The 72,089-nt window shown below is 45.7% G+C and overlaps 3 pseudogenes; 1 reads left to right on the top strand and 2 right to left on the bottom strand.

The window, feature by feature from the left end:
• Nucleotides 1-16,846: 16,846 nt before the first annotated feature.
• Nucleotides 16,847-26,230, top strand: LOC150055980 (UPF0696 protein C11orf68 homolog pseudogene; annotated as a pseudogene).
• Nucleotides 26,231-27,022: 792 nt separating this feature from the next.
• On the bottom strand, nt 27,023-28,341 carry LOC150055979 (protein FAM50A-like; annotated as a pseudogene).
• A 9,095-nt stretch (nt 28,342-37,436) lies between these two features.
• LOC150055978 (mediator of RNA polymerase II transcription subunit 17 pseudogene) lies at nt 37,437-39,561 on the bottom strand (annotated as a pseudogene).
• Between the last annotated feature and the right edge of the window lie 32,528 nt (nt 39,562-72,089).

Raw genomic sequence — 72,089 nt, 5'->3', positions numbered from 1 at the left:
CTGTTCTTTGCAACCCGGAGAGTTGGATGTGCTGACTCCACATGACAGTATGTCTGGGTGTTCCTGCTCCCTGCTAGGTATTGTACTGAGTCTGGTGTGTGCTACCTGAAGGGGGTCCTCCAGCATGGGCTGCAGGGGAGGAGAAGATGGTGTGTGTGAGTGACTGGGCCATTCCTGTGTAGTTGGGATCTCACGACGACACAAATCTGCTGGTGACCTCCATCTTCCTGAAAAAGGTTGAGAGTGGCACAGTGACTAGACGTCACGGAAGAGGCTTGCTGAGCCTGCTTCTTGAGCAAAGCTGCAGGCTTCTTCTCCCGGGTCTTCTCCATAGCATCAGAGAAATGTCTTCCCCAGCACCGGTGTTAGATGTCTCCATGTGTGGAATTTCCAGATTTTTTTCAAAGTTCTGAAGAAAATGAGACTCTTGAGGTTGACACAGTGCAGTCAGTTACTATGAGCAGGAATAGCTTGCTTCAGCAGAGTTAGAACAGTTAAGTGTTCAGACATTCCTGTGACAGCTCTGCGGTATAACGTTTAGGTTTTTTTATTAAAAAATTTATTAATGTTGATTTTTACATCATATTTTAAATGACAAGTTTAACAAACAAGTGTTCAAAGAGGGAATTGTTATTTACAATCAGTGGGACTTAGCCTAATTTTGATTAAGTTCTAAATACTAAGTGTTTGTATGTCATAGAAACATATTAGGTTATGAAATAACAGTCTGTCTATAGTCATAGGTTTTTATGTCTGTATAGTTTATATTTCTACTGCTATGTCCATAGCTTTCGGTATGCTGTTATTGAGTCCTCGCTCTTGTACTCTTTGGATTTCATAGCCACATATCAAGGATAACATGCGCCTTTTAAACTTTAGTTTCAAATCTATGCCTTCTGTGCATAATCACTAGTGATCTGGGGTGGACCAGGCAGTGGACGGGTAACCGAGGGCCTTGACCCGAAATACTTGGCATCTGTGAACAGCCCGGGCTGAGAGCATGTGTGGTGGGTATTTCTCCATTGGGAGGTGCTTCATCAGCCTTTACCCATCTGTGTCTCTCATTCCTATAAGTTCCTACATAGTGAACCATGACCCCACACATCTTGTCCATCTCACGCCCAGTAGACTGGATCTACTGTAGACACACCTTTGGAACATGTTTCTGTGCTGTGATGTGAGTACTTGGCACTGACAACCAAGTCCTCATGGAAATGAAGGGCTCTGTCTGTGGACAGAGATGGAACCAAGTCCTTGCTTTTGTTACAAGGAGTGTCCCCCTCATGTGGAAGATCTGCTTACAAGAGCCTCAGAGAAACACGGCTTCCTTTCCCATCAGACACCAGCCAACAACAACTTGGACTTGTTATCTGGGGACCCATGTGTCCTTAGTGTAGGTCTGGTGACCTCCTTAAGCCAAAGGGCACTGCTGCAAGGCTAAAGATAATCTGTTTCAAGTCATTACAAAAAATGTCAGTGCAGCACTCAGAGGATTGCATCCATTGGAAGTACTCATACAACAGGTGGCAACACTACTGAAGAGAAAATTTATGGAGCCAAGAACAATGTTTCTTAAAATATCGTGGGATGTTTCTGAATGGCCACATTCTAAGCTGCTTTTGGTGAACTTGTCTCCCTGTGATTTCAAGAATCCTCCTCTTCAGAACACTGCTTCTGCTTCCTATGTGAGAAGATTTGAGGTAACAGCGTGGCAGAAGGGTTCTTCGTCTTGAAACTCAAGGATACCAGGCTTCTGTAGGTTACTAGAAATCCCTTCCCTTAGAGGCTTGAAGCTTCCAGAAACAGCCTCTCTTACTAGGTGAAGATCAGATAGGTCCTCAAAAGTGTACTGATGCACTCACTCTCTTTGTGTTTACATGGACATGAGGATGGGCATCAAGGATGTCCTGCTGGGGTTGTGATTTGGTATGCTCCACACTCATCTCTCAGCACCTGCAGGTCACAGGGCCCCAGGTGCTATCTCAGACAGGCCTTCTGAGCAAAGGACAGCTCAGAACAATATGCAGTGTTGTTCCTTAGCTTTCCTCCAGTGGCTTTAGAGCTCCCTGTCTCATTTAAATGTGTACAATTGGTGTGAAGCCTTAAGAGGATTTCTCCCTTTAGTATCCAACGAGGCCTGCTTTCCTTCCCTATTGGAGATCCACTTAAGAATGCTGGAATTCAAGTGAGAAGAAAGGTTGTTGCATAGAATTCTGCTTACTGCTTCTGGCAGAATTTGCCCTTTGTGTTTCGATGACAACACTGAATTCTCAGTTCCAGAGTAGTGGTGCTAAGTTTTCTCTTCATGGGGAGAGGTTTTGTATCACTGACTCTATTGTGGGATGTGGAACTAAATGTAGCTTGTCTATATTGAAATGTGGTGGCACCCTTGGCTTTGCTCAGGGTGTGCTGGGTGTCCATGCCACTGCAGGAATTCCCACTGACCTGGCACTCTGGAGCCTGGAACAGTGTGTGCCAGGCATGAGGTAGATTTTGGGGGTGCTGTGCCTGTCTGTCGCTCAACAATTTCAGTAGGAGTGTGGGAAATCATGGTTTGAATTTTTTTGTGACATACTTGAACTTAAGGGCTAGTCATTTCCTCAGGTCTGGGGCTCTTTGTCCCTTTGTATTCAGCTAGTGTGGCACTCTGAGGTGATGGGTGCGGTCCCCATTTCCCGTGGAGCCAATGGGCACAGCCACAAGTCTGCCCTGCCTTTGCTGCAAGCCCTACTTGAGCTTTTCTGTGTAGTTGAATTGGAATGATAGCAATTTGACCTCACTAGTGATCATTCACTTCTTCTTGGAGATAAACCCAGAAGCACTCCTTGCAGGTTCAATGATGGCCCGAAGACTAACAGATCTCCAGCTGCCTGTGAAAATAGGAGGAGTGGTATCCAGAGATGCCTACAGCAAGTATCCTGGAGTGTGGCTTTCATTGGCTGACTGGGGGTGGGAATGCCTTCCTTTCTCCTGAAGCACCGCGGGAACTTGAAAGGTGACTGAATGATGACTCACAAGATAAATGTCTGATCCAGGAAGAAACGAAGAAACACAGGCAAGAGCAGAGCCTAGGTCACAGTGGTAGAGGCTAGCTCAGGGAAGGGATGCAGCCAAATCCCGAGTTACCTTAGTAAATAGGCTTGCTTATGTTTTTCTGACCCTCTCAGGTGTCAATATCTGCTACAGCAGATACAGACATTTCTGTTCTGTTACCTTGAAGGTGCTCTCAGTTGCAGGTGCAGAATACTTGACCCTGGGGGTTTAAGCCAGATCCAGACTCATCTGTAAAGCTATTTGTTAGGGTGATGAAGTCAGTGCTGCTCTATGCAGGTCATTCTTTGACTATAAAAATGAGCAAGGTTCCATTGGTGCTGCAGGTGCTGCTTCTGCCTTGACATTCTCTTGGTGAGATTCTCACCTAGGCAACTCATTCTCCAGGTATCCCCGGCAGCTGCAGAATGCCCTGGTGGAGGGGGTAACAATCCACTCCAGGGATGATGTAAGCTTCTGAGCCACCCTTTATATGGGACAGAAAGGATTTCTGGGAGGGATGAATGTTTGGTTCTAGAGGGGAATCAATTTTTGCAGGTTTGCCTGGATTGGCCTCACATTGATTCTCCTATCTCCATGGTAGCTGACAATGCAGAACCTTGAAATGTGTCTAAGACTGCTAGATGAGACTGAAGCAGCAGTGAGGAAATGTGTTCTTGCTCTGTTGATCTGGCTGATCCCCCGGATGTCTAGAATGTGAGTCCTCAGAGCCACACCTGACCAAAGGTCTCCTCTGAGATGGGTCTCCACCTCTTAGGAGAAGAGACTTGGCATGGATACCACTCACCCTACCAAGCTTGGGAATTTCCTTTGCTCTGCTAGTTGCTTGGAAAGGTTGATGGTAAATGGCAAAGAGCAGCATCTTAACAGAAGATGAGAAGAACAGACTGAAGACCTCAGCTTCTCCCTTGCTCGTCCATATTGTTCTCCTCAGATATTATCTTAAGTCTGGAGACTGTATCTAAACATGTCTGTATTTAAAAATGTCTGACCAAGATACTTTGAGAGAAGTGTTTGATCTAGTAATGTCGGACCTTGGTCCTGGGGAAGTGGTGTCCACTCTGGCACCTTGGCATCTTTGTTGTAGAGACAGTTGTTGGAGCCTTTCAGGCACTCAGCATGTGGTTCTGAGTCCTTCAAGTAGGCATTTCAGACTGAATGCAGATAGATTGCTGTCAGTTGCCCTATATTTGCCAGTTGAGTGATTCCTCTCGGGGTGGTGGTCGGGGAAGCCCGAGGCAACTGACTCAAGCTGACATCTCAGGGCCCATTATGGGCAGTAACAAATGTTGGCTCTGAGGCGACCAGGCTGCTTCTGGAGACTTTCAGAAAAATCTGAGTGCTCCATTGGCAAATGTCACCTGGCTGGCTCAACGGCTGCAGGTGAGAAGATTGGGAGCAGTATTACTCTTGTGGTTGCAAAGCTGTTTCGAGCCGTCAAGTTTTCTTTACATGGATTAAGTTGTGGACAGCATTTTTCATGGGTAATTGAACTAGAGCATGGGAAGAAAATGGTTGAGGCTATGTATCTATAAGTGTGTATTCTGTGGGTGTAGAGAGGGTCCCTTCTCCAGGGTCATCTTAATGGTCAGTGTTGCAGGCAGCTGTTAGTCAGCACTGAATGCATCACATCTCCTTCCTTGTTTAGTTCTTAGCTTAGCAGCCAGTCCCAGTTGATCCTCACTCTAGGTGGACCAGAGTGCTGTGTAGAGTATGTATGGAAATTCACGAGTCCCCTCCTGCCTGGGCATTTTCCTGTGGGAGGTTGCATGATTAGATCTGTGTAGATATGTTTCTCTACAGTGATGTGTCCGCTGTTTCCATTTTACTCAACTGTTCTGCCACAACTCCTCAGTGAGCTACGATGCGATCTGAAGGGGATACAGCTGCTGTCAGCCTCATCTGCTGGGTCAGTATAACATTTGGAGGGACTTCTTAGACCTTGAACTTTAAAAATGACCATCCAGTAATAGATGTGTATTCTGCATGAGTTTACCCCAGCTCACTCAACACTTTCTATGGCTTCTATTTTTGGCCATTGGTTCTACCTAGAGAATCTGATCAGAGAGTAGTCACACACACTCAGAAAATAGTGCACGTATCTATAATGTTTGACCTTGATGGAGTAGCTGTCACATTTCTGAGCATGATCCCTACAAAGTAGCAAAATTGCAACCAAGGGATAATTGCAACCAAGGGATGAGATGAAATGATAGTGGAATTTCTGTTTCTATCCTGGTGGACGTACCGATGTGATACGGAGGAACTGATGGGAGGCCATTGTGTCCTAAGTTGGATTCTTTCTCTGCAGTTGGATTTAGGCTTTCTTTCCTTCTGTGAAATGATCACTGGTGGCCTGCTTGGTATAGCAAGAATGCAGTCTTGCTGAGGCAGTATCACTCAGATACCAGAGAAGGGCTGGCTTGAGCCAGAAGATCTAGGAAGTATGAGTGTCTGTCCAGTGTTGAGTCTCAACTAATAATGACAACAAGAAGGCCTTCACATCAGTGTACATTTCACGTCAGTGCGAAGCTACATGTGCTTTCCATCTTCCTGGGTGCAATGGGGTTTATATCAGGAAAAGTTGGAGTTTACACAAGGGACTGCGGAGACAGCAGTCTTTATGGCTGGAGTGGTGCCTACACCACCTCTGTGTACATTGAGGGTTCAAGCTTGATGGTGAGCTTTGGCTCATTAGACAGCTTCTGAAACACATGGTGTCTCCTGGAAACCATGGGTTCTATGTAAAACCGAAGTCATGTTCCCTCCTCCTGCACTCTAAAGAGGGTCTGAGCCTCACAGATATTTTGAGGTGAGGGTGTGGAATTTGCTGGCTTGTTCCAGCTTTCTGTCTTTACTGATGAAAGCAATAAAGTGGCTGAGATTCCCAAGCACCCACCCACACCCTGCCTTTGCAGTCTAAGGGAAACACTGTCCATCTGGTGACAGGTGGTGCCCTGGAACATTCATTTGGAGCCAGATGAACATGAGACTTGAGACTGAGGAAAGTTCCTGACGTTCCTGCTCTCCCATGCAACATGACATTTCTGCTCTCCCATGCAATGAGGAAGCCTCTGGTCTATCATTGCAGGTAGGCTCTGCATGATGAACACATGGCCATATTAGTTGATTTTCATAGGTAGGATCTAGAGTTTCAGGTAGCCTATTGTATACCAATGGAGGCATGCTTTGTGTGATGAATGCACGGCCAATTCAACCGGAGCTTCATCACCTTTTGGGGGTCTATTTCATTAATCTCGGAGGGTAAATGATAGTGGATGGCAACCTAGGAGCCTTTGTATATTGCTCTTTCTGTTTCTTAGGTATTTCACTGATATCCCTGTCTGTGATGAAGCTCTCCAGGAAATCAAGTGCTTCGAGAGAGATGGCTCATCAGTGTTGTCACTCGAATTACATTTCCCAGTAGCTAATTTTCCTTTTAATAGAAGCAGATGCACTACTCGCTTCAGCAAGGAGCTTCCAGATGTGTTTCTCGGTTCTTCCCCTCTCATTGGGAAGTCTTTGGGGTTTTTTTGTTGTTGCTGTTGTACTTAGATGGATCTCTCTTCCTCATGATCACCATGGGAATTGAATACAGGGGTAAAAAATGTGAGGTTCATTCTCTGTACTAAGGGGTTCGGCATTCTTTTTCACTATCTTTTCAATCGCTATTTTTTTATTCAAAAATAATTTTATGTAACCGGTATTAAACAATGTACAGAAGGAAAAGGTGCTGGTATCAAGATCTGTTTGTGTTCCTTCCCATTTGTCATTTTCTCTAGCCCAGTTCTTTGGGTTTCTTGCCTATTTTGGGGCGCATATTTTTTGTGTGGGAATCTTCGACCTCATTGGCCTTGTAGACATGGGGAGCTACTTCCAAAAGCCAACTGCTCTGTCTCCTACACCTCTCTCATGAGCGCCTTGCTAGTCAAGACAACTTCATGGTAAAGCAACCAGCAGGGTGGCTGCTCTTTAAAGAGGGAGGAGTTGGGGGGAATGACCACTTCGTGCCTTTTCTTCACTGTTCGGTAGCCAGTAGGTGTCAGCCGTGCTATGTGGTAAAAGTAACCAGAAGTGATGGTCTTGTGGACCAGGATGTTGTCCCCCTGGCGGGAGCTCAGCCCAACTTCCACAATGCTCCAAGAGCCCTTCCAACTGTTCCCGCACATCCCGGCCTCAGCGCATGGATCTGAACTGTACAAAGTTCTCATAGCACCACTGGGAGGAGTAGCCACTCTCAGCCCACCGTGTACACACGTTTAGCACAGCCACCTGGTTCTCCACCAGGGAGGAAGAAGTTGACATGGGCATTGTCAGCATGGACAACCTTGTCCTTAGGCCAGTAGAAGATGGAGTTGTTGACAGAAAGCATGGCAGCCACTGTCAGGATCTCCTCTGAACAGCTGTACTTCTCCGAGGCCAAGATCATTTTAGATGGATTGGGCATTCTTGAACTCTTATGTATTCTATCCCAATAAGTGAGAGAATATTTATTACCTGAAATCCTAATGTCTGCTTCATTTTCTCACCTGTCAACTCTTCACTGCTCAATTGCAACTTAAGAACTTTGTATTTGGTCATTAAGAATGAAGCTATGTCATTTAGAGAAAAAAGGTATAGATGGAACTCGGGATACTTATGTTCCCTTTGTCCTGTGGGTTACTTCTCTAAACAGATTTTCTTTAATTTGTGGATGCTGGACCTAAACCCTGAGTGTAAACAGACATCTCTAATTACAAACATGGTATTTATCATAGATATATTTGTGGGGATGTGAAATGGGAGCAGGTACTAGAAGCTAAACAATAGTGGATATGTTTTATCTGAGTATAGTGTGTAACAGTGTATATGCATGTGCAACCTATCACAGGAGTATCTCTTTGAACAATTATCAGACTAAAATAGCAACAAGAATGTAAAATAGGTCCCGCTAAGGCTGAGATTACTAGTGGGCGGAGGTGATGCATACAGTCAAAATACCTAATGCATGTGAAATGGAGCGATGAACCTTGTTCACATTGTTGTGGGGACGTTTTGGGGTGATGAGGGAGAGAGTAGAGGGGTTGAGTATAATTAAGGTACAATTGCAGGTGTAGATTTTCATATCCACATGAAACTATCTTGTACCAATGGATGCTGACAGGGAAAAGGAAAACATCTGCAAACACAAGTTTAGATTTCCACACATGAAAATATTTTAATATGTCCACCATTGTATTTCCTCCTAATATGTATGCATATTAGAAGCAAATCGATATTTGCTTCTAGACCATTTCCTGCAAGGCTTAGCATATGATAATGCAGAAGTAGTGTGCAAAACCTTTTCTTCATTGGGTTCTCTAATAACAAATCAGTGGATTTGATTTCCTCATTTAAGGTATTCTATGGCAGACACTATTTTGCACTGCTGTATCTTAGCTATGTTGAGCCAGAAGATTTGATACATTTCAATTAGTCTTGCAAGGGCTTTTCATTCTTGAGATGGAGAGCAATTTTTAAAGTTTCCCTTGGATAACCCTTGGTGACACTATTTCATTTCTTGTGTCCCAGGCCAGTGGGAGGCTCACTGCTGGGTGAGGGCTTAGACTGGCGTGGTCTCTGAATGGGAGCCCCAGGCTTGGGTCATTGTCCTGAGTTCACCCTTGCCCAATCTTGGCCAGAGGTGAGGTTGAATCCTCTTTCCTGGTATGGGCTGAGCCTGAAGCCTTCTCCTGAGTTCTGTTCACCAAACTTCTTCCCCTGCAGGAGGTTCTGTACTCACCGTGCTGGTGCCAGGCTATCAGTGTGAGGTCTGAGCTCTGTATATTCTCCCATCTTCCTGAATCCCAAGCCTGCTTCTGAGATAGGGGTTGTGTCCCTCCCTAGCCCTTCTGGCTGGCCACCTGGGTGTGGCAAATACTTGACTCAAGGTGTGTGGTGTTCTTCTCACATGGTCTCTTTCCTGGGTTCTTCCTGTGCAGTTATTCCTCTGTTGGACTGTAGCTGCTGTCACCCTGGGCAGACAACTCCAAGCATAGATCTGAGTGGGGCAAAGATGAGTGCTGAGCAGAGGGCTGGTCTGTGTGTTGGGCTTTCCATCTGTCTATGCCAAGCTGCGATCTCCATGCATGTGCACCCTGTTGCCCTGAGGGCTGTGATAGAACCTGGTGACCCACACTTGTGTCCATTGATCTCCTCTTTCTGATTTTTCCTGCTGTTTCTTGAGACTGGGCTCTGCCCGCTAACCATTCTCAGGCATCCACTCTTGAGCTGCATTTCTAGGTTGGAATTTTGTCTTTTGATAGAGCAGACAAAACTCTGATAATGTCCCTGTGTCTGGCTGCCATCCTGGATGACCTCCTGCGGTTTAGCCTTACTGTTACTGTTGGAAATGGGAGGGAAGTAATAGTAAAGACCTCACACCTGTGTACTGCCCCAGCAAGGCTGTGTGAACCACTCTGGACTCCTTGGTGGGCAGCACCTCGGATTCCATTATAGTCCATTATTGGAATGAAGACATACATGAGGTAAAGTGCTCTTGATTCTTATATTTAAATTGGGGCATGTTTCACCTTTCTGTCTTGCCATCTTCATTGTCTTGAGATCCTGTGTGAAAGGTCACACAGACATTGTACAGCATCAAGGATGATAGTTCTCTCTTGCTATGGGGTGAGTGAATCTTGCAGAAAATGTTGGAAGGCCACACATATCTTCTGTGTAAAGGCTATAACTACCTCTAAGAGTTCATACTAATGTTAGCCCACATCCCTAGAAGGGGCTCCTGATCTGGTCAGACAGAGTTACTTAAAAACAATCACAGGACAGCTTTGGGTTCCTGTGAAGTCAGGGTTACTAGATGTCCAGTAGATTATGCCTGTGTTTAAGGCAGATTCAGTCTAGCTACCACTCTTCACCTTCAACTCTGCTTAGTTGGTGATTGTCAAAGTAATAAAGATAAGAAACACATTTTCCTGAGAATGGGTATGATGACCTGAGGCACTTCTGCAATTGACCCAGAGCTTTCTCCCCTCTCCATTCTTTCTTCTAGGCCAGGGCTCCATGATAAGTTTGGAATCTTTAGTCAATTTGTTTTAGTTATATAAACTGAATACTTTTGGTATTTCTTGTGAAGTTGAAGGGCTTTTTAAAACAAGGGAGGAATCAGACAATGCATAAAGAGCTTGGACAGGGAGCTTTCAGTTTACAGAGCCCATGTCATGAAAAACTTTTCCTACACACAGGCCAACTGAGTTTTAAGTTTTCAATGATACAACATGCAGCTTTGAGATTCTTGTGGACAATGTGTAAGGACGTGTAAAACACATGGAGGTTTTCCTATGTGTGATTTAATTTTGTTCTGTGTAACTTGGCATTTTTCTTTGGATAATTCATGGCAATGAAAGGGAAGTGGAAGAGAAGCCTTTTTAAAAATAAACCAATTGTCTTAATCAGGCAGTGCAGGGCCTCTGATTGGGTGTGGTGGCTGCTGTGGGCCACAGATTGTTGAATGAGCTTGAGTCACAGTTCTTTTGCATAGGCACCTTATTATGTGCTCACAACTGTACCCCAGGCAGTGATGTCCTCTCTGGGAACTCCTCCTGTCTGGTGCGTTCTGCTTTTATTTTTCTTCAAAAATCTTTGTGGCTAAAAATAATAGACCAATTGTGTCTAGTTGGGAATCTTTCCATTCTGATACAGTGATCTATGCAGGTGGAATGATGGCAGCAAACCCAGAGGAGGAAGAAGTGGTAAAACAGAAAGGGATGAGGACAGAGGTGGGGATGGCCTTCCATGGTAAACTGTAGGCTATCTGAGACTTGTGTCTCTGGGAACTCTGTAAGGAAGCCTATAGAGAGAAGAGGTCCAAATGTCCATGTCAGGAATCAAGACCCTGGATCAACACCAAGGTCAGCTCAGTGGTTGAATTCAATCTGCTTTTATTCACCTCATAAGTACCTTTGCTTGGAGCTGAGCTGCTTTGGGACACTTTCTAGAGAGATCTAAGATAGTAGTTTGGATGGCGGTGAAAGGGAATTGTCCTTCTGGACATGATGCCATCAACTGCTGGGCGGTTCAATCCAGTGGTTCAATCACAGTGCTCCTGAGATGAGCATCAATCAGGAAGAGGAAGACATGTGTTCTACCAGAGTAGGGCTAACTAGACCCCACAGCTGAACAAGGACATGCTGCGCCTGGCATGGCTTCACCCTTCTTCAGCCCTGACTGTGCTAATGCAACTTCCCACAGGACAGGGCATCTCTAGCATGGAGGACTGAAACAGAAAGAGGGCAATAGTGCTGTGCTCACTGTAGAATCTCACCGTGCTCCGCCTGGTTATAGATGCATGGGACAATACAAAAGGAAGGACTGCAAAGCTGTTGTGGTACATGTGCCATGAGGAGCCTCAGTCAGCTGCCCTTCAGAACCTCTGTGATGTCCCCTGCAAAAGCAAGGGAGTCTCTTCTGATTCTCTTTCCTCCTGCATGGTGAACGTGTTGGTACCAGCCACAACTGATTTTGTAAGAAAGGAGCTACTAGTTGTCCATGGGGATGGATTTAATCTATTCTCTCTATCTCAGAAAACTCATTGGTTATAGCATCTTGGAAGTAGGCAGATAAAGTGAAGAAGGCAGAATTCATAGAGCTGGAAGCTTCTTTCTGCTCAGAGGCCTTTGCTGTTCAAAGTAAGAAGGCAGGATGGGCCATTTTCTCATGGATACCTTCCCATTTTCGTAGGAAGACCCACAGGTCTCGAGTGCAAAGGGCAGATTGTGAGATGGTCCCCATCACCGTGATAGCCTGGGTCAGCCAGGCTCCTGAAGGCTGAAAGGTGAGGTAGAATGTAGTTCTCTGGGTAGAAGCAACTTTTGATCTCACTCTCCTGCTGGACAGCCCTGTAGATGGGCTCTTCTAGATGTTTTCTGCAGAGGAGAGGACTCAGAAGACTCTCTAAAAGATGGTGACAGATGCTTGGTGCTTTTCGTCTGAAGGGACTTTTTTGAGGCTGCAGAGATGCCTCCTCCTCCTTGGCAGCTGCAATGACGTCTAAGTCCAAAAGAGAGGGGCCTGGTTCCATGTGAAGGCTGTCTGAAAATGTAAGCATAGCCCAACTATTGTGGAGCAATTGAGACTGCCCTTAGGTGTTCTAAACAGTCTTTAGGATCATAAAAGGGTTGTAAATGGAGTTAAAATGTTCCCTTGTTCTATTGTCTGGTGTAACTTGATTGTGCCCAGTGTGTTGTATGTATCTCGTAAAAGAAACCAGTGAGGAAGTTTTGTGGAGGGACTGCAGAATACCCCATGGGAAAGTTTCTAATGTTCAAATTTGTATCTACAGTGAAGATCATCAGGAGGATTTTGCAACCACTGTACCCATTCCTTTAGAACGTAAAGAAAAAGTTAATGTTTCCACCTCTGAACTGGGGAATGCTTTGAAGACATGTAGGACATTTCCTTTGATTTTTAAATGATGTTGGTTCTAGTGACAGAGTAGGTATGGGGACTACTTTATAAAGTAGAAAAGACATGAGGTTCATTCAATCTTCCACAGACACACTAACTGAAAACTATTGAAAAATCATATGTTACCATGGGTAAGAGCAGAATTGAAAAATGGTTCTCACGTATCAGACTCTATCTTCCATAGACTGTTACTCAATTTCATAGATGGGAGCTCTCTAGACTTGAATGCCTCTCCAGTTCTGTCACTTTCTTAGTTTCTCTTACTATTGCCAGGGAGGTGGACAATTTTAAAGACCACTTCTTCCTTGGAAACAAGGCTGCTGGTACAAAGATTCCACTTTTCTCCCTACTTTGACATGTCACATACGGTTACTAGGTCTACGGGTTAGATTGTGGTATTTTCTAAAGTCTACCCACTTCAAATGCTTTCTTGGGGAGGTCCACAGAGTTCAACTGGTGACTGAAATGAGAAGGGACTGCAGGAGGTGTTTTTAAGCTGATACACAGGTGATTACGGGGGACACTGAGGAACCATGAACAATGTTTCTCAGAATGTCCCCGTGGGTCTAGAATTTGGCTGCTTGCCCCCTACTTGGTCACTGACATTGCTATCTTTCCCACTTAGTATTTCTAGGAGGTGCTGAGATGGAAGCCTGGCAGGAAACAAGTGAGGAATGAGGCTAGATGGAGGGTGACACACTTAATAGCTGACATAATAGCTGACATAAGGTCAAACGCACGTGACTTTGCTTTTCAGAGAGAGCCTGGCCTGGTATGGTCTAAAGCAAAGGAGCTCCTTGTTGTCTTTCCTCTCATGGAGAGCTGCCTTTGTGAAAGAAATAGTATATGCATACACACAGAAAATAGGGAGCAGATTTGTATCCTTTTTCCAAGTCAGATATCATGGAAGGATTAATCATTGTAGAAAAATCACTGTGGAAACTTACAAGTAGGAAACATGGATATTTCCTGATCATTGTGCCTATTTACTTAAAACTTAAAAGTACAAGTTACATTTTCAATCTCTGGCAGTCAGACTGCAGACAGGAGCCCAAGAGAAGTGCTCTCATTCTGCTCATTCAAGGATTAAGCATTCTCGAGTACATAGTTCAGTGTGCTTGGATTGCCCAGGCTCTGGGGCAGTTTCTGACTTGGGATATCCTGGGCAGGCTCCTTCAGGAACTTGAGTGCTTGATGTTAATCATCTTCCCCACCCCCATGGTTCCATGCTCTCATTAGCCTGTGGTGTGGGTCCCCATCTGGCAGTTGGGAGGAGCCACAGTGAATTTCTGTGACCCAAACTCTCGTGATGAGGCACCTTGCTCAGGTTTGTGGTTCCCTTGGGGAGTCTCATAGATACGGAGATGATTTGGGACAACTTCTGGGAACTGGAGATCGCAATCTATTGACCAGCCTAGGAAACCCCACGAAGAGAGTGGTGAATTATGTCTAGACAATTTGTGAGCATAGCCTTGTGGTGTTTGCCTTTAGGCCTCAGGTGCCTTGATGTCACCAGAAAGCCTCTAGGAAGCTCCATAGAATGCAGGTCAGGATCTTAAGAAACAAGACTCCTGGGATGGCACCTAAGGACACTGAAGTGGTTCATTCTTTTCTTTGTCCCAGACCAGCTCAGCTTTGGGTACAAAGGCTTTCCCTAGCTGGCATTTTCCACAAAGCTCTAAGTCTGAAGGAGTTATCCTGGGACAGGGCAGCTGGTACGATGCTGTCCTCACAGCTGCCCTGCTAACCAGGAAGTGTAGAAGTTGACACGGAGCTCAGCCTTCCTCAAACTCTCCAGAAGATTCCAGAGGACTTGGGATTTCCTTTTGCCATGAACAGGGAGGTGTCTCTCCCACTGTACTAGGCGGGTCAGACTGAGCTCCAGCCTCCTGCTCCTTGCTCCTGAGTTTTAATGAAACATTGTATGTGGAAGAAGTGACTGCACCATTGTCTTGCCCTGATATTGGTCAAGGCTTTTAAGTCACTACTGACAGAACATGAGGGGAGAGATTCAAAGGATACCTGCTAGTTGATGTTTATGAACCTTTGATAAAACAGCGAGGCTGACATCAGTGAAGAGCTTTTTGCAGATGTCCTGTCTCCTGTGGACTGTTGAGAACAGAACATGGACTCCACTGGGTCAGTATTATCCACTGGGTCAGTATTCCTTGTAAGATACCGGTACTTCATGGGAACAGATTTACATTTGTTCTCTATAGATCTCAGAAACTTCAAGAGTGCTTACAGTCTATTTTTTTCTCCCCTGAGGCCTTGGCTGTTCCCTGAAAACTGACAGGATTGTGTGAAGAAACAGAGCTGATCATGAGCTTAGCATGAACTGCCTCCTCACATCACTCGGTGGTGTGGAAATGAAGAGATTGGGTGTGGCTCAGGCAGCTGTCCTGATTGACCACTCCAGAAAAACTGTGGCATATTCCTGCAGAAGGCTTAGCCTGTCTTTGGTGAGAAGGTCTACTGCTATTCTCATTAAGACCAGAAAATTCTGTAGGAAGCTTTGTCCTGTGGGACATGGAGCATCTGTCCCCTGGAACTGGTGTCCTTGCTGGTGGTAGGCTCCTGTGAGGAAACAGATTGTTCATTGTATATGTCTAAAATGGGAAGGTAAACACTAAAGTCCAAAAGCTCATGGATATTTTATATTGATCTTGCCGATTCCTCTCGAATATTACATACGATTCAATCTTCCCATCCTGACATACACAACTTAATGGTTGTCTTCTCTTCGTCCCATGGACTTGTTTCAAGGCTGCCAATGCTGTTCTCCACTCTAGAGCAGGATGCGATTTGTTTGGAAACCCTGTGCTGCATGCCATGAGGAGAAGACGCCAAACACTTGCTGGTCCTGAATTGGTCATCTCAGACTGTAGTCAAATCAGTGGATTCACCAAATGGGAAGGTGTCTGCTGGTGCTGGGTGTGGGGGAGCACTCGTGCTAAACCCCATCTTTTCCTCTGTGTTCCTAGAGGACCTTTCTACCACCTCTGGACCTGGAGTTTGGCTTCTGGCTCTCCTCCTGTTCTGTGCCCCCATAGGTGATTTCTGGTTCTGCTGCTGCGTCTGTGGGCAGCTTGATGCTTTCTTCCTCTTTTGTGTCCCTCCAGTGGGTTTTTGTAATACCTGGGACAGGCTAGCTGCTCTCCACATCCTCTTGGTTCCCGATGCTGATGTGTTGCAAAGGATGCATGAGGAAGAATTAGCTCTGGGGCATTCCTGCTCCCTTCCTGCCCCTTCTGCTGGGTAGGTGCGCAGGTCAAATCACTAAGTTGGACCAAGTGGAGAGAGTTGCTGGTCCTCATCAAAGGGTAGGTATTTTTTTTTTGCCTCCAGTCTCCGTCTGTCCCCCTTATGCAGGAGTTGAAGAGGAGGCAGGAGAGACACATGTAGGGGCTTCATTTCCTGCCATGTTCCTGATGCAGCTGCACAGGGTACAGGCAGGTGGTAGGGTGATGAGAAATGACTGTTTAGGAGAAGATTGGAGTAGCGGAAGCCCAGGAAGCATGTTTGCCATGGCGGGTGTGGTTGTGCCCCCAATCCCTCTGCTTATAGAGTATCAGATAACTTCTCATGTGACATTGGAAGTCCTGCCTGACATGGCTGCCTGCACTTTCCCTGGATCAAGTCAGAGTTTGCCTGAGCTGGGGGTGCTGTATCACTTGCTCCAGTGATGGTCTCCCCTCTAGATCAATGCTCACTAAACCAGCCAGTAGTTTCTAGTTGCTCTGTGGAGAAACCTTCCTGCTTAGAAGCTGCCTTTTCCAAGTACCTGAACCCTCCCCCTCTAAATGGCACATGGCCCAACACATAGTCAAGTATCACTGGTTGAGGTTCCAAGATGTCTACCTTGGGGCTCTGGTATGTGTACTGCTCTGAGATATCTGGGGCCCACTAGGCTAGAATTCTGCATTCTCCACCCCTGTCCTCCTGAGATGTGAACTGTGAACTGAAGCACAATTTTGGGCTCAGCACAAAGTAAAAACGTTCCTCTGTTGCTATTTCAGAGGGTTTTACAGTGTTGGGGTGCTCCACAGATGTCAAAATGTGTGTTTTTGGCTTAGGAAGAGTTGGCCTTTCCTCAGGGGCTTCTATAGCCACCAGGTTTTCACTGACAAGGCACTTGTCTGTTACCAAGTCCTACTCAGCATGGTTCCCAGCACCTAGTAGGAGGTCATGGTCTGAACTGGCCTGCAGGTCATGTTGGCCTATCCTAAGTACTCTCCAGGCCATCCTAAAATGCATCCTGATGATGCCATCTCACCAGAGATTTGAGGATTTTCTGGTTCTCAAGTAGCCTGCATCATTGAGAACCTCTTTGTTGCACTCTTCCATGGTAGACATGAAAACCAAGTGCTATATGCAGCAGAAGCCCTCATCCTTGAATGTGCCTTCCAATCTTCTCAATGTGGTCTTACTTTTCACTGATGGCATGGTATGCGCTGGTAAGAGTCACAGTGGCCGCTTCTGTGAGGATTATGAGTGCAGATCCTCTTTGGGTCAAGTTCTGCCAGGGTGTGTTTGACGTTAGGATGTGGCCCAATAGCAAACTGCAGCTTCAGTGGCTCATGGCAATGCAGAGGTTGACTCCGCATCAGGCACAGGTAACATACCTGGCCCTCCCTCCATTCCCCCCTCTCCTGCCACTTGGCAGTATAATTTGGCCAAGTCCCGCCACCCAACAGCCAATGCCATACACTTGGCATCTCATTTTTTAAAAGCTGGTTTCATTAGGCTTCACAGAGAGAAAAATTACCATGAAATCAAGGGAAAATACCAATGACTTTTTACTCTAAATAAGGTGTCTGCAAACTTTAAAGCACCAGTGAGCCAAACATGCTTCATTTTAGAGTAGTGGAGACCAAACTGAAATGGTGTCACTGAACAGAGTCGAGTGCCACTTGGGCTTGGTAGTTTCTAAATGATAGTTAAGCTTCCAGAACTTGTCTACCTTCCATGAGTCTTCTGCCTGACCTTGTCTACCTTCCATGTGTCTTCTGCCCTAAGCATTCTTCAGCCCTAAGCAGCATATCACTCTAGGATGAAGAGATTCTAGATATTGATCCCCGAGGCAGGCACATTTTGTGTCATACTCCAGTACCCCAGGGCCTCAGATGTGCAGAAGTGCTGAGATGGAGCTATGCAAGTAAATAAGTGGAAAATGAGCACAGGAGAGTGGATGACACAGAATTGCTCCAGTAAGAGGATGGATCAAACCACCAGGCTCCCTTTCAATGGGGATGAGAAGGGCTTGGGTTTCCCCCACAGCAAGGAGGTCCCTATTAATGAACGATGCCAATGATGCTAGACTTCTTACTTGAAATATAAACAGAAACTAGAGACCAATGATAAGCAGCCCAAGGATTTGGTGAAGCTCAGAAAGAGGGAAGGCGTCATATGGGCCCAGACTTGTTCTACCTTTGGGCTATCCTTCAAGAAAATTGCACAAGCGTGTCCTACAACGTGGGTATATAATTTGTATGCTGAATTTGAGAGACATTTATGTGATTGTCTATAATCTTGTCCCATTTATCATTGTATTGATAGGATTTTTTGAAATATTCCATATAGATGATATGAACAGGGTTGTTTGTCCAGTGTCTAGCCTGGAACCACATGGCCCTAATTTTTGGACCCTAATCTGGAGAGGATTGCAATGAGATGGGAAGAGTGTCACAGAAGTGGAGCATCTTAGACATGGCTTGAAGCTTGGGATACTTGAAGGTAAAGAAGGGAACTGACACAAGATCTGAGAAAGAGTGGGGTTTTATTATGTGGAAGTTCTTTTCTCTTTGTCGTTGTCTATTGTCCAAGGAGGCTAGCTTGTTTCTGGCACAGGGTTGCCAGGATTGTTCATCTTTAACTTGTGACTTCTGTGGAAATAGGGACCTTTCTCTTGTTTGCAGAGGCTCTGCAGAACTACCCTGTGGATGAGTGCGTGCATTTCTGCTAGGGACACAGATATATAGGAGACTGAGTTTCACCAGCTCCAGTACTGGCCAAGTGTGCAAGTTCCAGGGTGGGTGCTGCTGGCTTGGTACATGATTGATGGAAGTATGTTGTCTTCTTGCCCCCTTCTGGCTTGGTGCTCAGTTTAGCCTGTGGTGGGGGACCCTGCCTGGTGTCTCTAATAGCGTCCTCAAATTTCTCTCACCTCTAGTCATGGGCAGGTTGATCAGACTAATAGATGTTTCTGTTACAGGCGACTTGTATATCCAATAATTTTGAAGCATGCCTCGAACTTGATTACATTCCTTTTAAAAAAAACAAAAACTTCTATTGAAATCAGACTTTTTCCTGATCAATGAAAGAGTATTTGAAAGAAAACATTAAATCTGAGTCAAGTTGCTTTGGATTCAGATCTAGTGGCCTATGCTTGGGTCCCTGTGTGTAACCTAGGAAGAAATCCAGGGAAGACCAAGCAGGAGAAAATGGTGGATGGCAATAGGGAGAGCATAGCCACTTGGGGCAGTGTCAGGAGATAGTCTCCCCCATAAACCATGAGCAAGTGGTTCCTTCTGAGGGTTAGATAAGGGCCATGCCTCAGGGGTTTCTCTGTGAAACACAAGGTTGCTGTGTCCACCACCACTCATTGTTGCTCTTTCAGGTAGCTGAGGTGTGTAGTTGTGTCAGAGCATCCTTGGAGTACTTGGGAGAAAGCTGTAAGATAGAAACCTTGATAGATGCCAAGGATGTGTGGTTCAGGAAGGCAGAGCTGACAGGATGTTGTCCTCCACAGGTGTCCAAAGAATCACACAACCTAGAAGACAACGCCAAGTGGGTCAGCCTCTCCCAAACGTGCGCAAGGGATCTTGATGGATGACAGTCTGCTATGGTTCATTTTTTTTCTGGAAAGGAAATGGTCTGATGAAGAGATTCCACCCTACTGGCATGATCATTCTTTAAGTTCTTTGAGTAATAATGGAAGCATTCCAGAGAAGGGATCCTGCTGTAGGGACCGAAGTCTGACTATCGATCCAGGTGGTTTTTAGATACTGTTGCTAGAACATAAACAGGAATTCCAATGCCCTGCTCCTGCATTGCTGGCAGGTCTCTAGGTGCTTCCCAGTTTTACCCTCTTAGTGGTCCTTGGTGTTAAGATCAAGAACCACATGAATTAGAGAACATAACTTGATTATCAGTTTCTGCCCTGGGTTGCTCAGGAGTTGAGAAGCCTATGCATGTCTTATGTACGGTGGAGGCATTCCTTGTGTGGACAGAATGAATTCAGCTCAGCCAGCTCTTACACAGGGAGAGGTTGGGAATAGCATTCTTGAGCTCCACCCTCAAGGGGGTGAAGGGTTATAGTATAGGCTGTTCCTGGAGATGTCTTTGTCTTTTGATGCCTTTAGCATTATATCACCATTGCACATCATAATGTCTAGAATGACTTAGCCAAGCTAAGTACCTTCCTTCTGGGCAGGAAGATTGGGGGTTTCCAAAGACCCATGCTGTGGGCTCATCCTACAGTGTAGGTGAGCTGGTCCTCGGCGGCTGTGTGGAGCAAAAGTGTGAACTTCAGGCAATCATCTGTGAGGTAGAGCTGTCTGCAGGTCTTGTTTTCTACGTCTCTGCCAGTTTGAGAATTGACCTTGCAGTTGTGTGAGGATTTGGAGCAGAAAGGCTTGTCATGATGGGAATTGGGGATGGTTCAGAGCTGTTGATAAAAAAGAGCTAGCTGTTGGCTAGGAGCACAGATGAATGTTTGGGTCCTCAAAACCATAGGGGTCTGTGTGAATTGTGACCTTCAAATTGCCTTAGCATCTCTGGGGTGGAGAAGTTGAGATTTTCCTCTAATGTGGCAGCTAAACGTCCGTATTAACAGAGTAATACGGAGACATTTCACATCTTAATTGATGGTAATCATTTGGATGTGAATCTGGATATTTTTTAACCCTTTCACTGAGTACTATCACGTTATTTAGATCTATGGAATATTTTGGAGGAAGGGTTCCAATTTATTTAATAGACATCTAGTCAATACCTTTGGTACATTTTGATAATGCATCTTTTGTGGCATGGATGCCCAAGACGTTTTAAATAATGCTGTTAATGATTTATCGAGTGTACATGAGAGCCCAGATGTGGATGTTACAGCACTCTTGTTCCTTCACTTCCTTCAGACTTCCCAAAAGAGAAATCCTCGTACTGTCTATGCAATACAAGAGAAATGTTACAGATTTATATGCCAGAACCCTGAGATTTGCATTGAAAGAATCTTGGCCTGGCCTTGCTACAGTCTGAGCACCAGGTTAAAGGACTCAAATTCAGGCTACCTTCTGATGAGACAAAGCCGATGTGTGACACTTCTCTCACTTAAGACAAAACCCAGACATGGGCACAGAAGTCCTGCTTTGCATAGCTGGCAGTGTGATTTGTCTACCTCTAGCAGCCTTCTGTATTTCTTGGCTTGAGGTCCCCTGTCTGGGGCTGCCCTGTTTAGCTGTCCTTCCTTGTTGGACTTTCTCAGTTTAATTACTTTTGGGATTACAGCACAGCTAGTCAGTGGGAGACAATCTACATGTGACAGCCAGGTGTTTAGCAACCTCAGATCTCTTGTCCCCTAGTTTACTGTTGTGTTGCCTAATACATTTTTCCAGTTCTGTGAATTAGAGAGTGCTCCATTTCCCTGCATGCAGCCTTTGTAGATGTTATTGGGAAGGATGTTCATGGAGATGTGAAACTTGGGCGGCAGGGGGTGGTAGTGAGCTGGCCAGTTAGAGATGCCTGTGGCTCATTTCTGCTGAGGGCTAGGACAAGTCAGGAACATTTGAAATGGCATGCAAATGGATAGTGGCTGGCCACTTACTCCCAACCTAGCTGGGGCCCTGCTTAGTTTCTCTTCTTGTCCCAAGGTCTCAGATCCACAGCAGGGCTGACATGTGGTTAACAAAAGAGGGTGAGACTATAGTGAGAGGGGGCTTCACTTAAACCTCAAACTATTATGGTTTCTTTACACAGATGGAGGCTGTACGGTGCATGCTGAACCGAAAATCTCCCTTCTTAGAACAGGCGTTTCCCTATATGAGATTAAATTGTGTACTTGTCAGTCTTGTCATCTGTCTTAGGAAATTTTGAGCATAAACATATTTATACATATATGTAATATTATATCCACACGGTGTTGAAATGCTCATTTTTTCCTCACTGGTAAATCCTGGTGAGATGGTCTAAAGCTCTGAGATGGGCATGTCCCCCAAATCTCTTTCCATGATCTAAGTTTCTACAAGATAAATATTGTAGGAGAAATTTGCAGCTGTGGTTACTTGGTTGGTTGTGATGGGGGCTAAAGGGTCTGCATTTATAGGGTCAGCATTGCTGTTCATTGCCACATGTCTCACTGTGTGATGTCGTGTGGGACGAAAGCTGGAATGTAAGCTGTGGATTTAAAGGAAGACATTGTACTTTCTCCTGATACCATGTCCTTTCTGCTCGAGGGACACAGGTCCCCACTGCACTGGATATCACTTGACATCCTTAAGCCTGAGACAGCATTAGATGGCCAGTAGCATGTCCCTTGCCACTGCCTGCATGTCTTAACCTGTGTCCCTAAGAGACTAGACCTTCTGATGTGTCATGAAAGCTGCTACCAGAAGTGTGTGATGCGGGCATTGTTGCCTTGTGTGCTTCCCCCTTCATCTCTGTCTGACCCTTGAGCACATCAGGGGCACAGGGCTCCTTCCACCCAATGTTCTTGGTCCCTGTCCATGGTGAGCTCATTGTCAGGCCAGAGTTTTAGTTCTGATCCAAGTGAGATTCTTATTGGACCACTGTTCTAAAGGTACAGGTCCACTTACAGTAGGGGAATTTTTCTCTGGACGTTGGCCATGTGAATGTCATTTCTGGACCACCACTGTCCCTTCCTTGAGGATCCCACATGGAGCACGTGATTCTCAGATTACTGGTGTACTTTGCCCTTGGTTCCCTTTGCTGCGGCTGAGTGCTGAGAACCAAGGATTCCATGTCTTGTGTGGACCGTCCTGCCTGATCCATCTGTACACTGACAAAGTGTTTTCCTCCTGACCTGAGTTTTCACTCCATAGGCAGTTGCCTCTTGGCCATAGCACAGATATATTATCTGTACGTGTATGAAAACATAGGTGCACGTGTTTGACTCTTGCTAGTTGGAGCTTTTTACCTCTCTGAGTATATTTGTTCCCAGTGGAAACTCTTTACTGTGTTCTGACAGTATAGATCATCAAGTAACATTGCAGATGCCAGGTGCTATATGCTTGAATGCATTCCTCTTCTGGAATTCTCTGTTCTCCTGTCATCGTTCCTGAATTTCTTCTATCTCAGGTCTTCAGTGCAAAAACAACAAGGTTTTATCTAGAGTAGAAGATATTTTCATGGTATTTTCTGAAGATACAATATCTTCTGAGTATAAACACTTGTAAAGTTCTGGATGGATATGCCTTTGTGAAGATTGACCAATTCCAGATGTCAAGATGAAAACAGTCTTCAACTCCTAGTTCAAAGGAGAATTAAATCTAGTTCATGAAAATGATAGCTCACAGATTTGGAAATGTTCAACATGTACAACTTTATAGAAGTAACAGCAATCAGTGGTCTAGAACTCATCTCATTAGAAGCAGCAGTAGGTGGTCTTAGGACTCATCTCATGATTTGCTTAACTCAGACCATACAGGCAGCTGTGGTTTGCACCAGACTGTAGACACTGGACCTGCATGAGAAATAAATGAGGAAGGCCCTGAATTCAGCTGAGTCTCCTGTATGATTTCTATTTGTCCCTATAGCTGTGTGACAATATCAACACTCTGTCTTCATTTCTCTCAATTGATAATCCTCTTCATTGAATTTCATTGAGTTTCATCAGGTTTCTTAAAGAGTTTGCCTTTTCCTTGAGTACTTCTTGCATCCTGTAGACTCTTGTTGTGGACATACATAGTCGATGTCTTTTGTGTGATAAATTGTCCAGGGTGACACCCACAGCAGTTGAATGTTGCTGCTCCTTGAGATTTCTTGGCAGTGATGACAAATATCCCAGATAGAGCCGGGGGGGGGCTGTGTTTGTTTTATACAGGGCTGTCCTTCCTCTTCTGGGGAGCCATGGCCCTTGAAATTGGCTGATCCTTTAACCTGAACACCTGAGCAAGAGTTTTGCTTGGATTAAAGTAGTAACTTGTTGATACTTTTGAAACCCTGATCTCATTCTGGTTAATCCTTAGAGATTTTCAATGTCATCTTTGGAAATAAGTTTTCTATTCTTGACATTCTATATTTTGAATGGGATTCATGTCTGGAACTCTAAAGACACATTGAACTCATTCATCCCTGTCTCCATATGCACACACACACACACACACACACACACGGTCCCAGTTACCTTACACACGCTTGCACAAATAGGATTACTCTTATTGACTGGTTTAGCTGAGGGAACAGTTTGTATAAGCAGATTGCATGTATTCTTACCTCTCTGGCAGGAAAGATTAGTCAAGCTGATACAATAGTTATGTGTTTGAGATGCATAAAAACTGATAAATGTGTAATGTTAAGGGCAGTTGATCCCAGTGTATAATCTTGTATTACTGTAGGCCTCACTGAATAAAGGAGTCCCCATTCCCAGGCTCATGACATCTCTTCAGATGACTGTCCTAAGCTCAGACACAAATGGTAGTATGCCACTAGTTTCCCAAATCTGACTATTCACAATCTAGTGGCCACTGTGAGACAGGTGCCAATGTGAAGTAGACCCCTCAGAAATTCAGAGAAAATGCCCCCTTTCAACATAGCACTCCAGTTACTAGTTCCAAGAGGGGCTGTGGGATGCCTTCTGAGTGTTGAAGGATATTACTTTGGCCAAAGAGAAAGTATAGTCTGTTGGACTTGAACGATCCTACCATCAACATAAATCAGTGCTTCCAGAAGCTTCTATGGTCTTTCAAAAACAGATGGACAGAATTAGTGGCAGCTGGATTTTCGAGAAGGCTGTGAGAACCGATTCAGAAGCTCAGTCTGTGCCTAGGGCAGGCTGCCTGGATGGCACCTCGTGGAGCTATTCTGAAATAAACAAATTCCCAGTATGAATAGTTCAGACTCTTCAGACATATTGTGACTGAACTGCACTATACTTGTTCCCATTGTTACTAAAGTATGTTTCTGCTACAGGGCACTCTGGCCTATGTGTCTATATTAGATCTTTGCTTTGGGAAGCACCAGGCCTGTGGTCATCCTTCTCATCAAGGAAACCAAGATCCTCCTGTAAACATAATTTTTACCTTGTGTTCGGTAGTGCTTTTCTGTGCAGGATGTTGCTCTAACTCGTCAGTACTCAATGCAGGCAATATTGCCTTGTTGCCTTCATCCCATAAGGAATCTACTGTCTAGCATATGAACAATGGTACATCTTCACATGAGACTTGATGGCTATGCATTCCAAATACCTTCTTGCTAAGGAGTAACTTACAACACTGCCTGTTTGCATTTGAATGTGTGTAGAGTTGTCAGAGTAATTCATCTCTGCCAAAGGAAGTATTTGTATGTACAGGAGCAGCATCTATTTCAAAGGTGAAACATGGATTTGATATGAGAGAAACTGAACTATCCCTGTCATGCATAAAAGCCAACATGTCTCCCTTGGATCAGAGGAAGCTTCATCCCTCAACGAGCACACCCTAGCAAAGTGTTTCCTAAGGGAATATTGGGAAAAAATGGGAGAGTGAATTTTACACTTTATCCTCATTCCTGATTCTGGGGAGGTGAAGGGAGTAGGTTGTGAAGAAATAGGTAGTCTCTGTCCTGGGTCCTGAATTCAAAGCTTCAGAGGTTCGAGGTCACAGAAGAATGTTGGCGCTGTGCTTCAGCTGCACACTAGACTGACAGCTGATGCTTCCATGTCTCCAGGCAGCTCTGCCATACAGCAGCCTTCTATGAGTCAGTGCAAGCCTTTTGGGCAGCTCAAAGCACACAGACTCAGGCCCGAAGGTGGGCTAGCGCTGAACGCAGCGAAACCCTGTGAGGAGTTGGAGGAGGAAGACTTGGCTGGTGGCTGAGAGGATGACTTCACCGCTGCTGAACACCTGGCTGCAGAGGCTATGGCAGCCCATATGGACCCCTGGCTGGTGTTTGATGCCCGCACCACACCTGCCACTGAATTGGATGCCTGGTTGGCCAAGTACCCACCATCCCAAGTTACCCACTATGGAAATCCTGGTTCACCCAACTCCGAGCCTGTGGGCTCGATCGCAGCCTATGGGGCAAGGCTACACCCCCAACTCAGGGGATGTCCAGGGCCTGCAGGCAGCCTGGGAGGCTCTGCAGACCGGCGGGAGGCCCATCACGCCTGGTACCCTGCGCCAACTGGCCATCACTCACCAAGTGCTCTCAGGCAAGTGGCTCATGCACCTGGCACATGGCTTCAAGCTCGACCATGCTTGGGCAGGTATTGCCCGAGCTGTGGTTGAGGGCCAGCTTCAGGTGGCCAAGGTGAGTCCACGAGCCAGAGAGGGTAGGAGTCAAGTCATCTGTGTTTACAAGGACGACTTCACGGACCGCTTGGGTGTATTAGAGGCAGATTCTGCCATCTGTGCGGCAGGCATTAAGTGTCTGCTCACTTACAAACCAGATGTCTACACCTACCTGGGTATCTACCAGGCCAACCGCTGACACCTCTGCCTCCAAGCTGGAAACGGCTCTCAGAGAGTAGGGCAATGCCCGTGGCTCTCGAGTGCTGGACCATGCCAACAATGTAGAACTGACCTAATAGGGCCAAGTAAGGGAGACCACCCTCGCTCCCCTGCTGGGGATGGAGCCTCCTGTCTTCCTCTTTGTCCTACGAAGGCCAAGCCCCAGCTCTGAGGACTCGTCCACTCGGGAACTGCCTGCATCTTCAGTCCTTTTGAACTTCCGCCCTCTGTTCAGAGCTCAGTCCAGCTCCCACAGGCTGGGGGCTCTGGTCCCTGAGGGCCCGGCCCTCAGTTTCCCTCTTTGCTGCTGCTCCCTTCCCCTGTCCAGGACCTCAGGCTGGGTGCAGACATTAAAAAGAGCCTTGCTTAGTCACCCTCATCTCACTGTATCTCTCCCTCCTCTTCCTCCAGTCTTCCCTTTTTTCCTTGCTCCTCACAAGGAAGAAAATTAGTGCTTCTAATCCCTGTCCTTGGAGCTTTTGCAGTCCGGGGATCAGGGGCCTGCAGGACTGACTGCTGCACATGCCATTGGAGAGGAGGGGATAGTTGTGCCAGTTCATCCCCTCACCTACTGGGATACCAGGCTGTGGACATGGGGCCTGCTCCGCCTGCCAGCTCATAGCCTGCATCGCTATCCTCCCTTCTCTGCCTAACTTGATGAGCCTGCTCCTGGCATTTCAATAAAACCCAGCTTGGGTCTGGGTCTTGAAAGAAAAAAAGCAGTCATAACAGCAGGTTCTGGGAGATGTGCCACATTTTTGAAGTTGGTTGTCCAATCCCAAGCTAGCTAGGCACCTGCAATCCTCAGACGTGGTATTGTGCAGGGCAGAGGTGAGACCACGCCTCCTCTTGGCTGCTCACTGGATCATTTACACCTCCCCACGGCTGCTAGGAAAGATGATGAGGTGGTACGGGAAGAGCAAGCACAACACCACTTTGCCTGCATGTGTCTCATCCTTTTGCACAGTGGCATCACTGAGCAGTCACACATCATGATGTACATCAATTAGGGAGTGGTCCACTTTTCCCTCATGCCTGTGATGGGGGACAATCAAGTCAAGTCCTCCTTGAGGTACATGAGCTGCTCCGCCCCTGCTGACCTGAGCTCACTGAAGTCTTTCAGCAGGACCTCTCCAGCGCCTTTTGTAGGAACTGCTGGGTTGCGTTTCCCATTTTCATCTTGACTGTTCGCCGGTGCCCAGAACCAGCCCAGTAACTGAAGGTGGTTTTGATTTCCTCACTCTTGATCTTTACTGCTAGGTTTCCAGGAGCCGATTCTCTTCCTCCACCCGGTCTTGGTCAGGCACGAAGCTTGTATCCACATATGGATTTCCCCCAATTTCCTTTTCTTTGTGGTGATCTCTTCTTTGCAGCTCTCCTTATATAAAGCCACCTCTTCTTCCTCCAGTGTGAAAGACAGGCTAGAGATTCTTCCTCTTGGCCTCCTTCCTGCACTCCATCTCTTGAAGCTTCCCTAGCTTCAGCTGTTGTTCTTTCAACTGTTCATTCTTCTCTAGCTGCAAATTGTTCAGAGATAAATATTGTAGAAGTGCTCTGAACTGCCAGTTTATACCTTGGCAGTGGACAGTGATGGAGGTCACTCTTGTGTAGATAATTTAATGTGAATTTCATTGCTACACATAAGATACATGTATACAACATGTACATATTGTTGATGGCATTTGTGTATATGCACTGTCACCCAATTAAGTGTATGTGAAGCAAGAAGCCTGATGTCTCTGAAAGTAGTAAGCAAAGGACTTGTGTGTCTTAGTGATGCTGCAGTAAAAATGGTGTGAACTTGAGCAGTGAACTTGAGCAGCACTCCTGGTTGATAGTTCTCAAGATGAGGTGTTGTGAGTGTAGGTCATGTGTGCTGACATTGCAGATACAGATGCACTCAGTGCAGCACAGACTACTGGTCCAGGAACAGTGGGCATCGATTGCACACTTCTGACCTTGCCATTGCTTTTTGTGAATGTGTCATTGTCTTCTCTTACCTTAGATCTACAGTAACCTTCTGGACCCAGGTTAGGCAATGATCAGAGGCAGACTTTGCTGAGATGAGTGACCATTCATGGTGGCCTGTCATGTCAAGTAGATGTAGCCTTTTGTTTTAAATCCCTGCTGACAGCTTAATAGCCATATTGAGTGCATATTGAGACTACTTTACCTCTAAGGATTTCATCCTTACTTTGGTCTTGATCCTAATGTAGAAAACTGGTCACTTAGGAGCTGGAACAACAGAGAATCAAAATGAACCATTTTCATCCTATATCAGGAGAGGGATTCTAAATTACCTGATTCTTTCTCCATCTTTCTGAGAGGGTACACATTTCTAAGTACCAGGTTGTTGGTGGTAGTTGCTCTGTGGATGTCGTTAGAGGAATGCAAGAGATTGAAGGTTACTCCTAAATTTTATCTCTCGTGAACCTACACTTCCCAGGAGGAAATCGAGAATGCTCCTCTGTCCATGTCTGAACAGAAGATCTGTCCAGTAATGCAGGAGAAATACATGGAAACATGAAAACCTTCTGAGATATGTCCAGATCATTGCCAAGCAGTTTGTATCCCCCAAGAGGTATGGACAGGTTTTTGGGTCTAGCTGAGTGCTGTCTCCAGCCCAGGTATGTCTGAGGGGGTGTCTGTGGGGACAGAGAATCTGTTATGCCTACTAAGCATGAACCCCAGCACTGTGTGCCCTTGTTAGTATCTAGTGCTATTATGTTGAAGCAGGATTCTGGGGTCGATAGGCATACAAACCTCCCCATGTACCCCTGCCTCTCAGTAAACCATGCAAGGCATACAAACCTCCCCATGTACCCCTGCCTCTCAGTAAACCATGCAAGGCAGACTACTGGCACTATGGGTGGGGATATTGCATATATGGCTGATGGAAATAGCTTTTAAGACTACCTGGGTGCAACCATTTATGCTGTGGTGGCACCTTATCACAGGGGGCACAAATAGGCTTTTGGGTCCAATTGGATGCTGGCCCCTCAACTTGGCACACTAGTCTCCAACTAGTCTTCTTCCTAGCAGTGATCCTCACTCTTAGGGAAAGCAAAAGTGGATGATAGGAGGAAGTGACCTCAACAGACTTGAACAGGCTTTGGCTGTACAGGGACTCCATGTAATACCCAGCAGGGTCAGAGAAACAAGGAGTGAGAGTGGAGAGGGTTTTAGGTTTCTGTACATTCAAGGGTGAGTACTTTGGAATTTCTTTATTCTGTTCTGTTTGGGATTAAGATAAGGTCAAGGGTGAAGTTTTCCTGAGAGCCAGGCAGGGTCAGTGGGCCACAGGCACAAGACTGGATTGTAACAGAACAGATTCCCATCACTTGACCAACTCTGATCTCTGCTGGGAGCATCTTGCCCAGCAAAGACATCAGCTGTGGAGCAAGGCAGGCAAATCCCAGGAAGGAGACCCTGTGAACACCCAACCCTGGATCATCACAGCCAGGTGGACAGCCCCAAGGGCTGGGAAGGAACGCAACTCCTGGCTCATGAGCAGTGTTGGAATGCAGGAAGGCATGGGAGGGAGCCCACAGACAATATTCTGAACTCAGACCACCAACACCACTGAAGTCACAGTCTGCAGAATGTTAAAATCTCAGTGCTGGTGGCAGGCTGTCAGGGACTTACACATGGGAAACTGGGGCACAAGGGACACAGTTTGGCGATTAGCAATCAAATTGGATAGGGAAGGGGGCAAAACAAGATTAGAGTTGGGGGTGGGGGGAGGGAAATGGGGACCAAGACATGAGAAAGAGTATCATTGTATGTGAATTAATGGTATCATTGTATGTGAATTAATGCACCTTCTATCTGGCAAATATAATCTAACCCTTCTATTAATTACAATAAAAATATATGAAAAAAAAGTCTTGTGAACTTTCTTGCCTTGCTTGGCTTTGCACTGCATTCCTCAGTTCTGCAACTACTTATAGTATTCTAGGTTCAAGCCAGCAATATCGAGACACATGGATTGTTTTGTTTTGTTTTTTTTTCCAATTATATATTTGTGTCTCTAGTGGCAGTTGTGAAGTTTGAACCTGGAGCCCATGCTCTTTTGGCTCTTTCCCTATAGGCAGGGGTTTTACCCCTTGAGGCCACAGCCCTGCTCCTGATTGTGTTGTGGTTAATTGGAGATAGGGAACCTCATGGCCTTTTCCTGCTCAGGATTCCTTTGAACTGGGATTCTCACAAGTCCCAACTCCTGAGTACCTAGGATCCCAGGCGTGATTCCTTGGTGCCTGACTTCCTGAAGAGTTTGACCCCTTAAGAGTTTGAACCCCATACTTGAGTGGACATTACCATGAAAGGCTATTTTAAAGCAAATGACAACCCTTTTCAGTTTCACTGCCTAAAAGTACTTTATTTCCCATTAGTGTTCATCCACAACTGTATGACATTTCAAACTTCTCCTCTCTCAGAAGGGGAGGCTCAGTGGTATCCAGACCAATTTTGTACACTTTGGGTATAAGTCTGACTCACTGGTGAAGGGCACTGGCGGCTCAAACATACCTTGGCCAGGAAACCTACAGGGCCACCAAAGGAGGCTGAGAATCTTCCAAAAACCTATGGGGCCACCAAAGAAGGACCTTTGAAACTGCTTCTCATTTTGTCATCTCTGAAGAGGAAATATGAGTGGCCTACAGACACATGAAGAAATGCTCCACATCTGTAGCCATAAAAGAAATGTAAATCAGAACAACTTTGCGATTATACCTCACTCCAGTTATAATGGCCATTATCAATAAATTTAACAGAGGCTGGCCAGGATGTGGACAGGAGATTTGGTGGGAGTGTAAACTCATCCAACCACTATGGAAAGCAATATAATTCCTCAAGACTCAACAGAGATCCCTTATAACCCTGCAATCCCACTCCTTGGCATTTAGTCTTGTTTGTGGACATTTGGGTAAAGACAGTAGCACAAGGGTATTCATTGCAGCACTATTTACCATAGCAAATATATGGAACAAACCTAGATGCTCCTCAGCTGATGACTGGATCAACAAAATGTATTTATACACAATGAAATTCTCTGCTACCATCAGAACATCGCCCCATTTGTAAGGAAATGGAAATACTTGGAAAAAACCATATTAAGTGAAGTAAGCCAGATCCAAAGGAACATAGGCTCAATGGTTCCCCTCATTTGTAGTAATCAGTACAAACATTGGACTCTCCTAGCAGAGGGCCTGGAGAAACAGGTCAGTGGCTTTGGAAATACACTTCAGGGAATAATCTCAGACCTTCCCAAATATCCAGAAGGGCAGGCACATCCAGATACAAGAAGCTTTTAGAACTCCAAACAGACCTGACCAGGAAAGGACGTCCCACCACCACATTATAATCCATGCAGGATCAATAGAGATCAGAATAGGATCCTAAAAGCAACCAGGGAGAAGAGAAAAATCACCTACAGAGGAAAGCCAAGCAATCAAAATAACCACAGATTTCTCAGCAGAGACAATGCAAACACGAAGACCTTGGAGGGATGTATATCATATTCTACAGAAAAATCACTACCAACCAAGAATATTATACCCAGCTAAGCTCATTCATAACTGAGGGAACAATAAAAACCTTCCACTCCAAATAAAAGTTGCACCAATACATATCAACCAAACCAGCATTACAGCCAGTTCTCAAAGATGTTCTACACATTGAATATCAACACAAACATGTTCCTGACAGAAAAACAGCACCTAAAAATCAAACCCATTAATGACTGTAAGATCCGATAAACCACAGGCCCTAAAGAAATTTTTTTAAAAATGGCAGGAACTAGTAAATATTTTTCAATCCTAATCCTCAATATCAATAAACTCAACTCTCCAGTCAAACGGCATAGACTGTCTAGTGGGATCAAAAAGCGAGATCCATCATTTTGCTATCTTCAAGAGACATCTTGCCTCAAAAACAAACATATTTTGAGAGTGAGAGGCTGGAATAAAATCTATCAAGCTAACGGCCCTTATAAACAGACTGGAGTTGCCACCCTCTTATCAGATAAAATAGACTTCAAACTAAAATTAGTGAGAAGAGACAAAGAAGGTTAGTACATAGTACTAAATGGATCTCTCTTTTAGGAGAACATAAGCATCCTAAATACACAAAAAATTCCACTGCACCCAACTTCATCAAGCGAACTTGACTTGCACTAAAACCACACATAGATCCAAACACAGTGATTGTTGGTGAATTTAACACACCACTCTCATCTATGGATAGATCGACCAGGCAAAAACTCAGAGAAACCTCAGCATTTAACAATTATATAGACGAACTAGATTTAACAGACATCTGCAGGTTATTCCACCAGATACACCAGAATATGTTATTTTCAGCATGGCATGGAACGGAACATTTTCTAAAATAGTCCACATTTTAGGGCATAAAGCAAATCTGGGCAGATTCAGAAACACTGAAACTATTCCCTACATTCTCTCAGACCACAAGGACATCAAATTGGAACTGAACACTAACTCCTCAAAGGAAAACCCTGTAATTCATGGAGATGGAACAACACATTGTTGAATCATCAGGGGGTCATGGAGGGGATCAGAGCAGAAATTCAACAGTTTATGGAATTTTACCAAACTGAAGACAAAATACCAGCCCTTTGGGACACAGCAAAGGCAGTACTCAGAGGAAAATTTATATCTCTGAGTGCCTTCATCAACAAATTGGAAACAACACAAACCAACAATTTAATGATGCACCTTAAGCTCTTGGAAAAAGGGCAACAAACCAATCCCAATTCCAGTACAAGGAAGAAAATTATTAAAATCAAAGCAGAATTAAAGAGAGACCAAAAGACCATAGAAAAAACAACAAAACAAGGAGTTTGCTAATTTTTTCAAAGAACTAAGTTGACAGACCCTTAACAAATCTTACCAAAAAAAGGAGGGAGTGCACCCAAATAAACAAAATCATGGACAAGACTGGAAATTACCAAGATCCAGAGCATCATAAGGGAATACTTTTCAAACCATTACACCAACAAATTTGAGGATCTAGAAGAGATGGATGAATTTCTAGCCACTATTAACATACGCAAACTGAAGCAAGAAGACCCCATCCAGCTAAATGGGCCTATTTCAAGTACTCAAATAGAAATGGCAGTAAGAGATCTCCCATCCAAGAAAATCCCAGGGCCAGATGGATTCACAGCAGCTGAATTCTGTATGGCCTTCAAAGCAGAACTCACACCAATACTCAGGCTCTTCAATGAAATTGAAAGGGAAAACTCTTTGCCAAACTCGTGGTACAAAGCCAGCATAACCCTCATCCTAAAACCAGACAGGGACTCAAAGAAATATAGGCCCATTTCTTTGAATCTTGATGCAAATCATCTCACCAAAATTCTAGCCAACCGTCTTCAGCAACTCATCAAAAAAATTACATACTGTGATCAAACAGGATTCATCACAGGGATGCAAAGTTGGTTCAATGCAGCCAAATTGATATAATTCATCACATCAACAGGAGCAAGGACAAGAATCATATGATTGTCTCCACAGATGCAGAAATGGCATTTGACAGGATACAACACCGCTTTATGCTAAAAGCTCTAGAGAAACTAGGAATCCATGGAACATTCCTCAGTATAATGAAGGTTGTGTATCCTGCTTATCTGATATATTGTATATATGCGTATTTGGTTATTTGAAGTCGGATAGGGAAGGGAGGAAATCAAGATGAGGGGCGGGGTGGGGGGAGGGAAATGGGGACCAAGACATGAGAAAGCGTATCAATGTTTGTTAAGTAATGCACCTTCTATCTGCAGAATATAATGTAACCCTTTTATTAATTACAATAAAAATTTATAAAAAATAAAGGATCAATGTGAAGTAATGTACCTCTGTCTGGAGAATATAATGTAACCCTTCTATTAATTACAATAAAAATATAAAAAAATAAAGGCTGTGTATGAGAAACCCACAGCTAGCCTTATACCTAATGGCAAAAAGCTAAAGCCATTTCCTCAAATCAGGAATGATGCAAGGATGCCCACTCTCTCCACTTTAACACAGTATTAAAATTCCTAGCCAGAGCAATAGGCAAGAAGCAAACATAAAAGAGATCCAAATAGCGAAAGGGGAAGTGAAACTTTCCCTCTTTGCAGATGACATGATTCTGAATCTAAAGATCAATAGACTCCACTCCCAAATTGCTTGAGCTGATCTGAAACATCACAAAGGTAGCAAGGTATAAAATTAACTGCCTTCCTGTATACAAACAACATGAGGAGCCAAGAAGCAATCGGGAAAGCAACTCCTTTTGCAATAGCCTCAAAGAAAATACAGTCCTTAAGAATTAACTAAAAATGTTACTAACATTTTGAGATTCCAAAGTTAGATTGCATTGTATATTCCAGGTGAAGAGTGTGTGTGTGTGTGTGTGTGTGTGTGTGTGTGTGTGTGTGCACGCACACATGCGTGGGTGTGTGTATGAGTCTGTGTTAACAATTATTCTATTGGCAGGCATTTAGTTTTTATTTCCTATATTTTAGCTATTGTGAATAATGTTGTGAAATAATCCTGTGAAATAAATGGTGCAGTGCAAAAAAAAAAGAATTAAGAATGTATAGGAACTTTATAACTTTAAAAAATCAGAAAAAGAAAAAGGAAATTAAAGCAAAACTGCAGAAATGGAAAAACCTCCCATGCTCCTGGATGGGAAGAATTCACATCGGGAGAATGGCGACCTTGCCAAGGGCTATCGACAAATTCAATGCAATACCCGTCAATATCCCAATGTCATTATTTAAAGAAATAGAAGAGGCAATCCAAAAGTTCATATGGAATAATAAAAGACCCCATACAGCAAAACCATTTCTTAGCAAAAAAACAGCCCAGGAGGAATTTCAATACTAAACTTTAGACTCTATTACTAAGCTGTAGTAAATAAAGCAGCCTGGTACCAGCACAAGAACAGGCCAGAGTAACAATGGAATAGAACTGAAGACCCAGAAATCAACCCATACATCTATGGCCACCTAATCTTTGATAAAGGAGTCAGAAAATTAGAATGGAAGAAAGACAGCCTCTTCAACAAGTGGTGCTGACAGAGCTGGTTAGCATCTGCAGATAGCTAAAGTAACCTATTTCACCCTGTGCCAGAATTAATTGATAATGGATCAAAGACCTCAAGGTAAAAACAGGTACACTAAAAACTTTACAAGTAGATACACTAGGGCTCCTTGGCACAGGTGGAAACTTTCTAAATAAAAACCCAGAAACACAACACATTAAAGAAAATTTGGACAAATGGGGCTGCATTAAAATGATGAGCTTCTGTATGGCAAAGGACATAGCTAGCAAGTTAAATAAAAGGCCCACAGCAGGAAAGAAGTTCTTCACTAACCGTACAACAGACCAATGCTTCATATCTAAAATATACTTACAGCTCAAAAAAACCCTCTTTTGGCTGGGAGTTTGGCCTAGTGGTAGAGTGCCTGCCTAGCATGCACGAAGACCCGGGTTCGATTCCTTGGTACCACATACATAGAAAAAAGCTGGATGTGGTGCTGAGGCTCAAGTGGTAGAGCTCTAGCCTTGAGAAAGTCCAAGGACAGTGCTCAGGCCCTGAGTTCAAGCCCAGGACTGGAGAAAAAAAACAAAACAAAACAAAAACCTCTTTCATGTGAGGTAGAGCAATTGCCTCTGAACAGAGGCAGGAAACCTGGGGCCTCAGACTCAACCACAGTCACAGTTCCAGGTTCAATTTGCCTGCTCCTCACCACTGCCACTGAGAAGATGCAGAAACCCCCATTTCCTAGCACAAGTCCCTTCACTGCAACAACTGCCTCTAATCAAATGCTGGACCCAAAGGCTGGCCTCTACCTTGACCACCCCTTCTGTTCCTGGGCTGATTTCCCTGCTCCTCACCACGGCCACCCAGAGACGATGGAACAACCAGGCCTCAGTCTTGAACAATCCATCTCTTCCTAATCCAATTTCCCTGTTCCTTACCGCTGCCTATGACAAGAGTCAGGAGCCCCTCTTCCTGGGAAGTCTCGCCTCTTCTGAACAACTGTGTGTGAGATTTGAAATAGAGCAAAACCTAGATTCATTTAGCATCATACTATATGGCCTTATGTAAGGATCTCCAGGATATAGAAACAAAAGCCTTATCATGAGTGACTGTTGTCCTTAAGGTACTATGTTATCTCTCATCTCATTTGCTATCCGTTGATTATCTCATATTGTTACAGTATCTTACTTTGTTATGATATATTGGATATATTTGTATTTGGTTATTTGAAATTGGATAGGGAAGGGGGGAAAAGATGAGGGGTGGGGGTGGGGGAGGGAAATGGGGACAAAGACATGAAAAAGGGTATCATAAAAAATACATGAAAAAGAAACAACTGCCTCTGAGCAAAGGCTGGAAACCCTGGGCCTCAGCCTTGACCAACCCCTCTCCACCAGGGAGGATTTTCCGGCTCCACACCACTGCCTCTTAGAAGAGACAGGTTGAACCCCCTCTTCCTGGGAAGTCTCGCTGGTTCTCAACAACTAAGTGCCTCTGATCAGAGGCTGGAACCCAAGGGCCTCAGCCTTGACCACCCCCTCTGTGCCTGGGAGGATTCCCCTGCTCCTCACCACTGACTCTGAGTAGAGCCTGGAACCACCTGCTTTCCTGGGAGGTCTCACTGCTCCTCAACAACTCCCCCTGAGCAAAGACTAGAACCCCCGGGACTCAGCCTCAATCACCCTTCTGCTCCTGGAAGGACTCACCTCTATCGCTGCCTTTCTGGGGCCTCCATCTGCAGATCTGCTCCTGCTGAGCTCCAAGCTACCTCACTCCACAAACCACAGCCAAGGAATGCATGTCCAGGCCCTGCCGTCTCCTTTTAAGGCCTGCTGGGCCTCTCCAGGCCACTCCTCCACTTCCTCTCCCCCTTCCGAGAGGCCCAGGCCAGGGCCAGCCAACCACACCTGGAATTCATCCTACCTCCAAGCACAATCACAACCACAGCAACAAAAAAGGGGGGAAACGGAGCTGAGGCTCCACTTGAAGTCTTGGAGACTTCAACAGATCCGGCTTCGGAACTCAAGCCCCAGCACAGGCAGGTAACACAACCCTCCTCACCTTTTCTTTTGCCCGCCTATGAGACTAGAAACCATAGTTGCCACAGCTGTCCCTTTTTTGCCATGAGATGAGTCTTTTCTTCTCCAGGTGAATCTGGCGGAAGGGGTCTTCTTCCTGGTGCTCCCCCAAGATGTGGAGCCCCGGTCTGCAAGCATCAGAGGTCTGCAAGCATCAGAGGCGTCGAGGGCTGAGCGTAGACATCAGCAGCTCCATTTTGTGGACCAAGTTGCGGCCCGGCATTTGATCCCACTGGACTTGTCTGAAGGGGCTGCGGAGATGATCCCACTTGGCATCCTGCATGGTGTTGCTGTCGGCCAGGCCTTGGCCCTGGGACCGGGGAAACTGCACCAGGACCCTGCTGCCGCTGTCGGGCCTGGTGCGGAGCCAGAGAGTGTGGTGGCCAGTGGGAGAGGCCATGGTGAAGGTGGAGGCATTGCCAGTGTTCTCTAGGGGCCCCAGACCCACGTGGTGACCGAAGCTCAGGACATGCCAGCCCAGGACCTTGGCCAGCTTCTGAACTGCCTGCACCTGATGCTCACACTTGTGACCCAGAAGGAAATGCCGCAGCTCCTCCTCCTCGTGAGACAGTGTGAACACCCTCCCATCTCGGTGCAAAGCTCAGATCTGCTCCGCTCCGACGTTCAACTGCAGCTGGCTGGACTGGCACAGGTGCTCGTAGCCCTGGGACGTGACCCGCACTTTCACTGAGGACTCGTAAGCATCGCTGATGGGGGACCAGTGGGCCTGGAGCTGAGGATCCTCCATGCGGCTTGCCAAGCTGTTGATGGTGGCAGCTGTGGTGCTCCTCAGGAAAGTATGCTTGGCCTGACCAAGGATCTTTTCCCGAATGCCTTGGCTAGAGCGGGAGGCATCCATTTGCTTTCTGTCCCAAGTGGGAGGACCCGAGAGTCTCACTCTCTTGGGGCCGGACGGGGCGCTTGCCGCATGGGGCATGGCCATGGAAGTCAGGGTCTGCTGATGAAACTGTCGAATGAGCAGGTGGAGGTTATGCTCCAGTATGTGCAGGTGCTCCTGGGACCCCGGCTCCTCGGTGGCTGCTGTGGGGGCTGGCTTGTCTCATGGGGCATGGCACAGAGAAATGGAGAAGTGCACGCCCACGAAGGGCTGAGTGAGAATCTGGTTGTTCACCACGACGTGAGGGATGGGTGACTTCTTCTGGACCGCTTCCCTAGCGAGCAAGGAGAAAATCTCTTTGCACAGGAGGACGTTCTGCGCTGCTTCTAATTTTGTCTGCCAAGGTGGGCAGTGCGCTGTGGGTTGTGGCAGAGATTGCCTGAAGAGGCGAGCCTTGCCCAGATCCAGTATGTGTGAAGCCCGCTTCAGAAAAGAGCTCAATGTATGCAGATCTGTCTAAATCACTAGGGATGTGCACGTCAAGGGGGCAGGAGTCTTGAGGTAGCTGCCACTCCTGCTCTGGGCCTATGTTTGGGATGACTTGGAAGGTCCCAAGATGGGGAAATAGCGATCCCGCATTCCTGTAGCTCAGATCTCCAAGAATTTTCTCCCCAACGTTGCCAAGTTTCCAGTGTTGCCTTAATCTGAGCAGCTCCGAGCTGAAGTCTCTCGGTGGATGGTCGGGCTGGTTGGCGGAGGCTGATGCGGTCAGTCTCTGCGCCCCCTTGAAGAGGATCTGTGCGGCTCCAGCCAGCGCCTTCCTTTTAGAGAGCAGCCACATTGCCTGCTGCCGACTCTGCTTGGCAGTCGCTGGCTGACAGACTGGATCGAGAGCCATCCATTTTTGCTCCCTGGCGATACTGAGGACATCGTGGAGCACACACACCTCTGTCAGGGCACCTCTCAACTTGTGCCTCACCGAGTCCCAAGGCCATAAGGAAGGTGGATAGGTTGCGGGGGCTTCCTGGTCTTGTAACTTGTTGCCCTCTCATTCCTGTTCCCCCTCCCCTGCCCGATCCCCCTGCCCCTGCCCCTCCTGCTCCTCCTTTCAGCTACAGTCCTGGCTAAAATTGATGCGCTGGATCTGGCAAGTCAGGTGCTGGGACCAGGAGAGTGGCTGCACGTCCGTCACTGGGCCACCCAGGCCTATTTCCTGCACCTTCCCGTCATAGTTTGACTCGAGGATGAGGCGCAAGGTGTACACCTCGAACATGCTGCCTGCGGCCGGGAGCCCTATGGGGCTGCCAAAGGAGGTTGAGAATCCACCTTGGCCTTCAGGTGCCCAGGCGGGTCTTGGTGCCATGGGGTGTGCAGCTCCATCCTGCTTCCTCCGGCGCACCTTTGTTTTCTTGGACACAACTTCTTCAGGTGAAGCTTCCATGGTGACGGGTGGATGCTAAAGTGTCCCACGGGGTAAGAAATGGAGCCCTGCTCTGCTCCTCACAGCTGCCTCTGAGAAGAGGCTGCAACCCCCCTCCTCTTCTCCTGGGAGGTCTTGCTGCTCCTTCCAACTGCCTCTGAGAAAAGGCTAGAAGCCCCGCGCCTCAGCCTCGACCACACACTCTGTTTCTGGTCGGATTTCCCTGCTCTTCACAACTGACTGAGAAGGTGCATGAAGCCCCTCTTACTGGGATGTCTCGCTGTTCCTGAACCACTGCCTCTGAGCAAAGGCTGGAAGCCCCGGGCCTCAGCCTTGACCACACACTTTGTGCCCGAGAGGATTTCCCTGCTCCTCACCACTGACTCTGAGTAGAGCCTGGAACCCCCTGTTTTCCTGGGAAGTCTCGCTGCTTCTCCACAACTGCCTCTGATCAGAGGCTGGAACCAAAGGGCCTCGGCCTTGACCACCCCCTCTGTCCGAGGGAGGATTTCCCTGCTCCTCAACACCGACTCTGAGTAGAGCCTGGAATCCCCTGTTTTCCTGGGAGGTCTCACTGCTCCTCAACAAGGGCCCCTGAGCAAAGTCTGGAACCCCCGGGCCTCACCTTTGCCACACACTCTGTTTATGCTGGGATTTCCTTGCTCTTCACTACTGACTCTGAGAAGATGCAGGAAGCCCCTCTTCCTGGGATGTCTCGCTGTTCCTGAACCACTGCCTCTGAGCAAAGGCTGTAACCCCTGGGCCTCAGCCTTGACCAGCCCCTCTGTCCCAGGGAGGATTTCCCTGCTCCTCACCAACGAATCTGAGTAGAGCCTGGAATCCCCTCTTTTCCTGGGTGGTTTCGCCTCTTCTCAATAACTGCCTCTGATCAAAAGCTTGAACCCCCTGTTCTCAGCCTCCATCCCTTCTGCTCTTGGAAAGACTCACCTCTATCGCTGCCTTTCTGGGTCCTCCGTCTGCAGATCTGCTTCTGCTGGGCTCCAAGCTACCTTGCTCCACAATCCACAGCTAAGGAATGCATGTCCAGGCCCTGCCTTCTCCTTTTAAAGCCTGCTGGGCCTCTCCAGGCCGCTCCTCCACTTCCTCTCCCCCTTCCAGGAGGCCCAGGCCTGGGCCGGCTGACCACACCTGGAATTCATCCTACCTCCAAGCACAATCACAAACACAGCAACAAAAGAAAAGGCAGGAAACGGAGCTGAGGCTCCACTGGGAGTCTTGTAGACTTCAACAGATCCGGCTTCGGCCAGGCGTTGGAACTCAAGCCCCAGCACAGGCAGGCAAAACAACCTCTTCACCTGTTCTTCTTTTGCCAAGCAGCCAGGATTTCAGCAACTTTCCCCCCAGGGGCCCCTCTCCCTGAAATCCCCGTTCCCTCTTGGAAGAGCTGGTGTCTGCAATCATTGCAAGTTGGCTGCCCTCCTGGGAGACTAGAGACCATGACTGTGTTTGTATCGTATTTCAATGTACCATACTTAGTCAAGTTCTGGGCTAGAGGGCTGCGGCCCAGGGAGTTTGCGCGGCCACGCCCCTCCCTGTGTCGGCCACGCCCCGGAAATGACGCGGTACCCCTCACAGTTAAAAGGTCTGAGCAGCCCTTGATGTCTGGAGCTGCTTCCCAAGTCGGCCTGGTCAGTTCTCCCTGTTTTCCAGCTGGCGTTTAGGGGGTGCCGGAGACTTCTCCAAGGTTTCTTGGAGCAGGGTTTCCACCACAGGGGGACGGTCTGGCCTTTGCCTCAGATTTTTACGAAAAACCAAGAAATACTCCTCCTTCCCACTCCTTTCTCTGAAGCAAACATGTTAGAAATAAGCTATTCCTGGGGCCAGGTCTTTCTTCTTTCTCTAAACATTTTTTTCTGGAGAAAAGCAATCTGGAAGCAAAGGGTATGGGGGTGTTAAGAAAACGGGGCATTGGGGGAGCGGGCTTCTTCCTAAGCTAGGAGTGATGGGAAGGCCTCCTCGCAGTGGACCCAGGCAGGCAGGGGATGCGCACCTCACCTGTCAGTGTGGGATGCAAACCCTGAGACGCCTGTGGCAGGCTTCCTGAAAAGCTACTTGAAACCCAAGCTGGGAAACCTGGAGTGTGGGGTGCCTGGGAGGGCTTAGCCTGAACTTCTCCTCCCACTGTCTAGCCTAGAATATTCTGTTAACTCCATATTCTAACTCTGACATGTCAAGAGTGACTGGCTCCCTGGGCTGTCACCTAGTCTGCAGAAAAAAGCTTTCCCTCTGCTTTTCCCTAGGCTCAGCTGGGGTGTGGACCATGTGATTCCTGTAGGGTGCATGATTTAACTTAGTAGAAGCCCTGGTGGTCTTCTGTTGGTGGTAATTTAAACCCTATATGGGCACCATGTTTAACAAAGTAAAACTAGTTCTTAGACTACCCTTGAGCTATGTGGTAGGTCCCAGGTGTTGGGTCAAATTTGCCTGCCCTCCATGAATCACCTCTCCTTTCTCATTCTGGCTTACCAACATGAAAGGGCTGCACACAGCTGCTGCCTTCAGAGCCTCTGAATTACCTACCTAGTACTAAAAAGAAAAAATTGACCTGTTTCCTAAGTATTTCCTATTTCTCATTGAGACTGGGCAGTCATCTCTCCTCATCCTCACACTTGAAATTAGAAACCCGTAGAAGTCAGTGTTCCTACTTTTTTAGTGAACTTCCCGTTTACCCTGAGCATTGAGTGATACCACAGCCCATTCCAGTGATAACATGAAGATCTGTGAAGGGAGGCCAGTAGCAAAAAGCTTAAATCGTTGTACAGAATGAGTTCTACAAGTGTAGGAGGGGAAGGGATGTATTTTCAACCACTGTGAAATGAGGGCTTTGGCCTTGTTGAGACTGTTAGAGAAAAGTGCTACTACTCTACCTGTTCTTGTGATCAGGACTCAGAAGGAACCATATGGCACCAGCTTCATGGGTGTACATCAAGTTTGTTGGAGCTACCGGAAGTGACAACAAAACAGATTTTTCAATCTTTGGCAGGATTCTGGGCACTATGGCTTGAACTTTCAGCTCAACTTCCTAAGTTAGTGTTTGGGTAAAAAGGGCAGACTGCTGTCAGCAGTAAAACACCTAAAAACACTTGTACCTAAAAACAACAAATAAGGCAGCTGGCAGAACAATCTCAGTTCGTGGAAGGCCTGCCAGCCTATTCCTCAGGCTCTGTCCCGAGGGGCAGTCTTAGTTGAATGGTCTCATCTGTGGGGCTTGGAGTCAGCTGAAGCCAGCCTACTCTTGAGTTCTTGAGTCTCTAACTCTTTAATCAGTTGACTTCAACATCCTTTAATCCATTGATGGACATTTTTTTAAGTAGCTGTCTTAAAGCCAGCCATGTGAAACCACACTGTATTTTCTCTCTTACTGCTGACTTCCTTGAGGTCTCATTCTAATATCTGTTTCTAATTGAAATGGCCAGAAATGTAGCTACCTCCAACTTAAAACTGACTTTAAACCAGGAGAATTAGGATTACTGGAAGTGGATAATCAAGTTGTTTACCAGTAGAATTGCCCATTTGTATATTAACTTCATCAGAAGATTCGTCTGTGCATTTAGCCTTCTACCCCACACTGCACTGATGTTCAAGTCTTTGCCAAATCCAGTCACATTGAAAGTCCACCTTTAGTGCCTAGTTTGAGCCCAGACATTGCCAGCTCCAACTCCTCTGAGCTTCATTGTCCTGACCAATTTAATTGCATCACCACCAGGCCTTCATTATAGCCAGAGCGGTCTGAACCTTAGTCTCCAGCTGTGCTACAGAGCTCCTTTCTGACCATGAAGGCCTCTAAAGCTTGACTCCTGCTTGGTTGTCTCCTGTGCTTTTCCTTCCCAGCCTATTCCTGACACCCCAGTCTAAAGCTAGTGGCTTAAGTGTAGTGTATGTCACATGTTTGTTGCGAGGAATACAGGACCTTTTTCTCAGGCATTTATTCCAAAGCAAAAAACTGCGTGTGTTCCAACACTGAGTATAGAATGCTTTAGGCAATTTGAAGCTGATTTTGAATCTTGAGAGGGAATTGGCAGTGCATGCATCTCCTAGGTTTGCTTTAGATGCCCAAGTCAGGTAATGAGGACTTGACGGTTATCCTCTGCAAGACCTAACTTGTCCTCTGACTCAGTTGCTCATGCCAACGGAATAGGTGAGAATTGTGTGACAGATCTGTGGTCTTGGGACCTTCAGGGGGAACCAAAAGGAGAAATGGCAGGCTCTGCTCTCTGCACTCCTCCCCCGTTGTACTATAGCCAGAATGGGGAACAAGGTGTGAGTGCTGCTCTTCAGGGGAGCTCCTCCTGCTGGTCACCCTTACCATTTCTGTTCATGTCCTCTCTGATTCTAGATCCTGCAGAAAACATTTTCCTCTTGAACAAGCTCTTTGTGGAAATGGTTTTTAAGCCTGATGGAATTGTTTGCTGAATCCCGCCCAGGGCTTCTCTGTAAACCTTTCCAGTTAAGCAGCTGACCAGGGTTATGGAAAACAAGTGAACCTCCCAACACCTGCCTCCAGTTCTACATAGACTTCTAATTCTAAAGTTTTAGGAGCCACCCACATAAGTTGGTTTTGAGGATAATTGCATTTACTGCAGTAAAAGTACAACTTTAATCGGCTGTGCTTCCTCAACAGTGTGACAGTCTTGAACAGCCACTAAAGTTCTCATTGTCACTCATAGGCAGATGAGTATTAACTGAACAGTAAGACTTAGTGGAGACCTAACTGGTTGAAGCTAACAAAGCTTATTCGATAGACCGTGAGGCCTTAGCCTGTGTTCTATACTTCCTCAATCAATCTGTTCTACCACTAGGGGTGATTTCTGTTGTTCCTTTCCCTAGCCCTTTGCCTTTGCACATTGAATTCTCATGAGTGGTATATTGCAACCACTGTTCCTGTCTTGCCCTGCTGTGTGAGGCTCTGCATGGTGGTGTGACAAAGCCAAGTACTACAGCCAAGATTGTATCCCAATCTGCCCCTGATATTTATGCTTCATCCAAGAGGTCAGTCTTCTGTCCTTAGACCATTTGAGTACTTCATATGCACTGGCTGTGTGTTCTTGGTCCTTTTTACATTAGAGGCTCAGTTCTAAACCATTGGGTGCAATCAGGATTTGAGTTTGGATCTCCATCATAGCCTAAGCTGCTGTCCTTAACTCACATTAGGGATCAGAACTTAAAAGCCTTGGTGTTACTAAAAGGTAACTACCTTCCAGTAAGTGGTGGAAGAGAGGGATTTTTTTTCCCCTAACGAAATTCAAAGGATGGCCTAAGAAGCGCTCCAATTGAAAGGCTTTGTTGGGACAAAAATTCACATGCTTCTGCTTCATCTTCCTTTTCTCAATTGAAGGTAAAGACATTGAGCTCTTGCTGTGCTACTGTTGTGGCCAGTGTAATCTGCTCAGGTATGGACACCCTGCAGTGTGGCCTGGATTTCTCCATGGTGTGGAGTGTTGGCTCTTTGGTCACACTGTGTCCAGTGTGGCAGCAGGCTGCCTGATAAAGACAGTCCATTAATGGTGACACTATCTCCAGTCGATGGGAGCTCTGCCTTTGTCTCATACATATCTTTGGTATTTCCTCATGGTTCTGATTAGCCCTGACTCCCTTGCCTAGCCCTGATTGAATAGCTTTTGCTCTATATCCCATGTGTTTAGGCTTCAGTTTTCATAGAACTAGATCCAGTCCTTATTCCCAAGGAGTAAAGACTTGCGGTTTCAGGGAGGAAAATCCTGAAGTACCTAAGAATTCGGTAGCCTCCTCCAGCTCCTCCCCCATAGAACAGGGCTTTGGGTTCCTTACAGCTACTAGCAGTGCTTCAGAAGATCTTCTCCTTTGTCTTCTCTACAGTCTGTATCTGAATATGAGTAGAGGCCTAGCTCTTTCAAAAAGTGCACAGTAGGTAGAGAAAGGCAGTGTATGCCTTTGTTTCCATGAAGAGGGAGGCCAAGTAGCTGCTTACTAGTATTTTCTTTTCCTCATGAGAAATGGAGTGGAGTAAGCTGATGGCTAGATGGGCTTACCATGAAGAGACCCCGAACTTGTTACTTTTACAGTTATCTTGACTCCATGGGGAAGTTTTTCACAAGATTCTGATGTCTTCAAGAAGGCAGGGAAATTTAAAAGGTTTAGATGCCATCTAAGTTTTCAGCCATGTAAGACTCAAGGAGGAGAAAGATTGTGTAAGCTTAATATGCATTAAAAAAAAAAACCTTTCCTAGGTGTTGGGAATGTGCTTACCAGGAAGAATTCTTGCCTAGCACACATGAAGCACCAGATTCAGTTTTTCAGTACCACACGAACAGAAAGAGCTGAAAGTGGTGCTGTGGCTTTAGTAGAGCACTAGACTTGAGCAGAGGTAGACTTGAGCAGAGGTAGAGGAGGTTTTTCAATCTGTTTGCAAGGTGTAGAGCAATGGCCACTCTCAAAGGTGCCTCGGGTAGGAAATGGACACAGGACACTTGTACCTTCCCATGTGTGAAGTGGGACTGGTCAGCAGGGAACAGGGTGTTGTTGAACCTATTCCTGCCAATGTTTGCTCAACTGAGTCTCTCAGCTCTTGGATGCTTCAAGCCTTAGTTGAGCTGTTACTGCCTTTTTTGCCTTGGGCATGCAATCTCTGGTATTGCATGTGAATCTGTGCATCCTGCAAAGGCTTTAGGCTGCTTGGAAGTTTTTGGAATTGGCATCTAAATGGAAAGTACTGAACCCTGAGAGCCAGTGATTGATGATCATGAGGCAGGGGGAGTGGGGCTGCCGTGTTCATGGGTGATTCCTCTCAGATAGACACTAGCTTTAGCGACTGTGTCCTATCACACTCTATCAATACTATACTTGCAAAGATCTGAGAGGAGGCTTGAGGATCATGGCAAAACCAGTGACAAATTCCCTAGAAGCTACCTCTAACTTGATCAAGGGACCTCTTATTTTGTCCTTTGTAAAATGTTCTTTGTAAAATTTTCAAAGTGACACCTGCTGGCTGTGAGATGAGGTGCACTGGATAATGTATAATTTTGTGAAATAGTTTGATAACAGGAGTTACAGAAAGGCAATCACAAAGCAATAGTATTGTAAACACCTTCCTATGTGGGAGGAGAGAGTGATGAGGAGCCAAAGCTTGATGTCCCTGTATACATGGAGTGTATGGTCAATTCAAAAGGAGGAGGGGATGAGAAACTCCTGTGGGTTGGAGGCAAGGCTTACCATGGGGGTTGGTATAGTAAACACGAGGCCAAGTTCAGGCCCTAATGACCCCACAAATTTTCCCAGTAAACCCAGTTCTCTAATAGTGTGGAGACTTTTCAATGTTACCTCTCAGCTAGTCAACAGAAATCAAAAAGACCTAGTGTTGACCAGTCAGGAAAATAGAGGGGAAAGAACAGACAGGACTCATCTCACCAGGAAAGTAGTCTTTATTGTGAAATGGCCTGAAGCAGCAGTCTTTGCTGGGGGGGGGATTGGTGTTTGTCTTCTGAAGCCTAAGGTTATGGAAAATGCTATTAAGTCTGGGAAGGTGAGGGCATTCCAGAAGTTTACAGCCAGGCTTTGGTGAGATTGCCTTACCTGCTTCAAGCATGTCCCCACATAACTGGTGTTTCACCTGTTGTCTATGCACCTGGGTAATACGGTGGGGTTAATCCTTCAGGCAATACTGACTGAAGGTAAAGACAGCTGGTTATCCAGTCAAGGCTAACTTAGTTCCTGAATGAAGATAAAGGAAATGCATTTGCCAGCCAAAGGAACACCAGACTTAGGATTTCAGATTTGAAGGATAGAAGTAATTTGCCTCTTGCATCAACTTCCTTGTGGTGAACCAAAGACTAAGTGTACTTAGTTTCAGAACAGTAAAAACCAAGTAATTGGGAAATGACTAGTTATTACTAAAGAATGTGGGCCCAGCGTGTGGCCTAGTGGTAGTGTTTGCCTCTCATGCACAAATCCATAGGCTTGATTTCCTGATACAACATACAAAAAAAAAGCTGTAAGTGATTCTGTGGCTCAAGTGGTAAGAGTTTTAGCCTTAAGAAAGCTCAAGGATAGTGCCCAGGCCCTTAGTTCCATCTCTAGGATGGGCAAAATTCCTGGTGAAAAGGTTGATCTACCTTCAGAATGCTACTAGTGGATAGAAAGCCAGAAATGTAGCTGATAAGTACAAACATTTGTTTTGAGTTTGAGATGAAGTCTTCCTATGAATCACAGGCTGGCTTTGAACTTTGAATCTTCCCTCAGGGTCTGTAGTACTGGGATGATAAGCACGAATCACTACCCTCGACTCTGAAAAGATACCCATAGGACCCCAAGCCTGCTTTCTACACCACCTCCAATTCCTTGTTTCTTACTGTGGAAAGGAGTGAAATGACACATTTTTGAAAGCTTTCATAAGCAGCAAGAATGGATCATGATAATGTTTAAAATACGGACCATTACTACGTTTAAAATTATGGGAAGGGGAGGGAGAATGCTGAATCCTGGACGACCTTCTGTGACAAGTTACTGCTGTCCAAGGAAGAAGGCTATGAGGTCTTCTGGCCTCCATTGCCTCCTCCATGGCTGTGGGCTGCGGAGTTTGGTCCATGCTGTTGCAGGGCCAATTTCTCTCCTCCATCTGCCTGGTCTCCTGGAGCTGGCACTTGCAGGGCTGCACAGCTGCCAGGGCCCTTTCCAGAGTCTCCTAAGCCTTCTCTCTACCATCTCTGTTGGGAGCTCTCTGAGGGTGCTTTTGCTTTATCTTCCTGCCCTTATGCCCCTGCAGTTCTCCTTGGTGCATCTCCACCAGCGTCTGTGCTTTCCTGGCTGGCTCTCCCACAGTCTCCAGGCTTATCACACCCTGCTCAGGGCGGGCAGTCTTCTTCCTGGCCTCTCCCATGCAGGTGTAGGAGGAGAGCGTTGATCCTTTCGTCCACCTCATACCTGGTGCGGTCACAGCCGATGACGGCCCCATCCTTGGGTAATTCACGAGCGACTGGGGAAGGCGCCCCCAGATGCCGGGCAGGAGGCCTGCTTTGTGCCCTCCCGGAATCCAGTCTCTGGCAGGCATGTCCAGGGCCTGTACGCCTTGATCTTGGTCCTGTCGGGGAAAACCGGGGCCTCGCCTCCCTCCGGCCTTCGGGAAAGTGGGCTGGTCCCTCGGGTTCCCCACGGCCAGTGGTTCTTGTAGTTGCTGGGCTTTCAGTGTCAGGATCAGGGGCATAGGCAGCCCTGCCCTGTACCTGTCAGCTCAGGAGGATGAAATCCCAGGAAGGAAGTGCCAGCCCCATGGAGCAGGAAAGTCAGACTCTTAATACCAAAAACAAAAGAAAGAGCCAGAAATGGAGTGGAGACTCCCAGGCCCTGAGGTCAAGCCCAGCACAAAAACCTTCTCAACGTGTCTTTCAAAAGCAAAGATCTTGGCTTCATCAGTGTAGGCACAAAGCCAGTCTCCTTGGAATCCTTGTTGTTGGCCTTTTGGTAGAGCTAAGTTTCTCCAGGTGAATGGCCTCCTGGAGGAGTAAAGGAGATGGCTGCAGTTCGAGCCTCAGGCTTGATGGAGAGGGTCCACCCTCCCACTTGGCCCAGAAGCTCTGGAGGCAGCATAGAGTGTGCAATGAGTCCTATTCTACCATCCACCTGACACATAGATGTTGAATGGTAGACTCAATGTCATTGAGTTTCATTCAAGAATTAAGAATCCTCCTCTTGCCGCACTGAGTGCCATTTAAACATGTTAGAGCATCGTAACTCAGCATACCAAGCAGAGGGGACACTCTAGACAAAAAGTCTGTCATCCACTGAAAGGTCAGGTACAATGGGAAAGATTCTGAGGCTTTATGCTAGGTTTTCATTCCACTTAGTAAAGGTAGTTTAGCACAGGAGTTAGTGTTAATCTTACCACCGGTATGCTAGAAGACACAGATGCTATATTTTTTTTCTTGATAGGGGTGTGTGTGGATGCTGGAGCTGCTCTGGAACTATGGGGAATGTCCCTCTGCTGTCTGGGAGAGATGACTCCAAAGGTGAGATCTCAATGCTGAGGAAAGAGTGCAGTAAGAGATGTGAGGACATGGTATGACCGGCAGAAAGATGAAGCTAGCCTGAATGAATGCTCATGCAGAAATTGGATTGGGGCTGTGCATGGGAATGTCCCTCTGCTGTCTGGGAGAGATGACTCCAAAGGTGAGATCTCAATGCTGAGGAAAGAGTGCAGTAAGAGATGTGAGGACATGGTATGACCGGCAGAAAGATGAAGCTAGCCTGAATGAATGCTCATGCAGAAATTGGATTGGGGCTGTGCATGGCTGAAGCAGAGCTTAAGGGAATTGCTCATGGCACTGAGAAAAGGTGTTGGGATGTCAACCATGATGCGGGTAAGATTTGGATGATCAGAGTTGCTACGGGACATCATTGTAGGATGGATGGATGGAATAATGGGGACAAGAGGAACACTGGGATGCTGGAATGCACTGGTGTGAGTGGCTGGTGGTTCAGGGAGATACATAACAAGACTGGGATATGCAGGCCAGGGTCCAGCCTTTTGTGTCCTTAGCTGGGGGAAGGAAAGGAGTCCACAGGATGTGTGAGCTCACTCACTTAAAGCCATAGTCTCAAGGGCCCTGACTAAGACCATGGAGGAACTGGGATAAATATTTTGTGTTGGGAAGACCTTACTGTTGCCAAGTGGATCTCCACAAATACATCTGGAATCAGGAAGCAGTTGTAGATTGGTTTATGAAGTGTATCTTTGAGCAAATGTGTTGCATGTGAGACATTAGCTTAGAAGAAATCCATGGCCTGTTTTCATGGAACAATCATGACTGTCTCATGACTGTTGGTAAACAGTCTCCCTACTGAATTCCTTGTTTGCTTCAGTGATCACTTAAGTCCTGTAGGCGAAGAAGATAACTTTGGTTTTAACCCAGTAGTGACTTAGTACAAAGATTGTTTTGTGTCTAAGAAAGATTTGTGGCTTTGAACAAATCGGGAGTTCTGCTGGAATTCTTTGGATAGTCTTTAAATCAAGAATCACTAGAATTCATCCAGAGTTGCAGGTAGAGTTGTGGTTGTACGCTGGCTGTGAACCACCCCAATGCTGAAGACAGACAGAATCTCATAAAGTGCTCCTCTGGGCTGTGGGTATTCCTTGTGGAAGAGGGGGCCTCCTGGGCTGTGAAGGCCATTTCCTGTTTGAGGTGCCTTGTGCGATGAACCCAAACTTCTTTTCTCGCCTGGCCAATGTCAAGGTTGTCCTGTTATGTGAGGGGCTCCAGGCAGTAGACTGTGTTGTTGGGTGTGCTTCTGGAAAGAAGACAAAGTATCCTGTCTTCCTGTCGAGGACTATGGTCATCTTAGGAATGTTAAGATCATTTTATGAATGTTTACAGGTGTGTGGCACTAGGATGCCCCCATCTCAAAACTCATGTATATGGGGTGCTTCCTAGAAACCCCAGGATTCTATAGGGAGAGGAAGGTGATTCTAACACCGCAGGGGACATGAGGAAGGGAGCCCCAGGCTCCTTTAATCTCTCTGGAAAATGGACTGTGCTCAGCTAACTGCCCTTAAGAAGTTCCTTTGTGGTACATGGTTTGCCTGAGCAGAAGTGGGGACGTTCCTGTGACTTGATGCTGAGCCCTCTCTATGTGGTTCCCTTATCACTTCTGAACAGTTCCTCCAGTCACCGGTGACTGCTTTCCCTTACATAGCTGATGCATAAGCCCTTCCCAACATGAGCGCACTCTGGTAAAAGTGGAAAGGGTCATTTTCAGGGGCCCCAGTAGGTGAGCCTCAGAAGGGAAAGGCAGGCTGTCCAGGTAGTTGATAGAATGGATTTTGGCTGTAGAACACCCTCCTGTTCTCTGGCTCAGCAAGCAGACTTCTGTAGTCACATGCCAGCGTGATGTAGACTGCCTTCTACATTGCTTGTCAGCCACATACTAAGACTCATGAGAACTTCTAGTTGAACCTAATTACAGGATCAACTTGAGGGTCACTGAGCTTTCCATAGCTTCATCAAGGTGATGTGTGGTCGTGCAGATCTGCTGCTCTGGACTTCAAGGAGTGGGATGAGGATTGAAGAATACATCCTGAAATCCTTCAGCTTAGCTGTAGCAAGCCTTTAAGCAGCACAACCTTGTCTGTTGAATTATATTTCATGCTACATGGCAGTGAATGTGACACGTTCACCACCTTAAGTGACTGGTTTTTTCATTCAGATTTTCCTGCTTCTCTTATTGTGGGTAGACCTTAGTGTGTAAATAGGGCATTCCAGCTATTCCTGGAATACTGTCAGCTTTGTTGTGAAACCAGATGAACGTTACTCAGTCTTACACCTTGAACATGAAAACGGCGGTACTTCCACAAGTCCTGTTACTTTAAGTCAGACTTTTATCCACGAAACAAAGAAACTTAGTGGTTGCTGTTCTTGGCATGACACCATGGATTTTAAGACTCTGAGGAATTCTTGGAGACAAGGACATGCTCTAAAGTAGTGTAATGCACTTGTTGACTTCCTTAGCTCTAGTTAACAAAAGCTTTGTCAGAAATATCACCTGAATAAGCTGGTTAGTATATTCAGTGACAGTGGGAACAGTTGTGATGAGCAGATGCTTTGTTTCTTGTATGCATACTTCTGCTGATGGGGAAGAGGGCAATGCTTTCAGAGAGGACCTGCTTTCAGAGGTTGGGGCCTGGCTTCTACGTAATATCTTCTTTATGGCCCCACGCAGTCCAGCTGCTTCTCATTGGGGTACTGTCTGTGCCCGTCTTTCTGGGAGACTGGGTTGTAAAGAGCTTAAAATCTGAATTGCTACTAGATGCCGTAGGGTAACGTCAAGATTGAGGTCTGTTGATGCTTAATACAGCTCTTGGGTCAATGAGCGAGGTTGTGATCCAGATCTGAGTGCTTCTGGCCTGGGAACGTGGATTCAGGTCCCCTGAAATTGTTATCTCTTCTACACTGGAACAAGTGATGAAGACATTGATGTAGGCATCAAGTTAAGCTGTAGCAGAGAGGGAAAATCTCTTCTAGAGGTTGCATAGATTTCACATGGTACATTAGACTAGCTTTTAGACTGCCAAAGCTGCTTCACCTACCCAGTCTGGGAAGCGGTTGTCAAAGAGCATACAAATGAGTCCAGATGACTCTTGCTGCTGGATCCTCAGGAAGTTCCGGTCTGTCCACAGGATCCTCCTAAATGTGCTTACTTGAGAACATGGGTTCATAGGGAAGGATGTAAGCTGTGTCTCTCCAGTGTCTACTTCGCTGGTATTTTACCCATGGCCACCAGGTGGTACCAAAGGGCTCCCTTGGCCAGATGCCAAGCTGGGAACCAGAAAGCAATGGGCTAAGGGCTCTGGGGCACTTTCTTTTGGATGGGTTTGAGGATGACCCTAGGAAGTGTTGCCTGATGTGCTTTTCCTTCCTCCAGTAGTCTTGATCCAGTGTGAACTACCATGTTCCTCTTACTAAGCTGAGATCCTTCAGAAATGTGGGCTACTCCTGTCTCCTCGTGGAGACAAGGGTAATAAATAGGCAGGACAGTTGACTCACAGGATCTTGGACCCATCACTTGGGCTTCTCTCTACCCCCAGACTGGTGGTGTGCACTAAGCAGATATTAGTTGTGACATTAAGAACAATTTTCTCTATTGAGAATATTAAATTCTAAAGCATAGGAACCACGATTCAAAAACTTCCCCTTGGCAAAGATTAAGGTAAATGTGTTACTAAGAGTGAATTCATTAACACTGCATCCTCCTTTCCCTTAAGAACTGGAAAAGCCTAGATGGTAAATTATGGCAATTTCACCGGGTAGTAATCACGGCAATGTACCTTTGTATTAATTTCATTATACACCATCTCCCGACACATTCCAATTTTTAGCCTCCAAACAAATGAGTGGAATGTGGCAGACACTCCAGAGACAACTGCAGGGTAGCCATCAGCAGTCATATACTCTAATCTTGCACACCTGTGATAGCAGAGCAAATTGTGTATAATTCACAGGAAGAATGAGAAAATACTGGTAAAATGGCTGACTTTAGCTACTTGTTCACTCTGTGGAGAATGGCTGTATTTAGCTACTTGTTCACTCTGTGGAGAATGACTTTAATGGTGGCAGGGGTGGGGGTGGGAGTTTTCCAAATGAAGAAATTTACAAATCCTTAGCTGTATTTCTATTCATCCTTCTGTTTCATGGAAATTGGATTTGGGGATAGAGAACCCACGTTTTGAGAGGTTGAGTTCTGTGTCTTCATTAGAAAGCCAGCAACATGTCCCCCATGTCCCCTAAGAACTTGCAGCATCCAGTACACTTAATACTATGAGGAAACTGATCCAAAAAGGTAGGAAACTGAGCCAAAAAGGGAGGAATTTGTAGAAAAGAACACAATCTCAGCAGGCCAGATGAACTGAGGGAGTGTTGAAGAGGGATGCACAGTGACCTGAGGAGTCAGGAGACTCCCGGCATAGCATAATGGTGGAAGGATGGAGAGGCTTCAATAGGGTCATGGTTAGGGAGCCAGGTCACTAAGAGGTGGACAATTAAGCCTTTGAAGCTCATGGCAGAGGTCTGGTAGTTCTGGGATCTTATTGTGAAAGTCTCTGTCCCCTCTACCTCCAGGAATTCAGGTGCTATCACCTGGGGGTTGTGGTGAGGAAGTGGAATCTGCCTCCCAGAGTATTCTGGAAAGTCTCCATCCACCAAGATGGCACTGAGGACAAGGTGGTCCCACCTAGATTCAGTATGCACCCCTAATATTCCAATGCATATGAACAACCAAGTGCAACTACCAACATGGCAGGATTCGGTGCTCCTTTATAATACTGACGTGTTTGGGCTGGATCTTCATTGTGGTAGAGTATCCTCTGTATGCACTCTAGCACATTTATCAGCATCTGTGAACTAAACCGCCTCACAGACTGGCAGTTCATACTTCCCTGGTATGGTATAAAGAGCTTCACCAGCTACAAAGCCTAGTTGAGTGATGTTTCAGGGCCTGTTTGTCTCACAGTAATTATCCCTTGGACTTTTGTGACTGGCACTTAGATGCTTTGCTGCTGTTTTTACCCATGACCTTAGAATTCTAGGCAAGTTGGAAATGCAAGATACTTCCCTCATCAAAGCTGTCAATATTCCTTGCAGAGCTACTTCAGTTGGGTTCATACCCTAAGCCACATGGTCTTGAATAGGGAAATTTTGGTGTTCAAACATATGGTCTTGACTGAACTTACCTGTTACATACCGGCAGGTAAAATAAAGAACAAGTGTTCTTTGATTCAGAATTGATTGACTAAAGCAATGTGAAAAGTTGGAGGAAGTCAAGGCTACCGCCAAATAGCTAGTACTTCGCCCAAGACATTTGTTCTTGAACACAGTTTGATAGCTTCCTTGGTGTATGAGGAGCTGTAGGCAGAAACCTTTATCAGGATATTTGCAGGAATGTCGGGTCACTGATTTCAAAGACTTTCTTCAGGTGATAGTGAAAGTGGCAGGTGATCAGAAAGCACAGGATTAATTGTATTTACTTGTTACAGTTGCATTGCCTACTTTTGGGCAGTAAATATTAACCTGTTACCTTTCCTTAAAAGAGCTACTAAACCCATAGCAGTTACCAGATTATTGTTCTTCCAGATATTTTTGTATTGTTTGGGCGAGTGATGTGGCTTGTCTCACAACAGACATTTGTGGTTTTGACTTGAGCATTAGGTTTTGAGTGGATACTGAGCCCGTGAGGGCCATCCTTGGTCAAATAGATTCTGTGTAGACACAGATGCTTTTTTAGAAACTGCATTTTCTATGCTTGCTGCATGTGGTATTATGTGGAGCTGATACTCAGCTTTCCTATGTTCATCCTATGTTCTGATTAGCAATGGTAGGTCAGTGTGTACCACTGAGGATAATAGGAGTCAAGCCTGGCTATTGGTTTATAACTTGGTCTGTGTATCTAGACTCTGATCTTATCTAGAAGATTATCTGGATATCTTGAACTGCTGAGCCATTACTGTAGCATGATCACACATGAAAGGATCAAAGCAGAAAGCCTATGCAAGCACCAAAGAGATCTGTGGGCTTCACTATTCATTAAGAAATAATCATACAGGCTCTTCTCTAATGAAGCATTCTAGGCAGTGGTTTCTCATAGCCAGGCATACTCTGGCCTCTGTTTATTTTCAAAGGACTTACTCTCGTGCTGAAGCTGGCTGGCAAGAGGGCTATGTCCTTTCTGTATCCTGGGGGAGGAGCTGACTGTGGCTGATTGGAAAGATGGATGTGATCATTGCCCTAGTAGAGATGGGAGTACTGGCTCTTGGAACTGCTGGATTCTGTGGTTTAGGTCAGGAAATGTTTCTGTGAGGTCTTAGGTCTTGAGTGACTGCTAGAGAACTCTGCTTTGGGTATGGTGCTTTGAGAAGGCCATGGTTCTTTTCAGGTTCTTCATAAAAGCTAGGCATCTGGAAATTGTCCTTGTATACTACAGCTGAATTACCCATGATTTCTGTGAGATTCAGATTGTCGTTAGCAACAAGGTCAGACTGGCATTCATGTGAAGTACAAAATGCACCAGAACTTCTTGCTCTTGTGTATCTCCATGTGTCTGATGTTGCCAACGGGAGCAGTTTGTGCAGCATATGGGTTTCTTGGGCCTAAAGAAGAGTATCCTGCCACTGGAACTGGGTCTGTTCAGCTGTGCCCAGAGAGCAGTGTCCTGTCGAGTTGTTCATGCCCTTAGAGTGAGCAAATCCTCAGTAGATTATTCTGCATTACAAGTGCCTTCTGCACTGTAGGAGGCCCACATGGATGCTGTCCTTTTTCTGTCTGTTTATCAAAGATCCATGGCAGTGAAGGGAGCAATTCTTTCTAATTTTGTGCAGGGTGCTCACCTTTTCCCATGAGTCAGAACCTCAGTAATAGAAGCTGAGGTGTCACCAGTTGGAAGATGCAAGGGTATCCTGAGGACATTGTAATGGCTTTTAAGGCAGGGTCGTGACAGAAGAGTGTAACATTTCTGGATTGAATAAGACATGGGAGATGGCTGTAATTTTTCCATGTACTTCGTGAATTTGGTTCATGAATCTGTTCCAGAAGGTACCTAGTAAAGTTATGACCATATTTGGTGAATGAACATTTCTTGAAATGGCTTGATGGCACTGCTTTCTGAGAGTATGGACATTACTTTGTGTCTTGGGATCCAACGTCTACACTCTGTCCTCAGTCACACTTAGGAGTGCAGTGACTTGGCAACTAAAGAAGTAGACGATTTCATAAGAGGACTTAGTTCACCTGTGGTATGGTTACCTGCTTGTAAGAAGGCATGCTGCTTTAAACAGAGCATACCTCCTTCCTCCCTGGAAGTTACTTGCTAATAATTTCTAGCTCTATTTTTGCCCTTCAGTTTCCTTATTTTGCATGGAATCAATTTCTCATCTTAAGTTAACTGAAGGCTCATGAGCAGTCAAGGAGTGGGGAAGTGCTGGCTGACTTGCAGAGTAAAGCAATGCTTACATGGTGGAAGTCATCCAATTTCAGTTTCTACATCTTGTCGTTCTATAAACGACTTGCTATTTCTCTATAGTGGGAGGTGAGGCTTTTGGCAATCTTTTCTATTTTCTTTCCAGGAGAGGTAACAGAAGTATCTTTTCAACTTCTGGACTCCATGCAGGTGGTTGACCAGCCCTCCAGACTCGAGTGACCTCGGCTCAGAATGAAGATTTCTAGTTGCTGATGGCACCCTGGCTATTGTATTTTCAGGATATCCTCGAGCATCTATTGTATAATGTGTTGCAGTGTGAGTCTCATGATCATGTTAGCTCCTTGAAATTCTCTATAAAGCAATCAAATAGTTTCCCTTGGAAATGACCACTGAAGTATTCCTTAATTTCCTGTGTGCTTAAACTATGAAGCATAAGAGTTTCTCACTGTTGAGAAACTCTTGGAATCAAGATATTCTGTTCATCTGTGGACAAACCTGTCAGGTTTGAATAGAGATTTCAGAGCTTGCATTCCAGGGTCTGAGTATTGTCTTAACTTAGGTGTAGCCCAGGTGGAAATCTTGATGGGAAAGATGGTCCTTCATCCTAGCTTTCAAAGCATCTCTGTATGGACACTGCGTTGTACACATTTGGAGGAGAACCGGGAGCAACATCGCAGCGTCCAGAGCACAGCAGTCTATAGTTTAATCTGTCAGCCAAGAGGGCATTCAGCTTCATCAAACTGAGTGAGCTCCCTTGATGGCTGCTGTTGTTTCAAAGTAGCTCTGCTTTAAGGAAATAAAGCTGATTGCTCTAAATGACTAAATGACTTTGGCCTAGGAACAGGTTCAAGTTAGGACTGATAGTCTTCCTTGGCAGAGGCTACTTGAGCTTTTTACAGTCACAAAACAAAGAAAGGAGTTGGGAACTCGGCAGACGATTCTCATTCTTTACAAGGCAAGGGAATCTATAGCACTTACGGAGGTTGTCTTTACAGGGTGTAGAAAACTTTGACCGAAGTTGAATGTTCTAAGGTAGAGATGTGGCTTTTATTTCCAGAGAACTCTACCCACAATGACCTCTTAAACCTGGAGGCATTGCCTTTGGCCCTACACAGCAAAGACTTCAGAGTATTTGGCTTTCTGAGAAAGTGTGTCAGGACCCTTCTACCTACCTCATTAGTTGGGATGTCTTCTGCTGCATGATCCTTCACCACCACTGGGACCTGTGCTGAGCATTAGAGTTGAATTAGCATCTTCTGCAGAAGGGAGGTATATTCCATTGTGACAAAACATGTCTGTAGACATCTAAGTGGTAAGGGGTGGAGGTTGTCAGAACTGAGTGAGCTTCTTCCAGAGCAGCTCTGTGGTAAGATATGCCACAGCTCTACTATCTTGTGCTTGATGGGGTGCTAGAATTGAAGCATTTCCTCCATGACTTTAGGAAGGGGAGGGTGCAGAATATTCTAGAGGATGTTCCAGTTTTTCCACAGAAGATGCTTTGGTCCCTTGGAAATCCTGTTCTCTAGCTGGGCCTGGGACTCATTTCTGGTTCTGGTTTCCCCTTCACTGCTACTTCTCCTAAAACTTGTTAATCAATGTCATGGTTTCCAGGGTGGGACATGGATAAAAACTTGTCCTCAGGTCTGAATGCTCAGGAGTCTGAATGCCCATGACTTTCATATCCTTGTAGGGGCTAATTTTGCTCATGTCTAGATACTTTTGTCTGGAGACATTGTGCTTTATTGTCTGAATCAGCTACATGAAAACTTCTTAATAAAGGGAACTTCTCTGGGCCAGGAGTTTGGCCTAGTGGTAGAGTTCTTGCCTAGCATGCACCAAGATCCAGATTCAATTTCTTGGTACCACATACATAGGAAAAAAAGGCTGGAAATGGTTCTGTGGCTCAAGTGGTAGAGCTCTACCCTTGAGAAAGCCCAAGGATAGCACTCTGGTCCTGAGTTCAAGTCTCAGGACCGGTTAAAAAAAACTTTTCTTTAACTACCTTGCCTAAGCCAGCTTCACAAGTCTAACTCTTCTGGAGTTCGACATTTTGCCAAGGGGCAGATATCATAGGCAACCTGCTTCGGGGATCTGCATTAGATGGTGGTGGGCCCTTTTTAGCCTAGTTCATCAGGAGATAGGCTAAGTCTTTGTTTCCTCAGCCATGCTGAGGGAAGTACTGCTTGGTTAGCATTTGGTGCTGCATACCATAACAGGTCAGTGTGGGCATTCGTTGCTGGAAAGGGCTTAATTATTACAGGAGCTAGTATAATACTCCCTGCCCCTGCAAGGTGTGTGGCCTAAATCGCCCTACAGGAGCATGTATTTGGATCTCAGGCTATGAGAATGAGCCATGAAGTTCAAATGTTACGAAGGGTTCCCTTCATGCCTTTGGGTCTGTGCCTCATTGTTAGAGGCCTACAACAAGCCAAGAGTTGTGCACATTCCTGAGTGTTTTCGACACATACTGGTCTGAACAATTCCATCCAATTTGAACCAGAATAAGCTACCGTGCCCGGTAATAAGAGAAATAGGTAATCACCTGGTGGTATGTAGGTGTAAGCTTGGGTGCATTGGTCATTTGTCAGACTGTTGGACTGAACTGATAGGACACAGTTTCTAGGTACAGTTGGCCGTGTCCTGTAACTTGCTGTAGATGGCTGAGGTAAAAGCAGCCCTTCCAGAAGGGTGAAATTCATGCTCATTTCTTGCTGTCTTGGTGGTTTGCTATTGAGCCAGTCAATGCTAGAATGTCTTTCTCTTACGAGGTTTGTTCTCTGTGCTGCTTCTGTTGAGGCTGCAGTGTGCTTCTTGAGTTTCCTGTCACTGGGTTAGGGCTTGGCTTGTGGATTGTTAAGCTGCTTGCTGTAAGTGTTCTCAATGTTGCCAAGCAGAACATGGTTCATTCTTCATACAAATCTGGGTTTCTAGGATGCAGAATATCTTGGAGCCCTTCTTTTCCCCACTCTGCATGTCACATGTGGTTGTAGGTTTGAAATCTAGGACCTTTCCATATCTTTCTGTCTTTGAGCATGTGGATGATTTTTGAGCACAGGGCCAGTGATAGGCTCCATTGGACTCACCCAGCATTCTAGGTGTAGGCTGTATTTGAAACAGGGAACATTATCTTAGCCAGCTCTTAGCCAGCTCTATCATCAGGCCAGCCTCTTCCTCAGACCCAACTACCCAGGTGGATCTATGGTCTCAGTCTGCTTTGGGGGTTCACAGCCATGATGACACCCGAACTTCACTTGATGTGGGCTGGTACTCCAAACTTTTAGCTCTCAGTATTGCTGGGCACAGAAGCTCATGAGACTTGACATTGTGATGGGACTAAAAAGCAAAATAGCTACCACCACTGAAGGATGGAGGACAACTGAGGAGACTTGTGTTCTGGGTGTTTCTGGGCCCTGATATGTTTCATGGAAAGCAAAGTCTTAGTCAGGCTCCAGGTTTTTGCTGAAGATGGATCCTAGTATGGGCCTGGGGTTTCAGTGTCTTACTCACAGGTCTGTGACCACTACTGTTGGAAGAGGTATGTCTTACTGTATGGTAGAAGATAATTGCACCTTCTAGGGGTAGTCCATTCAGCTTTGGGGTGGCTCAAGACCATTTCATACAAACCTGAGTGGAGAGGACATGGTTCTCTGAATTTGTAGCAAGGAACTGTCTTGTTATCCTGAACCAGTATTGGCCAGTGAAGTTGGCTGATTGAGGAGGCCATTTAATCTTTGAAATCCAGCATGTTGACAGGGTTTACAGGAAGGCACTCATCTGGAGATGTAAAAGGCGTCTCCTTCTGCCAAGATAACAAGACGTAGTACTCGATTGGATTGGTACCCAGCATGAAAATGATTTTCCGAGTACAGTGGAGCATAAGGAAAACTGCAGAGTCTACTTCAGCTTAGAGTTTGAAATGCTCTTAAAGAAGCCATAGTTGAAGTGGTGCTGTGACTCAATGTGTTAAGAGGGCTAGCTTTGAGCCCTCAGAGGTCAGGGACAGTGTTTAGGCCCTGAGAGCAAGCCCCATGACAGACAGAAGCCTTGGTCAGTACTGGTTTGCCACCAGTTCAGGGAGGGAGGCAATAACACACAAATCTCAGCACAGAAAATGCATCTAATGGGAATCAGCAGAGCTTAGATCTGGGTCCAGCCTCTGACAGATGAGTGACTTGGTCCCCTGTTTGATTTCTAGATGGCACAGAGGTCTGTGTGGGCTGCAGAATGTAGCAGGGAGCAGTTTTCATTACCAAGTCTGATTTTTGTATTTGTGAATCCTTGAAGGCAGCAGTGTATACCACAGAAGGTTCTTCTGGGACACTTTGTGTAGATGTTGAGACAGGCAAAATGCCTTACCTTTTGGCTCTAGCACTGGTTCCAGAATTGAGTTGTAGGATTTTATTACTCTTCCTAGAGGATTATGTAATAATTCAATCCTAAAATTTGTCATGGTCTCAGGACAGACAAAATCTGGGCAATTCCATTCTTTACTGAAAGAACCAGTTTGTCCATCCCAGTACTGAGATTCTTGGACTCCACATTCTTTTTTTGGGCTCCATGCTTTAAGAAGCTGTTACAAATGTTTGGACTTGAAAGGATGCCATTATGTAGATGCTATGGTAATTCCAGTTCACTCTAAAACTTTGCCAGTGTGTGGGAAGAGGCTAACCATTTCGGTGTAGGACAGCAGCATTGATGCTTTCCTAGAGGTAAAGTTGTTGTCTTGTTCCCATTAGCTGGCATTTGAAACATTAGATCAGAGATTCACAATACAAACAAATCTAGATAAATAAGGCCATATGGTATGACACTAAATGTAAGGAACTTCAGGCTAAAGAAACAAAAACCATATAATGATTGTTGTCCTTAACGTACTATGTTATCTCTCTCATGTCATTTACTGTACGTTGGTTATCTCATATTGATAAAATATGATATATTTTATATATGGTTAATTGGTTACTTGAAATAGAGGGAAGGGAGTAAATCAAGTTGTGCAGGGGGAGGGGTGAAGGGAAATGAGGACCATGACATTAGAAAGGGTATCAATATTTGTGAAGTAATGTACCTTCTATCTGGTGAATCTAATGTAACCCTTGTATTAATTACAATAAAAATATATGGAAAAAAAGAACACACAGGTCTGGGTGCAAGGAAAGGATTCAGAACAATATTGACCTGAATGATGTATGTTTCTCAAAATCCAGACACTGTCTTCTGTCTTCTGAAATGGAGTGTAATTTGTGAAAGTGTAACACAGGTTCCTATAATCTGGAAGTTGGAAGTCTTTGGCTGCCTCCAGATAAACCAGATGCCTTAATGATGTGTAGGCTTCCAGAGCTTTCAATCGTGTAAATGATTCTATGCAGAAAGTCTTTTGTGGACCTAGCAAGTATACTACTTCCTAATCCTGTGGGCTGACTTCCTCACATGAATATTGAAGCAGGCCAGTGAGATCTTCTGTGGTGTGCCAGTGGATTTAAGATTTCTTCAACCATTACTGTGGCAGAGACCAGAGTTGAGGGCTTATCTTGGAAAGGCTTGCAATCTTATCCAAAGAATGGAGTGTTTTTTTTTTCCCATCTGTAGCTGTTGGGTAAATGCCAGATGTAGTAGTGTTTCTTTAGGAAGGTGGTGCATGTGTCAGTTCACAAGGGGATAGATGTGTGGCAGTTCACTCATTTGTCATGAGACATCAAATTCTGAAACAATTGCATTTCTTTCCAAATGCAGGACTTCCTTCCCAGGCGAAGAGGCCTCTATGAAGCTGCCTTGAGCCAGTTGAGATAAAGCGGGTGCCCTGTACAGGGCAATCTTTCTTTGGTATCCTGAAACTCATCCACTGCAGCAGAACACACTTATGCCCTCCATATCCAAGCAGCATTTTGGCCATAAGCATCATTTTTGTACTTGTGGAAGATGTTACTTTTACTAGCCAGGGCATTCTTAGTGAAAATGATTCTCTAGGAAATGAGTGGTTCCCAGTCCAGGATGCAGGCTAGCTAGAATGGCAGGGACATGCCTTGCCTGCTTGGGCATAAGCATGGTTTGGTTCCAGATGACAGAAGCAACCACAGGAAGATGTGCAATGGCTACTGGATTCCCGTGGGGGGGGGGGCGGTGGCCTTCCTTCCTTGGGTTAGATAGCTCCTAGAAACACTGTACTGCGCATGTTTCAGAAGATTTTTGATAGTGAAATTCTTGGTACTGGCCAAACTCCTGAACTGTCAACAAATAATTGAACACCATGTGGTTTCAGAATAGATACTTGTGTTTCGGTAAGCAAAATATTTTTTGCTGGTGCCCGTGTGTTTTTGTGGGGGGGGAGGGAGATCTAAGAATGGGACCCTAAGTTTTTTCCTAGTTGGCCCTTTGATGCTGCCTGCAGCAGAACGATTTATGCTGAAAGACTGATGCATCCCATTACGTGGATCTGAATTGTAAATGCTTCTACTTCTCTGGCCAGGTTGGATCCTGGTCCAACCCTTTGCAAGTCTGACTAGAGGTCTATGGCCAACCTGCTCTGGGAGGGAAAGGTGACTGAGTAGTCAATTTTAGCTTGAGCAGATGAATCTGGGAATACAATGTAATGGTTAAAAAACAGAATGGATGGTAGGATGGCTAGAAATCTTGGAGCTGGTATCTACATGTGGAAGAGACCTGGGTAAGACTAGGCATTGCAAGTGTCTCTATGTATTGAGGCTGAATGCATGTGATGACTTCAGGGGAAAGATGAAGCAAGTTCTAAGAAGGTCCAGCTTGGCATTCTTGGAAAGATGGAATTGTGTGAAACATTAGTACTGAGATTGATCATGTTCCTGAAGTAAAACAAGGAAACGGGATAACCACTCAGTAGTCCCTGAGACTTGCTCTTCAGATTGTGAATGTGGATCACTGCAGAGTAAGGATTGGGAGATTTAGGGTACCCATGGAGGAGCCCTCTGTGGCGTTCTTATGGGGAAGATTAAGACTACTCCAGTAGACCAATGATTCTGCCTTTCTGTACTGCTAACAACACTTCCTTGCACTGGAAATCCTCCCCCCTACACCTTGTTTTAGTATGTCCATGGGGATATGGACTATCCTTGAAGAGCTGCCAATGTTGGCAGATAATCTAAGGCTTCTAAGTGGCATAGTGTAGAGTCTCAGGAAGGCTCTCCTTTTCAGAGGAAAAGACTTAGTGTTACTGGATGGAAGCAAGTAGATGCTTGATAATTCTCAGGGTGTTTCTTACACTACTTGGTGAGAAGGCATGCTGCTCCTTTGAGCAAATCTGGGCAGAAATGTGCTCAGTCCTCTGTGTGGTGGTATATTCCTCCCCTTAACACATCTTGCTCTGGTTTTTACTGGGAAACACCCTATGTTGGTTTTGAAGAAGAAAAAGCAGCACACAGGACCCGGGCAGTGTTTGACCCACTGGATGCTTGATCCATTCATTTCAATGTGGCATACTTTGTTGTGGATGGAAATTGGTTAGGCAAAATGTGTACTCCAACCTGTTTTACTTGATGAATGTAGGTACTGAGGTTTCATTTTCTGTAGGGAATTTTGGTGTTGTCTCTGAGCTCAGTCTTTTTCATTTGGTGGAGAAGTTACCTCTTGAACTTTAATTTTGAAAGGGACATTCTCTTATTCTATTTTTGTAGAATTCGCTCCTTAAAGAGCAGGTGACTGCAGACCACATTGATTGAAGTTCCATTTGGGGGCAACTTGAGCTGTTGATGATCTTAGGTTACAATATCATGAGGAGACTTTCCTGGGTGCAGGTTACAGATAATGCACTGACAGTTGTCGGGTCCAGGTAGGACATGGAATTTATCAAATGCTGTTCACCTGAACTATGTCCCCCTGCTGTTGACTTTGAAGGCAAGTTCTATGCAATTTCTTGTGTCTTGATTCAGAACAGAGCTCTCTGATCCTAACTAGGACTGATCTTATACAAAGCCATGTGTTCTCCCTGTATTTCTTTCCCTCGTAATTACGACAATCTTAAACCAGAGACTAGACACTGTGGAATCAGAATCTAAGCTTCAGAAGTCCTATGGAGCTCTGATACTGCACCAAAGTTTTCTTCAGGCGTTGGGCTTAGGAAGTAGCAGTGCAGTGTTTATAAGGAAACACTGAGGAGATGTAGAAAGATGGCTCATTCCTCAAGTGTGGAGAACGAGCTTCAATAACGGGGTCAGGATTTTTTGTTCTGTCAGAAGAATTTCAGAAATCTTAGAGTATCATCTATTTCTATGTATTCTAAGATTTCTAGTATTTGGACTTGAACTATTGTTTGGGCCTCTTCTCCATTTTCACAGTTGGTATTCAGGGCTACATGATCATTGGTGAAATGTCCCGTGCATGGTCTGGTGCTCCTTCTCATCCCTTGATTATTCCTGTGAACTGAAAGTTGATACTCCAGTAGAATATGACCAGTGACTTGATCTTTCTAGGTATGACCAAAGAAATGATCTCTAACTTTACCAGTCTGAGTGCCTGGCTTAATGATATTCAAGATAATGAAATGTCTTGAGTTAGCCTCCCTAGGTCATTTATGGATGGCATACTAGATACTTCATGATTTTTGTTCATGACCTTAGAATTTTGAGAGTACACATTTTCCATGTTTAGGATAGGGGAAGCCTCCTGAGTTTGATTCCTAGGTCTCAGGACTTGATCCCATTGTGTTCCTTTTTCTCTAAGGAATCAGATTGACCACTTGCCTTTTGTCATGAAACTTGTAGGTCTGTGTCCATCATGCACGTTCAAGCCAACACTAGTGAATGACTTGGTGCTCTGTACCTGCATGAGTTTGTTGGTCTCCATTGGTGTGACACGTTCTAGGTCTTGCAGCGCTTGAACAGATGCTTGGAAGTGTGCTGTGTCAGACTAAAGATGTGGAAGACATAAAGGCAGCTGCTGAAATCTCTAGAATTAGAAAACGGCTTCGGGGCCATAGGCAGCTGAATCATTTCTAGTTGTACAGGAAGCAAAGTTCAATACCACTTCACTAGGAAGTTTTACATAGTATTTGGAGTTACAGCCTTGTTTGGGGTTATTAAAGGAGCGGTGGATCTTTCAGCCATTCTGCCTTGGGCTATTATGGCCACTGTGCTTACTTTATAAACATATGTAGAGCATATTGAAGGTTGTTTCATCAAAGCTGGCTGTCTTTCCTTGGAGGGAGTCACTTATACTTTAGTTTAGACCTTAGAGGATATGATCATGACTAGGGGTCGTCTTAGTACAAACATCCTTTTTTGTGTCCTTGGAATCCATGCTTCAGTCATGCTGAGTATGTACAGAAAGTTTAAGCTGTGATTGTAAGAGTGGCACCTAAAGATTAAAGCTGACATTCCTACTTGAGTCTATAACGACTTCCTTACGTCTTTGAAGGTGAGTATTTGAGCAGAGTTTTTGCTCACTTAGGCTCACATGAGAAAAATATAGCGGGACATTGCTTATTGCCAGGATTGCTGTGACATGATTTGACACAGAGGGTAGGCTGGATTCAGTTTTTTTTGTGTCTATTGAAAATGCCCACGCTTTTATTGTCTTTGGAAGTTATTTGGCCATAGAACACTAAATTTCTGCAGACTTTGTTTGTTGAAGGAGCTGGTAAATCCTGGCAGCTAGGTGTTAAGGACTATCTGCTTTCTAGACATGTCTACTTGAGTAAATCATGTAAATTTTCAGAGTATTCTCAGTGGTCTTGACTTGGGCAGAGGAGGCCTGAAACTCCACCATAAAGACCTATCCTTATCAAAGCCATGTATCCATGTACACACAAATGGCTTCAGATTGAATCCTCCTTGTGTGCTTGCTGTCAGGTGGTTGACATCGCCTTGAGCGGGCATGTAAGTTGTATATGTCTGTTCTACCCTGTGATTAAAAGTAGATCTCTGAGCACCATTGGGGATAATGAGAAACTAGGCTAGCTGCAAGTCAATGTCAATTTATTATTCCTAAGGAAGCTTCTTGAGTATAGTTAATCAGTGTGTTTTTCTCCTTGTTCACTCTCAGATGTCCTGTGACGTCTTGCAGAGTATAGCCTAGGTCAATAATTTGGTTCTCTATGCTTTCCTTTCCATTATTCAAGGCCATGATTGTTGATACTGTCTTTGCCAGGCTCTGCTAGAGGTCCTGTGCTATTTCTTGAAGAGGATAGATGTCTTGAAGAGGACATGCTCACTATAGCAACCTCCCCGACACCCGCATTAAGAGAAGGACTTTCCACCCTTGACCTCAGCCATGTGCCCTTACCATCCCTGGCCTCAGTCTGTGCCCATCTCCAATTTCCTCAATCACCACTTCACTTAAATACCTGCAATGATAAACGGTTTGTCTTCATCTCAAGTTCAGTACCCCAAAAAGTAGGTGGTATTGTGATCTGGAGATGTCAAACTAGATCCACTTATGACAATGAATCATTGTAAATTGTATGCTGTACATTTCTTCTACTATATTTAACTTGAAACAATTCTTCAGATACGATAGAGATTAAGATTCCACACATATACATGTGCGGCGAGCTCCTCGACCAGCGAGGAAGAACGACCACCACTCGAGGATTCTTCTCAAATCATACTTTATTGGAGAGCCTTTTGATTGAAGGGGGAGCAGGAAGCGAAAGGGGGGGGAGGCATCAAAAGCAGCTGCTTATATAGGGAACAGGAACACGGGTCGCTCTACCATTGGCTGCCGCCCTACTGCCACAACGAGGTGCAGCGGGATTGGCCAGGGATCATCATGTGATTCGCGCATGCGCATAACTTAGGACACGTAGTCGAGCACAGCATTGCCTTATATGGAGTTGTTTACCTCTAAGGAGTCAGGAAACGGGCGCCATCTTAGAATGGCGTTTGTCCCGGCTCCCTACAGCTCCCCCTTCTTGTTTTGAGCATCAGGCAAGAGTAGAGGTCTGTTCTCTGAAGAGAATAAGGACAATGCAAGGCCTCCTCTCCAGGCTCTTTACCAGAGGGTGACCCGCCAGTTCAATGCCCTTTTTTCAGAGGTGGGAAATTTTGGCATCTACCCACATGCAAACAGACGTGCTCTTCTCGAGAAAAGGCATCTCCCTTTTCCCAAGTGCAGTGTATACGCCTCGCATCCTGTTTTCTCCAGATCTTAAGCTGCATACCTGTCCCTGTGCAATGGGATCTTGTCCCCCGGGGTGCAAAGGCTATGCAGAAAAATAAGGCTCAATTGCCCTTTAAGGCTGAAAGCCATATTTGGGGTGAGGATCCAACTTCCAAGGCGGCTAATGCTTGTGAAAATCATTGCCTGCAAGCCCAAACACAGAGGGATAAGGTGACAGACCAACCATAGGCAGACCACACATCCTTTTCTTTTCAAGCATACTTAACCAAACTTGGGGGGAGTCATGCATTTCTAATGCTGCAAAAGCTTGTTTTATAATAGCATTATCTCTTTTTTGTTTATAACTCATTTTACATAGCATCCAACACAAAATCCCCAACCCACACATCATTAATCCCAATAAGGCTAAACTTCCAGCCCATTCTTTTACCCAGGAGGACGCCTGTAATATCCAATCAGTAATTTTCCCGAAAAGGGGCCACATTTACCCTGGTTGAATTAACAATCATAATTTCATATCTCAATTGGCTTGTAAGGTTTTCAAAATCATGTGACCATTGTCCAGTTAACATCTGACCCAACTGCCTTGACAGATTAGCGGTATAAAGACATCGGCAACGTATAATTGCCCAACTGTCTGTCCATGGGAAGAAAAGGTAACTGCAATGATGAATTGGTCGTGAAAAGATACAGGAAAACACGAGCGTCATGCTTCACAGGCATCGGTATTGGAAAGGTCTTCATCAGGGCCCACAAAATCCTCTCCTGGGCCATCACTGGATCTGCTAGTATTACCACCAACATGAGAATGATCTTCATCGTCAGTGCCTTTCTCGGGTTCTCCTTCCACCTTTCGCGTCAATCGCAATGGGACCCAAAGCGGTGTTTCCTGCTCCTGTGGAAAAACACAAACAGCTCCCCTGGATCTCCTTACTACGGGATCCGGTCCGCACCAAGTATTTGTAATAACATCCTTCCATTTAACCATCTCAGTTATAATTTTAGGGTTTTGGGCAGCATGTCTATCTGCTGCTGACTTATCACTATTTAAAATTAAAAAATTTAAAGTAAAAAGTGCAAGGGAAAGTCTTTCCCTGGGAGATGCTCCTTCCGCAATTCCCCCTTTTTGTTTTTGAAGTATTTCTTTTAATTTTTTGTTGGTTCTTTCCACAATTCCTTGTCCTTGCAGATTGTATGGTAATCCTGTTGTATGGGCTACTTGCATTTGCGCACAAAAGGCGCGGAAACCATGAGAAGTATAGGCAGGGCCATTATCAGTTTTTAAGTGAAGGGGTTTTCCCCAGGCCGCCCAGGCTTCTAAACAATGTACTTTTACATGGGAAACTTTTTCTCCTACCAAGGGCGTGGCATGTACTATGCCAGAATAGGTATCCACTGAGACATGTAAATATTTTAATTTTCCAAATTCCGCTAAATGAGTAACATCCATTTGCCATAGGGCATTTGGTTTTAAGCCTCTAGGGTTTATCCCCACATTAGGAGAGGGGAGAAAAATCACACAAGACTGACAGGCTTTAACAATATTTCATGCTTCATGTCTGGTTAAATTTTATTCTAAGAGTATTAGCAGGTACATGATATAACTGATGAAAAGTTTTTGCTGATTCTACAGAATCAATAGCTGTCAAAACCAACTTTCCCTCTATTTGTAGGGATAGCATGGGTCTCTGGTCCAATTCCATCGACAGGCACACAAGATCAATCCCTGTGGAGCCTAAGCCTGCGGCTCCCCTTTCCTTTTGTAGTGAAAGAAAGTTTTCATGTTTTGAAGGTAGGATTGCCCAGCTTTTAATTTTATCTCCCGGGGCTATAGAGATTACTCCGTAAGGGGAGTGGCACAAAACCTTGATTACTCCTGAATAGTCAGAATCTTTAACGCCCGGGAAAATTATTAGTCCTTTTAAGGTGGAGGAGGAGCGCCCTAACACCAATCCCACCGTGCCTCTTTCTAATGGTCCAGTTACATTAGTATCCAATATTTGTACTCCCATGGCTGGAGTTAAGACCAATCCGGAGGAGGCACAGAGGTCCAACCCTGCGGAGCCTGGGGTTGCCCTTCTGGCCGAACTGGCTGCTGTAGGCTGGGAACAGGTGCCGGAGTCTGAAGTGCCCCATAAATTTGTGGGCCCTGGGGACGGTGGCCCCTTGTCCCGTTTTTTGGCTCCTGGCCTGCACTAAGAGGAGGAATGGGCTGTCCATTAATCTCTTTTACTGACCTGCATTCATTGGCCCAATGTTTTCCCTTCTTGCACCTAGGACATGTTCCTGGCATCTTTTGAACTCCCTGAGGACCCTGGGGAGCAGTTCTGGGACATTGGCATTTAAAGTGTCCAAGTTGGCCACATTTGAAGCATCCTTTACCTTTAGAGCCCTTGGCCGCTCGGGTGGCTGACAGTACAGCTGCAGCCAGGCCTGCATTAGTTAATGGCCCCCCTATTTCCCTGCAGGCTTTTACCCATGCTTCCAGGCCCTTTTCCTTGACCGGCACAATAGCTCTCTGACACTCCTTTGTACTTTGCTGAAAAATAATTTGTTGGATAACTGGCATAAAGACTTCAAGATTTCCAAAAACGCGCTCCGCCATTTCGAGCACACGGGCCACAAAATCGGAGAATGGCTCCGTGACAGCTTGAGTAACTTTGGTGAGGCTGCCAGTGACCTGGCCTTTGTTTGGGATTGCCCTCCAGGACTTGTAAAAAACCTCATTTATTTGTTTATAAACATCCCAGGGGAAATTTGTCTGATCGGCAGCCCATTGTCCTTGCCCTAGGAGCATGTCCACGGTCCACTTGGGCCACCCTTCTTGTACATTTACTCTATAATGAGCCTGAGCTCTGTCCATAACTATAGACCTGAAGTCAAGGAACTGTCCATGATTGAGGCATGTCTGCGCGACCTCATACCAATCATTAGGTGTCATAGCATTAACAGTTAGTCTTCTAAGCAAGGCAGTGGTATAACTGGCCGTAACTCCATAATTACGTACTGCCTCCATCAAATCCTTTAACTGTTTATAGGAGACTGGTTCAAAGGTCCTCTCCTGGGTAACTGGGTTCTCAAAAACTGGGAACGCAGCTGCCAGGCGGGACCAAGTGCTTCCTTTTATGAAATGACTTTTTCCCGCCGCCACAGGATAGGGCGGGGGCGCAGAGGGCATGGTTCTCTCTTGCTTATTTCCTTTAGACACTCCGGCCAGAAGAGGTCGTCGAACTCCATACCTACCCTCCTCATAGCTAGCAACCGCCTCCTCCAAGCCTTCTCCCTCTTTCGGGTCCTGTTCCTCATCTGAATTGTTAGTCACTTCCTCATCTGAGCTGTTTAATTCCTCATTTGAATCGTTTAGCTCCTCATCTCTAGATCCGGGTAAAGCTGCCCGGGGAGCGGCTCCATTGCTCTTATGACTTAGTCCTCCTTATCACCCTCCTGCACAGTATCTTGGTAGGCTGCGTCCACCCTCTGTTCTTTGACATAACCTCTCTTTATTTTCTTTCCCTTTTCTTTTTGGCCTACCCTTTTCCTCCCCATTTGATTCTGCCTCGGAGAGACTATCCTGGTGCTTCATCAATGTCCTACTGGCTTCCTTAACAATCTCTGAGTTGCAGTCATAAAACTGGCTAGAAACACACTGGCACTCTCCTCCCCTTTTGTCGCAACGCAGACAAGTGCAACAAAGACACACCAGCAGCACCCACAAAGGAAGGACAACAGCAAGCACCCAGAATTGTACCCCAAAAAACAGCATACCTGGGGATCTCAGCTGATCAGGCTGATACTTACCGACGTCTCCTCTCCGTATGTCGAGTTCTGAATCCTCCTCGGCCCCTCGCTTGTCGTCCTGTCTTCCCAGGTTCCCGGGTTTCAGCACCAGTTGCGGCGAGCTCCTCGACCAGCGAGGAAGAACGACCACCACTCGAGGATTCTTCTCAAATCATACTTTATTGGAGAGCCTTTTGATTGAAGGGGGAGCAGGAAGCGAAAGGGGGGGGAGG

This window comes from Megascapheus bottae, chromosome 13 (assembly GCF_031878675.1).
Source record: "Megascapheus bottae isolate mThoBot1 chromosome 13, mThoBot2.hap1, whole genome shotgun sequence".
NCBI lineage: Eukaryota > Metazoa > Chordata > Mammalia > Rodentia > Geomyidae > Megascapheus > Megascapheus bottae.
The sequence above is the reverse complement of the archived record's forward strand: the minus strand, read 5'-3'. Positions and strand labels throughout refer to the sequence as shown.